At 41.2% G+C, this 69554-nt stretch overlaps 2 protein-coding genes across 3 annotated transcripts; both read left to right on the forward strand.

Moving 5' to 3' along the window:
* Window positions 1-5126: 5126 nt before the first annotated feature.
* PSMA1 (proteasome 20S subunit alpha 1) lies at window positions 5127-13615 on the forward strand. The gene is made up of 10 exons (XM_071427906.1): window positions 5127-5257; window positions 6228-6272; window positions 8443-8544; window positions 9040-9143; window positions 9914-10002; window positions 10218-10288; window positions 11153-11282; window positions 11898-11977; window positions 12676-12780; window positions 13266-13615. Exons 1-10 carry the CDS (start codon window positions 5255-5257, stop codon window positions 13320-13322), a joined length of 786 nt encoding a protein of 261 aa, XP_071284007.1. The 5' UTR covers window positions 5127-5254; the 3' UTR covers window positions 13323-13615.
* Window positions 13616-15286: 1671 nt separating this feature from the next.
* COPB1 (COPI coat complex subunit beta 1) lies at window positions 15287-33817 on the forward strand. 2 transcript variants are annotated; one of them, XM_071427907.1, is made up of 22 exons: window positions 15287-15441; window positions 17936-18087; window positions 18764-18993; window positions 19639-19808; window positions 19964-20078; window positions 20636-20728; window positions 21258-21395; window positions 22344-22463; window positions 22876-22983; window positions 23075-23221; window positions 23642-23787; window positions 24785-24881; window positions 25472-25632; window positions 26155-26275; window positions 26630-26857; window positions 27032-27211; window positions 28001-28145; window positions 29554-29673; window positions 29998-30143; window positions 31371-31460; window positions 32190-32345; window positions 33484-33817. In XM_071427907.1, the coding sequence occupies exons 2-22, from the start codon at window positions 17997-17999 to the stop codon at window positions 33541-33543; spliced, it is 2862 nt and encodes a 953-aa protein (XP_071284008.1). In that variant the 5' UTR covers window positions 15287-15441; window positions 17936-17996; the 3' UTR covers window positions 33544-33817. The 2 variants fall into 2 exon arrangements, with proteins under 2 accessions (XP_071284008.1, XP_071284009.1); XM_071427908.1 differs by lacking the exon at window positions 15287-15441 and adding an exon at window positions 15452-15575.
* The last annotated feature ends 35737 nt before the right edge of the window (window positions 33818-69554 follow it).

The following is a 69554-nucleotide window of genomic DNA, read 5'->3' on the forward strand; positions in this document are numbered from 1 at the left end:
TAAATGCATAAGTAAGAAGGTAATACTTTGTCTACTCATTAATTTAATATGACAACAATGTTGGTGGTAAGGAAATGGGATCCATTAGTGGTCTCATGGCTTCATTTCTGTGCCACGCTGTTATTTCCTATCTGTGATGATTCTTTCATAGGGAGAAATTTTGAACCTAACTGAGATAGTGTTTATTAGTGAATCTGTTCACCATTCTGTCTCAAAATGTTATATATCCACTGCTGAAGGTTTGATGACGCTTTGGTTTTGATTCAGGTATACTTAAAAATAGTTCCAACAATATGAATCAAGAGAGCAGTTAATATATTTGAAAGAGCTTATGCAGCTATATGCCCACTGAAATGGATCTTTTATCCACAGAAACTTGGTAACTCTCATTCTTTTTCATTGAAATGAGAAGCTTAGCAGACTTTTTGATAACTGCAACAATATCTTTCATAATGCTCCATAAATTATGATAATCATTCTTCAGTTGTATTTTGATGACTCAGGCAATTCTATGTACGCTGTTTAAATCATAACTTCTAGGCTAGCAAGCAATTTACAGCTCAAAATATATTTTTCTTGTAAAATAAAAGCATATTATACAGAAACTCTTCCTCACTCAGAGTGAAGAAATAAATTTCAGGTCCAAGAAATAACCAGCAATAATGCCCATCTAAATTCATTTCTAAATATATTGTTGGTCTCCATTCAAACAAGAACCTACAAATAAAAACTATTTCCATGACCAGGATATGCTACAACAGCTCTGCTGTGTTGAACCTTGTGCCCTGTTTGTTCCAGAACTGGATAGAAAGAGCCAGACTCTTTCCTGCAGCTCTCTTTCCACAGGGATTATTTAAGCCTGCTTTCAGCATTGCCTGGTCTTTCCTAGCCAGCTTTGATGATCAAGCAGGGTTAGTTGCCCTGTAGGCCTGTCCTGAAAAGGTCAACTGACGTCAGTCCACAAAAGCTAGGGATTAAAAAAAGTAAGGAGTGGACTTTGAAATGTGTGTAACACATTTTGTGACAAAATAACATCTTTTGTGACAAAGTATTCCAGTGATTTAAATTGGTCAGTACATTAAAAATGGCAAAAAAAGCCTTTGGCAACATGAAGGCAAGTTTGTCATAGAGACTGAAATGTCTGCATCTCTACTAATGTGCCAGCAAAAGAATAGGAAAGAAATCTAGTATAATTTATATAGAGAGGTTATTTTTTCCTATTAACAGTGTTAATACAAAATGATAGGTTTTTTTCTTTGTAAGGACTTCTAAGATTGTCTTTAAATTATTCTAAAGACAAGTATGTACATTTATAGGTGCTGTCAATTTTTTATTTTTAGCCTTAACCTACTTGATGAAAATGTTATCAAATACTACGTATGTCATACACTAAGGCTTCCAATTAATTAAGTAGTCTTGTTAACATATATCTGTTAATGAAGCAAATCTCTTACCTGTATTAAATCCAAATATGGACTGCTCACATTGTCAAGGCAGTAAGACAGTTCTCAAAATAACTTAGTCAAAATGCTCGGTCCTGAGCGCATTATGACAGCGCTGCTATTTGTGGGCAACCACTTGTCCATCTGACAGGAGTGGCTCTGGGATCTCTCTGGGATCTCTCCTTCCCCTTCTCCAAGGGGATGGAGGCACTGCCTTCATTCAGTTTGTCTCTTACTCTGGCACAGCAATTTTCTTCCTCCTCCTTTGGCAGTCTGCTGTGCCTAAGCAGCACAACGTGCAGCCCCTGGGAGTGCTCCCAGAATGTCACCACTGACCTCAGAGGAGCCAATCTTTTGCCAAAATACTCCATCTAACTAGAGGAACACAGCACACAGGGGTTAATGTGGGCTGCTGGTGAGTGGTATCCCAAAAAGGGACTTGCAGGAACGTTGTTTCCTCTCGTGAATCAGCAGAAGCGGAGGCATAATGGCCTTGCCTTTCAGTTGCTGTACATTAATCTCTGCAGAGCAATGCCTGTCATCGCTCAGATGTCAGATGCTGTTTATAACCCTGCTGGAAACACAGCATAGAATAAAACAGGCTCATTAGTTTCTCTTGAGACTGTATATGCATGGTTTAGGTTAGCTATGCTTTCACTGCTGCACTGAGCTCAAGCATTGCAGCAGCAGCGTTGGTAGCTCGGACAGTTGTTTAGTCTGTGAATCTGTCCAGTATCTCCAATGTCAATCTCTCAATGCATGACCAAAAGCCTGTGGTGTGTTCAGGTGCAGAGGTTTCCACAGCATGGGTATGACAAGACCCAGAAGTAATGGGGTCTGCTTTTAATGGCACCCTGTACCAGCCCTGCAGGACAGAGAGGCATTGAATCTATTCAGCATCTCTGTGCCAGCTGTGATTTGGCAAGTGCTCAAAGCCTTTCCTGCTATTTACACTGAGAATTTCTACTCCTTACTGTCATCCTTTACATGAAGCTATTCCATAATTTGAATCCTTCTTTCTACTTTTCCCAGTGCCACATCATTTCAAGGGGGGAAACGAGTCACGGCCAATGTTCAACGGTGTCAGATGCAGCATGGATTTATACAAGGGCACAGCAATGCTTTGTTTCTCTTTCCTAATCATTCCTTACGTTCAGTTTGGACACTACTGGGCACTGAACTTGTGTATTAATTGTTCCAAAGTCATCCTGGTTACCAGGTTGCCAACTGTGACATTTAAGGGGAAAAAAATATTATTTTCTGTGGAAACCCAGGCTACCAGGAATATTTCTCTGTCTGCTCTGGTGTGTCCTGACGCCCAGGGGAGCACTGACTTTGGCTCTCATTCATGGAGAAAGTTTCCTAGACTTCAAGATAGACTGGAATCCACAAATTGTGAAATAGATTATAGAGAGCAGTGTAGGTGTATCACTTTGTGAGGAATTTAGCTTGTGGGATTTTTAGTATGTTGTGGATGGAGGCAAGATGGAGGGCACAGGGTGTTGTCCTGGGTTTTTGCTTCATGCTTCTTCCTTCTTCATGGGTTTGGGTGGCATTTTGTAAGGGCAAAAAAGCCCCCATTGTGGGCTCTTTGGGATCAGTTATTGGGTTAAAAGGGAAAATAATCCAGGTGTCAGTTCTTAATTAAGTAGTTTAGTCTTAAAAGACCTTGTAACGAGATTGTTAGCCATTTTGTGCTGTGCTAATGAAAAGCTGCCCAACTCACAGTAGTGAGACTGTTTTACTGATAAGAAATAATCAACACCTGAATCTGAACATGAACTACTGTCTCAAGCACCTTCAATGCAGACCCAGAGAAACTGATAGTTTTCTCCTTAGATTTTTAATAAGTAGTTCATTTAAATGAGAGGATAATTTTAGCTTTACTTTTCAGTCCTGTACTCTTTTACATTGTGATGTCTTGATGTAATATATTGATTGCTGCTTGTCATTCACTTTTTCACTCTGCAATTAAATTTGTAATATATGCAAAATACTTCCCTTCTGGTGTGATGCCTTTGTTATCTGAAAAAGAGCTATTTGATTTTGCCTTGTTGATTTTGCCTTTCTCACCTTCTGAATCAACACCTACATGCTCAGTTCAAATACTTTGATGAGGAATAGGCTGGGTGCTCTTTAGCACCAGCATGTCAGGATCTCTAGCTGGTCAGAGTGACCCTGAGAAAAGTTAGAAAGTCTCTTTTCCCAGCCCAGCGCTTGAAGAAAGAGTCAGAGCTCTTAATTTCTCAGTCTCAAGGTTGTTTATTTATTTATAAATAGAATTCATAAAATCTTTTCTCCTGTCCTGCCGAGGTCTGCTCAGCACAGCAGTCAGAGGCATTCTGCCTGCCCCCGGGGCGGTGTTGTGTCTTTATACTAAAAGCTACGTATACAATGTTTACAATTACTTTCCAGTACTTATCACCTATGTTAGACAGTGAGTTTCTACTCTAAACCAATCTAAAAGTGCCAACATCACAGCAGAAGATGGAGGCCAAGAAGAAGGAGGACAAAGGCTGGATGTGCCCAGATCCCTCTATCTTGCCCCCCTAAATCCCTATTCTAAAAACCCTAAAATCTACTTTTTCACCTTGTGATAAATTCACTATCATTCTACTTTGTCATGGCTTGCCGATCTTCATCTAAGGTTGGTAACTTGCTCCATGGGTCATAATCAAAACCACACAGGCATTTTGGGCTCTGTGCCAGGGTCTCTTGAGCCCCCTGGCAGAGGTCTTGGCTGCCCAGGACAGCCAGAGGGATGTCCTGGGTCCTGACACCGGCACATGGAGGTGAAATCACAAATACACCTCCAACCTTTTGACTTTAGCCCTGCCTCTAGAGGTCTCCTAAAGGGCAAGAAGGAGCATCCAGAAGGAAGTGAATGACTTCCACGGTAAGCATTTCCCCGTTCTAGAGATTATTCCTGCCTCCGGCATCCTCTTGCGCTGCTGCCCTGGGAATACAGAGCGCTTGTGCGGTTTAGGAACTCCGGGCCCTCCCCCCTTCCTGCTGCCGCGGGACCCCAACCCTTCCCTCCGGAATAAATTTTTAATAGCTGGACATCTGCTGAGCTCGGGTTTGGCTGTATCTTGTTCTATCCATCTAATAAAGGGGAAAAGATTACTCGGGAACATACTTCAGTTGTTACTTAATAAACCTACAGCGGTTCATACGGCTTCCAAAAGTTCTTTATTTACGCAGCTCTTAGCAATATTCTTCACGAAGTTTTACAATCCTGCCTTTTTATCGCTAAAATCCCGGCCGCTGCCATTCCTCGCTGAACAAATACAGAACAATGGGGAGCCTTGGCGTGGTTTAGCCCTCTATAAAAATTAACGCGGTTTTGCCAAAATGAGAGGAAATGTCTGCGTGTGGTTCTGTTCCGCGGGGGGAGTGAAGGGAGCTGTGTGGGGAGTCCCCCATTGCCGTAGGAAGTTATTGGGGAGCGCCCCTCGAGCACAGGCTGCGGGAGTATTTACTGCGAGCTCCGGGACACCCGAAAGCTGCTCAGCTCGTCTAATAAAACGCTTATACATCCTGTTCCCACGCAAAAACGGTGAGGAGAGGAAGTCGTTTCCGAACCAAATAAACTTCTTTATTCATCAGAAAGCCTAAAAATAACAAAACAAATTAGGTAACTTAAATCGCCGTTCCAGGAGCCGCCTCGCCCTCAGAGGCAGCGCGCAGGCGCGGCCCATCGATGATTCGGGGCGCGACTGGCGCTGCCTGCCCGCTCCCATCCCGGAGCGCTCGCTGCCCGCGCTGCCCGGAGCCTCCCGGAGCCGCCGTCGCCGCCGGCAAGCAGGACCATGGTGAGGGGCGCCGGGGCGGGACGGGGCTCACGGCCCGGGACACGGCACCCCCGCCGCCTGCCCAGCCTGCCCAGCCGGCGCGGGGCAGCCGCGAGAGCGGGCGGCGGGGAGCGGGCCCGTGAGTAAGCAGTTCCCGGGCCACGCGGGGCCGCGGGCGGGACTGGGCCTCGCTGCCGGCGTGAAAACGAATGGGAGCGGGGAACGGGCCCTGCTTCGGGGCTGGGACAAGAGTTCCGAGGCCCTGTGAGGATCCACGTAGATATCTCTGCAGGGGTCTGGAGCATCTCTGCTGTGAGGAGACTGCGGGAGCTGGGCCTGTTCAGTCTGGGAGAGAAGGCTCAGAGGGGATTCATTAATCCGTACAAAGCTATCAAAGGGGGCTAGGAGCATGGTGCCAGACCCTTTACAGCGGTGCCCAGGCACAGGATGAGGAGCAATGGCTATAAACTAAAACAAAAGAAGTTCCACCTCAATAGAAGGAAAACCTTCTTTACCCTGAGGGTGGCAGAGCACAGGAAGGGCTGCCCAGGGAAGCCATGGAGTCTTCCTCTCTGGAGACATTCAATCCCACCTGAATGTGTTCCTGTGTCACTGCTCCTGTGACCCTGTCTTGGCAGGGGGGTTGGACTGGAAGATTTCTAGAGATCTCTCCCACCTCACAGTTTGACAGAAGGGATTTAACAAAGTAAGAACTTGGTCATAGAAAGGGTGGTCATTGGAATGGGCTGCCCAGGGAGGTGGTGGAGTCACCATCCCTGGAGGTGTTCAGGGAGGCTGGATGTGGCACTCAGTGCCATGGTCTAGTTAACAGGATGGTGTTCAGTCACAGATTGGACTTGATATATTAGAAATCTTTCCAACCTTATTGATTCTGTGGTACTGGGATTCTGTGGAAACAAGCAGGGTTTCCTCCAGGAGCACTCTGTTAGCTTATTAAGGATACTAATGGGTTTTATTTTGTTCATTCCAGTTTCGCAACCAGTATGACAATGATGTCACGGTTTGGAGCCCGCAGGTAAAACCTTTATACACTTGCTCACTGGGGTTTTAAGTTGCTTTTTGGGTTTTCTCCACCTCACAGCAGTGGTATTACAGTCACAAAGGTTGTGCTCAGGTGCCTGAAGCTTCCTGCAGGCTGCTCCCATCTCCCTTTGTAGGCTGTAGGTGTCCAGAAAGCCCTCACTCAGCACATCCCTGTCTGCTGGTAGATGAACCTGAGTGCTGCTTACCTGGGCCTTGTCCCCTCCAGTTGCTTAAGGCAGTTGCTTTCTAAATGTACCTGTGAGGTACAAAAGAGATGCTGTCATCTTTGGGTGGTTGGACAGGATGATCTTTTAAAGGTCCCTTCCAACCCAAACCACTCCATGACTCTATGATTCATTCACAGAGCTACAGTAAGTTGGTAAGTGAGGTGTACACAAAGCATGAAACAGTTGCAGTCTCCCCGAAGTTAGGCCATTGCTGGATCTTTGTCTCTTCTGTCCACTAGATAATATGGGAAAGGAACTATTTAGTTTATAATTGGGAGGTGCAAGTGAGATTTGCATTTGAATTTGAAATTTTACTACCTCTGAATCAGTTTCACACTCAGTATTGTTACTGAAAACACACAAACTGTGTGTTCTGAAACTTTCATAGCTTGTGTTGAAAGTAAATATTCTGGAATTTTAAAAGCCACTGTCAACTGAGGTACTTAATATTGCCTCTTTTCTCACTATGGGTATTTTAAGACAGGATACTTAGAGAAAACCAGAGCCTTGGAAGAAAACTCGTTTATATATTCAGCAAAACTAGAGATGTATTTAAAATGCAAGTAGCAAGTTGTATTAGTATAAAGCTAATGTATCATTAGTTTGTGGGTTTGTATTGCTACTGAAATTCTTCATCATGTACTACTATTGCATGTGAGATGCAGTGCAACAGAGAGTGTTCTATCCTTTCCATTCTCCGTGAAGACAACTTTGAATATTTCCTTTTTTTGCAGTCAATACCATGATACATGTAGGTGCCTTTGAGCTGTTTTAATCCTTCTTAATGATTGTGTTTCTCTGGCAGGTTCTGTATGATAAACTTTAATTTTTTTTTGTCTTATCTGTTACTTTAAAAGTTACTTTTAATACTGTAACATTCTCTTGAGACTTTTAGCAGATACTGCAGAATATCAACAGCACAAATTTCTATGTTTTTCTTAAATTGCCTTGGAAATATTAATAGTGTTGGGTTTTTTCTGAAAAAAATACATTTAAAATTGCTACTGTGCTGCAATTGCTGCTCCATCCATTCTTGCAGGTGAGGCAGTGATAAGATGCCATGCTATTTTTGGCACTGTTAATGCAGGAGCAAATCATGCTTTATTGGGAAGTATTTTCAAATATGTTAGATGTTTTCAAATAGTAAAGAAAAGGAAGTAGGTGATTTAAAAATTTGTGGTAGTTTCACATTTTTACAGTCTTGCATGTTGTTCCTGACAGCTGACAGATTCATGTTGGACAGGTTACTGCAATTCAGTGCTGCTCTTGGGCAGGAAATATCCTATGTTATTGAAATTCCAGTTACAGCAGGGGATGCAATTGGACATTAGGGTCTCTCTAGTAGACTTAAATAAAAACCTTATGCCAAAAATCCCCAACAACCTATGGAAAGGTGTTATCCTGTAGATGATCCCTTGCACATTCACCATAACAGCTACTGTGTTCCACTCTCTCCCAGCTGATGGGATGCAGCTCCATGGTGTCCATGCTCCCAGGATAGGAATGCCCATGTTGGCTGTCTGACATGGGCTGGAGTGCTGGAAATGGGAAAACCCTCAGTGCTTCTGTTACATGGACATTAAAGCTCCTGGCCACCTCTGCAGAGCTTGTAAGGACTTAATTTTCTTTGAGACCTCTACTCCTGTTTCAGTCTTGGCTGCAGATGGCCAATAACTTGTTCAGAAGTTACTGGGGAATGGCTGGTGAGACACAACAATTGTGTAAGACTCATTTCTGCAGCAAAGCCGATTAAAAGTTAAGTGTCCAACTTCAGCTGGAAGTTCTGTCTGTCTTTGAATCACGTGCTGATTTAACCTGTCATGCAGTGAGTGTCCCCATTGGGGTGGGGAATCAAAGGTCTGAGAATGCAAAATTGCAAACTGATTCAGAGGATTGATTAGAGAGTGATTGACAACCTTTGGCTTGGTTTTGCAGGGCCGAATTCATCAGATAGAATATGCCATGGAAGCGGTGAAACAAGGCTCAGCTACTGTGGGGCTGAAGTCAAAAACACACGCTGTCCTGGTGGCTCTCAAGGTAACCTCTGAACTCTGGTCTCAGTGGGGACAGTAATGTTCAATGGAAAACTTTTGGTTTGGCAAATTAGTTTTGTGCAGTCTGTACTTAGACATGAAATGTAAATGCAATTGCAGATTCCCTTTGCTTGAGGACTGAAATACTTCCAGTACCTATGCAAAGCAGATCTTCACAAAATGGTGAAGGAAATTAGCAGAAGATTGTTTTCCTTTAACAGATATGTTCCTCTTTTTTTTTTGTTTTCATTTGTTATTAAGCAGTAAATCTCTTCCTTTCTTTTCCCAAAACTTGGGTGAGTGTCTGTTCTTTCTTTTGTTCTGAGAGAACTGAAGTGGAATTAGGTTTTTCTTGTCTCCTGCTGCAAGTTTATAAATTTACTTTTTTTTTTATTGTTTCATGAACATATTCAGTTCTTGCTGTAAATGTTAGCAGATTTCTCCACAATGCTTGGCAGACTGTTCAGTTTGCTACATAGCTTTCTCCTTTTATGCATAGAGAGCACAGTCTGAGCTGGCAGCTCATCAGAAAAAAATCCTGTACGTTGACAACCATATTGGTATCTCCATTGCTGGACTCACTGCCGATGCAAGACTCTTGTGGTGAGTATCCTGCTTGTTGACATACACAATGCTGCAATAATGAGGGAAAGTTCATTCAGACTATTGCAAATGACATTTTCTGCTTTGCTAAGGATTAGTCTTGAGTTGCTGCTTAATGTTGTATTATGCCAAAGACCTCAGCATGAAATTCTGGCAAGTTTTTAACTAGTTGGCAGAAATCTCATTTGTTTGGCCTAAAATTTTGCTCTTTGGTTTTGTTACAAGTAAAACAGTCCTGTCTGGTTTCCTCAGCGTGATTGGGTTTCCAAACAGTCTGAGAAACTCCATCATTTCTTTTCCTCTGGCAGCTGCCTCTGTGTACACACATTTGAGAAAGTTATTAAACACATACAATGCTGTTTGTGTGGGCTTCAGGGGGGCTTGCTTTTAGCAACATTGATCAGAAGGGGTGGGAAGGATTTCTGAAATAAGTTTTAATTGCTGCAATGTCACAAAGCAATGTTACCATTTAACCTTGCCATTTCTCCAGAGGATCCATCTGTTGCCTGCGTGAACTTCTACTTTCTCTGCATTTGTATGGTTGAAATACCCAGTTTATGCTTTATCAAACCTGTGGTCAACTTTCTCAATAACAATGATAGGTCATGTAGAAATGAAATCATGGAAAGCCTCTGACCCTTTTTCTCAATGAGCAGAGCTGAAACAAAAATGCTTACCTTAACAAAGCCTTGAGAAAAAACCTCATTGTGTCTTTGATCTATGCACTGATTTGAATTCTTAATTTTTTTTTTTCTATTTTTGCTCCCTAGCAATTTCATGCGTCAAGAGTGTTTGGATTCTAGATTTGTGTTTGATAGACCTCTTCCAGTTTCTCGCCTAGTGTCACTAATTGGAAGCAGTATCCTTTTTTTATACACTTGATGAAATGATTTTCATCTATCACAGCTTAAAAGTTGAAAAAGTTTATTGGACAATTCTTCTTTGTTCACACTGCTTGCATATACTTTTGGAGAACATCCCATAAAGATGCATTTTGGTCCATCTCTGCTTGGTTTAGGAGAACTCTTGGATAATTATCATATAATTTGAGATTGTTTCCTTAGCTTTCTTAAGAAACCCAGATTCCAACCCAGCGCTACGGCAGGAGGCCCTATGGAGTGGGACTGCTTATCGCAGGCTATGATGTGAGTAAGCTGCTCTGGCTGCTACTGATCTGCAGGAAAATGTGCTCAGGAAAACTTTCTGCAACAAATAGATGTTGAGAGGGAAAGATGGAAGAGGCAGACTCGAAATTCTCTAAATAAGGAAATAATTTTCTGTATTGTACCCTAAAACATAACTCAGAAGTGTTAATTAATAGCTAATCCCACCTACACTTACTGAGTATTTTAAGGTGCAAAGATGATATTTGTTTATATAAATATTTTGCAATTGATTTTGGATGCTTACAAACTATTATTTTTTAAACTTTCAGTAAGAAAATGGATGTGGAAATCACCACTGGCCTCTCTCTCACTTGTTTAGCAACATTTTGCTTAATGCAGCACACAAAGAATCTCTGTCCTCAAGATTGTTGACGTGATGATGGTTGGAGGAAATTATGATATTGCCTGAAATTTTGGATAGTGTGGTCTAGTTACAGCAAGTTTTTACTTTTTTGTAGATAAGACAGAATGTGTGTAAAATACATGCTGCAAGCCATGAAGTAGGGAGCATACTTAAGCACAGTGCTATTTGTAAAACAGAGAAAAACACTTTTTTGTGCCAGCCATCGTGTCCATTTAGAAGCTGCAGATGAGCAAAGTGGGAAAAAAAGATGTTTTGGTTTTTTTTTTTTAATTGTTGTGGTTTTTTAAACAACAGTGTTGAAGGAATTGCATAAGAACAGTGATCTGATCAGCAATATAAAATATGTTTCTGTGTGCACATGTAGGTGTGATGTACCATGAAGCAAAACTCTTTAGAAAATTTCATGCTCCAGCAGCAGAGTTGGTGTGAATTTATGTATTTGTGTAACATTCTCTGGGGGTTTTCTTCTTTCTTTGTAGGATATGGGTCCTCACATCTTCCAGACTTGTCCCTCTGCAAACTATTTTGACTGCAAAGCAATGTCCATTGGTGCTCGTTCACAGTCAGCACGAACTTACTTGGAGAGGCACATGACTGAGTTCACTGACTGTGAGTAATGGAACTCTCTCTGCCCACTGGTGTTCATCAGTTCTGCAGTTTGTCTCCTGCTGCCTCTCCATCCTTTTGCATTGAGTGAGATGAAGATAAATTTTGTGAGCCAAGTTTGGCATAACTGTAAATCTGCACGAAGACAAAATTTCAGGGAATATGGTTGAGATTTTCGTGTGGATGTTTATTGCATCTAATGGAAAGAAAAGCTGTGAAAAACATGAAAAGCCTCTGCTCTTTTTAACCCAGGGAAAGTGTTTCCCTAGCAGAGCAGGGTTAGTATGTCAGGGCAAGTATTCAGGTGCTGCATTTAAAGTGGTGAATTTATTTTTGTATGGGATGATGATGAGGAACCACTGAATACCTGCTTGGGGGAAAAAAACTTGAATCAAGGCATGGGTCAAAAATGGGTGCACTTGACCTCAAATCTAGGGGAAGGCTGGTTTCTCAAGAAAAACTTTTATAACCAGCTCTGCTCACAAAGGAGAGGAAGTCTAGGAGTCAAGTTGACCTAAGCTGATTTTGGAGTTGTCAGCTAGGATTAGGAAGAAGGGGAATGAGTGTTTAGAGGTAATACCATATAGTTTGTGAATGTCTTTCTGACTCCATTTTAAGGTAATCTAAATGAGCTAGTTAAACACGGACTGCGAGCCCTGAGAGAGACTCTTCCTGCTGAACAGGATCTGACCACCAAGGTAAGGACCAGGTCTCCTTTGCCATTGTTACTTGGAAGTAACTGACAAAATTCTTGTGAAGTATGGCTGGCACTGAAACTTGGAAGCTGAATACTGGTAGATAATATCTTCATTTCATGTCACCAGTTTATCTACTGTTCTGTGTTCATCTCAGATTTAAGTTTCTTCACAAAAACAATGCTTTCACTAAATAAGGTGTTGTTTCCCTGGTGGCTTCACTCTTTCTTAAGCTTTGATCAGTGTTTAAGATGCATTACCTGCAGCTGTAGAATCCCAGCTTTGCATTGTAAGCACAGTCAGTAATTCACCTGGGCAGTGGGTGAAGGTAATGCACCAACAGTTTATAGAGCATCCAGCATCACAAAGCTGCACAAACTTTTGACAATTAATTGAGGACCTGTTGAAGAAGAAAATTCTAAGGATATCCAATTATCTACCATTTTCTATGTTTTTTTAGTCTTAGCTCACCATGTTTTTTAGAAGTCTTAAAATACTGAAAATCAAAATGAAATTAAAATAGGGAGTTTTAAGAAATTGTGTGTGTTGTTAGACAGGATTCAAAATGAAAGAAATTGAAACCCTTGAATGGCTTTACTTAGAAGATTTTTGAATCTGATAGCTTTTATAAGTGAAAGCTGTAAAGCCAAAGTTAATTGCAAGAGAATGCTTCTCACTGCTTCCAACTCTTTGCTTGACAGAATGTTTCAATTGGAATTGTGGGCAAAGACATGGAGTTTACCATCTATGATGATGATGATGTAGCACCATTCCTAGAAGGTCTTGAGGAGAGACCACAGAGAAAGGTGAGTGGTTCAGATATGAATAAATAGGCTTAGTTGAAAGACAATAATTAGATATGATTACTATGTTTAACATAAATTTAATAAATCTACTACTGTAGCAGAGTTTTAGGAAGGTGATTTTTAAAATATGTAGTTATTATATGAACACTCCATAATCTGAACTGGTAACTCAGCTGCTTATTAAATCAATTTATGCTGGATTTATGCCAGGCTATTCCAATATCATCTTCTTTCCTCATCTCTGATCAAGTATGAGTTTTCACTGTTTTGCAGCAGAAGTGGTTACATATGTTTCTCATGGCCTTAGCAAGACACCTCTGTAGTCTCCTAATTACCAACTGTGCTTAATTTGGATAACAGTAATTTGTGAGCTATTGCCTGACACAAGCTGCATTTACCACTCATGGTCCTCCAGTGGGGATAAAGCTGATTTGTCAAGTGGTGTCTTCTGCCTTCCTAAAATGTTTCTTTTCCCTCTCTCTAAGCCGGTTCCGCCTGTTGAAGAAGCCGTGGAGAAAGCAGAGGAGCCCATGGAGCACTAGTTGGTGGATGAGTTCCTCTGTTAATGTAAAATTATCCAGGAACATTTATCCATTTGCTGGTAACTTTATCCTCACCTATATATATGTTTTATGACGCTACATTCTGAGGATTGCTCGTAAGGAAAGGAACCAACCAACCCACCTACCCTTAAAAGATAGGGGGACATATCTGGGTGTAACTTGGACAAGAAGGGTATAATCATTTTCTAAATAGTACATGATACTGTTTTATAAAGAAAAGATACTGTTTTAACTCATAAGGACAAGTGGAAATAAATAACTTTCTTCTCGGAGTCTGCTGTGAGTTTGGTTCTTTTTCAGTCTGAAAAAAAGCTATTCACAAATAGCAGTGTCATATCAAGGTGCCATTCTGTGTCTGACCATTTGTTAGAGTGTTTGTTTACCATGTAGAACTGAGAGGATCTTAAAATGCCTATGAAACCAGAAAATAGTCATGGAGCATTTCCCTGTGTCAGTTTGTCCCAGCTGAAAAGGCATGCGTGGTTGTGAGGCTGAAGAAGCATGAAGCTGACAACCAATTGTGGTCAGGCTTTTTGGGGGGATTTACTCAACCCCAGCTCTTTTACAATGTCAGTGTTTCTTCAGAGCCATCAGCCAGCCTTGGGGCAGAAAAGAGCTTTTAGCTCACTGAGGGCTGAGTTGGAGTAACAAAAAACCACCACAAGTTCCCATTAGAGGTCTCCTGAGCTGAGCTATGGAATCTGCATTGCTGCTGAACCAACAGGTTCTGCAGGGCTTTGTCCCTTCAGCTTGGTCTGCACCTGGTGCTCTTTGGATTTAAGCTGAATGCCACCAAATCTGGGACTAATAGTGACTTCCTCAGGGTCATCTGCCAGGGAAGCCCAGGGAATTGGTGCTTCCTGGGTGGGATGCTGTACTTTAGGCAAGAATGAGTTCAGTCTTTTCTATGTTGGATCATTCTAATGTAATTATTCTCCCCAATGATTGCATTGAAAATTACAAGGAACAACCTTCTGGGGCAGGCCCACATAGGACCTGATAGCCTGCTCAGTGTACTTAAAAAAAAAAGGCCTGGAACGTGCAGATTAACTAATAAATAGTAATAAATTATTAAACAAAAAATAACAAATCACAGTGCTGTTTTGAACAGCCTTTAAATACTGACTTGAATCCATACCAATAGTTCAGTCTGAAAATAGCAAAGCAGCAGTGCCAGGGCTGTGTATTTGGTTTTTAAGCACTAGAAAAAGCTGCTTTTATTTTTCCTTTTATTTTTATGTTTATTTCCTCCCTTATTTATTTCCCCCTTTACTCATTTTTGCCCTTCTTACTCATTTTCATTTTCCCCTTAATTAATTTTTCACCATTATTTATGTTTTCCCCTTCATTTATTTTACCCGTTGTTTTTTTCCTTCCCCTTGCTTCCCCCTCCTTGTTTTTCCACCTCCCACTGTTTTTTTCTCTCCCTTTGTTTCTCCCCCCACGTTGTTTTTTCTCTCTCCCATTTTCCCTCCCTTTGCTTTTCCCTTATTTATTTATGCACCCTCTTCTTTATTCATTTCCCATAATCTGTTTTCCAGCTCCTTACTAATTTCCCCCAATTGCTTTTTTTTCCCCACACGTTGTTTTTTTCCCTTTACCATTTCCTAACCCCCTTTTATTGTCTTTTTTTGTTTTGTTGGTGTTGTTGTTGTTATTTATCTAATTGCTATCTATCTATATCTATCCATCTATCTATCCTCTATCTATATCTATCTATATGCCTATATCTATCTATATATTTATATCTATATATCTATCTATCTATAGCTATCTATCTATATCTGTATCTCTATCTATCTATGGGGGGGGAGGGGTTAATCTTAGTTTCGGCCGCTATTTTCCGCTGTTTTCTTGCATCCCGAGGGTCCCGAATCCGTCCGCGAGGGGCTGTGACGTCACAGGCGCCGCCCCTCCCGGCACCGCCCCTTTCTCGCGCGGCGGCACCGCCCCTTTCGCGCTGGCGGGAGGCGTGTCCCGCCGCGGCCGCCGTACGCGCGATGTGGCCGGGGCGGGCGCGGCTCCACGTCAGCCATCGCCGGAGCGGCAGCGCCGCGGGCTGAGCTCCGCACCGGGACCGGCCCGACCCCTCCGCCCGGTACGGAGTCGCACGGCCTGCCCTGGGAGCCGCGGCCTCGCGGGGCCGGGGGGAAGGGGCGGGCGCCGCTTCTCCGCTGGGCGCCGCAAGGCCCGAGGCCTCAGGGCCCCGCCGGCATGTTGCCGGTGGCCCCGGTAGGGCCCCGGGGCGCGGGCGGCTGTGGGAGGGTTTGTGGCGCCGAGAGGGCTGCGGGGCTCGGGGTTCGCTCAGGGGAATGGCAGGCGGACACGGGCACTGAGGGAAGTTTTGCCTCGTAGCTTAAAATGCCCGGGTTTGGAGTGGAAGTAGGAGCTGGGACATGAAGGGGGAAATAGCCCTCAGCCGCCTGGAAATTTGTGGGGATTTTTAGCAAACATTTGGAACACTCTGTGTTAAAGCTGTGCGACAGTAAAGCGGTGCATTCTCGAGGTTTTTGGTTCATTAGGTGCCCCCGTTGCTCGGGCTCCCCGGGGATGTAGGTGGCGAGCAGGCGTGGTTTTGTCTTCCTGGGCTCTGTAAACTCTGTAACTTTCGATTCCCGTGGGTGCCGAGGTGTGGTTGCGGGTGCTCCATCCCTGGACGTGTTCGGGGCAGGTTGGATGGGGCTCTGAGCAGCCTGGTTTGCTGACGGGCAGAGGCTTGGAATGAATTCATCTTTAAAGTCCCTTCTGACCCCAACCCTTCAGTGACTCACCACAGGGGACAGAGATGTTACTGCTGGAGAGTTAAAGCAGCACCCGTATCTGTGTCCGTGTGGGCTCTCAATGTCTCTGATTTCAAGTCTTTGTGCCTTGCAAGGAGGAAAACTTGGGTGGGGGGGTCTCCCTGCCAAATCTCCCAGCTATGTGTTTCAGGAGAGTTGTTTTTCATTGCTGCTTTTCAGAGCCCAAAGTGCACTCGTTTATAACACTTCAGAGATATGTTTGACCGTGATTTTGGAAATTTCTGCAGCTGAGGTCTCTGTATGAGTAAAGAAACCTGCCCTGCTTTCACAAGGATCTGCTTTATGGTCTGTGTGAGTTGTTCTTGCAGGTGAAGGTGCTGGCTGCAGGGCTTTGAGGCAGGAATTCTGGGTAACAGCATAGGGAATGTAAGCAAAAAAGGTGCTGCTGAGGCAAGAAAACAGTTGGGAAAGCCCTCTGAGATCATCAAATCCAACCTTTGACTGATCACCACCTTTGTCAACTGGAGCATGGCACTAAGTGCCATATCCAGTCATTCCCTGAATGAGTGGTTTATGGAGATATTTGTAAGCAACAGAGTTAAGGAATCTAGGCCTTAAAGTACAGAATTCATAATGGGAAGAGGAGATTTTCTTTAAAAATTGTGTTGCAATTATTTTTTGGGGTGATTGTTGTAGTGCTGATTGATGAGTTGTTTTCTTGTGTGGAAAAAGAGACAGCAGCCCAGCTCAGCACAACTTCCCTGCTCCCTGTTCAGGGTGAGGTTCTCTGGGTGCCCATTTGATGAGAAAAGGGAGTCTCAGACTTCCAGACAATTAATATCAATAAAAGCTGATTTATTTTTGACACAATTTCTGTAGAAAGTACAAAATTGCTCATGTAATAAACAGTAACAGTTTTCTTTGGTGTACTTGTCAGTGTGGTATCACAGCATTAGCCAAGCAAGCTCAGGCTTGAGCATTTTTCTTTACTTAAGAAATAGAATAAAAAGGTTGATTTGATCCTAGATGTCTATTATATAAAGAATAAACAAACATGACAATGGGGATTGATACAACAAAAGGGTTGATTTGATCCTAGATATCTATTACACAAGGAGAAAAACAAACATGAGAATGAGAATTGAGCTTAATAGCAAATTTCATTACCTGGACTGCCAGGCACAAAGCAGCTTTGATAGATCTGTAGCCTTCTTGTCCTTTTTCACCATAAAAATACTTGGTTTCCTCATTAGTGTCTAGTGGAAACAGTAGAGTTGAGCTGATCTGATGATCCCTGGCAGGTAAAATGCTTCTCTCTCCATCTTTGTCTTCTCTCCCATCCTTGGTTTCTGCTTTCTTGGATCTCATGCTCATCTTCAGAGCCTCCTGCGTAGACTGATTCAGCTTGTTAATTGAGTCCAGAACTTTATCTTTTCATTTTTTTCTTTCTTCTGTGAAGTTTTTCAGCTGATTTTGCAGCTTGGGTACTTCACTTGGAGGGGCACAGGAATGCAGGGAAGATAGTGGGGATATACACCTGGGATCAGGGAATGACTCCAGGAGGGAGAAGCTACTGCATCCATTTGGCTTCAGTCAGGTGCCCTGACTGTGCCCAAAATATTGGAAAGATTTTGGGTTTTTTTCTGTTGTCTCTGAAAAATGTCATGCTCTTTATCTTTGTGGTGCTCACAGGAATATTTTAGGGTAGCAGCAAAGCAAGAAAGCTTTTGCATGCAGCTTCTCAAGAAACCCAGCAATTCCTCCAAGGCATTAAGTCAGTTATAATAATGCTTTTGTGTTTGTTAATAAAGTCTTTTAACTTTGGGATGGTTTTGTTTGCTTGCTTTTTAGGTTGTCTGACATTTGTGTGAAAATAATTCTTCCCTTGAGAGAGCTGCTGTAACCAAGAGCCATGACTGCTGCAGAGAACGTGTGTTACACGTTGATCAACGTTCCCATGGATTCAGAGCCGCCTTCTGAAATCAGCTTAAAAAACGACCTAGGCAAGTATTGGCACTGACTGAAGGATACTCCATCTTACCTGAATTATTCTCTCATTGTGCCTTTCCTAGAGTACTGTTTACATTTTGTAAGCTAAAACAAGTCAGTTTCATGTTTATTTTCTGTTGAGTTCTGGAAGATGTCTGTTCTTCTGTTTGATGTGCTTTGACAAACTTCATGATATTATTTTATGTGCTTCAGTGTAGTCCACAGTCTGTGAAAATCGGAAATCTTTTTTTTTTGAGAGTTTTAATACCTGCTTGGGCTAAGGCAGATTTGAGCAGATTTTTTTTTGGAGTAAGCAACAAATTGTGTTGTCACTCATTCAATGCACTGTGGGGTGTGCTGGCCAAAGCAGCAGTGTTGGTATCTGATATATGTGTGACACCAGACCACATTGTAGTATCCTGGTACAAATTTAAGCATTACAACAGCCTTGGAATTTGAACTCTTTCAATTCCAATATATTGATCTTCTGTTTAGTCCATGAATTCCATGCTTATTTTTAAATATCTCTTGCTTCCTCTTTATCCTTTAATCGAAGTAAAGGCATGGATTTTATTGAAGTGCTGTATTTCACTCCCTCAGAGGAGTTTGTGTCTTCTGACACTGAAGATCGATACTCCTGTTAAAGCAGCAGTGACATGTCAGCCTTCCTCACTTCATTTCCTCCTCTAGAAAAAGGAGATGTCAAGTTGAAGACAGAGGCCTTGAAGAAGGTGATCATTATGATTCTGAATGGTGAGAAGCTGCCTGGGCTCCTGATGACCATCATACGTTTTGTGCTGCCTCTCCAAGACCATACCATCAAAAAGCTGCTGCTTGTCTTTTGGGAGATCGTGCCAAAGACCACTCCAGATGGCAGGCTCCTGCAGGAAATGATCCTCGTGTGTGATGCATACAGAAAGGTAGCCTCTTGGTTATTTCATTGCTTGTGTTCTTCTGCTGGATCTTTGTACAAGGGGTAGCATTTTGTGTTACTGAATAAATATAAATATTGTTTACACTCAGCATTTCCTTCCTATCAGCTGTCTCAGTGCTTCAGAGCTGGATATCTGCAGATAGACAGCAGACCTACTACCAAGGGGTTTTGTATTCTTTTACTGGTACAACTTAACAAAAATGTAGTACTCTGTTTCCTTGCCAGTGAACATTAAAGGTGAGGGGTAACATAGTTACCATCTTCCTGGCATCTTGGGACAAGCCATGGGTCATGAAAGTACAGTATTGTGGTATGTTTGGGAAACACCTTCATAAAGATATTAAGGAGCTTAAACTTTGGGAATGGGTTGGAAAAATATAATCCAGAAAAAATATCCTACAGGCTTTGTAAGTTTTATTGCACATAAATACATATTTTAAATATTAAAATTTTTAATATTTTAATTACTGTGGGGCAGCAGTGCTTTAGGAAAGCATTTCTTGAGAAAACAGTGAGGTGTCGTTGGGGATGTTGGGAACTTGTACCACGGGAGAGCTGAGTGTGGGAGAGGGTGGTAAGTGCATTCAGCTGGAGAGTCTGGCATTTCAGATATGTTTCCTGTTGCTTTTAGGATCTCCAGCACCCCAACGAGTTTATCCGAGGCTCCACCCTGCGCTTTCTGTGCAAGCTGAAGGAAGCTGAGCTGCTGGAGCCCTTGATGCCGGCCATCCGCGCGTGCCTGGAGCACCGGCACAGCTACGTGCGCCGCAACGCCGTGCTGGCCATCTACACCATCTACAGGTACCACACCCACCAGCCACAGTTTGGGAGAGCTCAAATATTTATCACTCCCTCGTGTGCTGTTAGAATTTTTATGTTTGTTTGCCTTTTCTCCTCTGTTTAATGGGCTTCCTTGGGTTTTACTCTGCGCTTAATTACGTTTTTTTCTTGTAAAGGAACTTTGAACATCTTATACCTGATGCTCCTGAACTGATTCATGATTTCTTGGTGAATGAGAAAGATGCAAGCTGCAAAAGAAATGCATTTATGATGCTAATTCATGCAGATCAGGTAAGGATACCTGGCCTCAAAGTCATTTGGTTTAATAATTGTAAATATGCTGGGTAACTAGCCAGTAGTTTATTGGTAGTATAAACTACTTGTATTCATAAAAAACACCATGTATGGTAGTGTTAATGCTTTTGTGGGATATTTGGTACTGATAATGTAGCTCTTTAGTGCTCTCTTTATTTTAAAGGAGAACTACTCTATTTGGTGAAGGTGCTGAAAAATGTGAGCATAACCACACTGAGAAGTACTCCATTATCTGCTGGTCTAAAGCTTTTGTAGTTGCATGAGAAAGAAATTGAAGTGTCTATTAAGTGTTTTGGATTACTTGTTCTACAGGCAATTGCCTTTTGTGCCTAATTACCATTAGTTTGTCTCTCTTTTTGCCCTCTATAGACAGGATGGATTATTTTGCACTTTAGGTCTACAGTATTTTCCTAAATTGTTGAAGCATTGCATAAAGGTTGTTTTGTATTTTGATTTTTAGCATGTGTTTTTATTTAAAATTCAACTGAGTGAGCAAACTCTGAATAACATAAAATAATTTATTCTCTCTGTAGGATCGAGCTTTGGATTATTTAAGTACCTGTATTGATCAAGTGCAGACCTTTGGTGACATACTGCAGTTGGTTATTGTTGAACTAATTTACAAGGTAAAAGGGAAATGTGGCACATTTGAAATAAATGCACATGTTGATTTACAGAATTATATTAGACTGTTCTTAAAAAGGGATAGAATGTTGCTGGAAAAGGAATTTAGCTGGCTTCTTGTCTATGTCAGGAATATGTCACTGCTTAATAGAGCTGAATAAAACTTGTCTCTTGAAATGATAAAGAGCTCAAGTGTGCACTGTACAGAGCAATAAGTCTCACCAGATTTGCTGTGATGGGGACAGTATTATCAGAGTGGTCTTTGTGAGCATGAGCAGGGTATCTCTTACAGAAGCTGTTAGAGGCTCTGCCCTTCCTTTTGATGGGAGATTTTAAGACTCTGTAAAATTACTCAGAGTTGTTGAGAACAGCTTTTGAAATTAGATTTTTACAGCTGTGAATGACACTTCCTGGCACCAGAAAAGGTTGTCACCTTTTGGTTCATTTTCTCCTCTGTAAGATAGTGGAGCAGGTGAGCTGTAGGATTGCTCTTTTCTTTGTGTGCCAACTGTGGATCATTCTTTTATCGAGGTCTGTCACGCGAATCCCTCGGAGAGAGCTCGGTTCATTCGCTGCATCTACAACCTGCTGCAGTCCTCCAGTCCTGCAGTGAAGTATGAGGCTGCAGGTACTCTGGTTACACTCTCCAGTGCACCCACAGCAATCAAGGTATGAAAGTCATGTTTTCAGCTCTTCAGTAGCTTCTAGTGCACTGAAGTGAACTGCTGCATGTTGATACTTGGGAGGGAAGGTTTTAGTAACATGGGCTGTGCAACACTTCTCATGTGAAACACTGTCTTCAAGTGTCTCTTAGAACTGGTCACAAAAAAAGACTGAGCAGACCTGGAGCTTGTGGATTTCATGTCACTTTGGTAGGGCACAAGCTTGAATACTGTGCAGACTGTTGGACCAACCTACAATCTACTTGGCCTAGTTAGCAAAGCAGACCACAGCTAAAGATTTCAGAGATTGGATGAAATTTTTTTTAGTCATGAATGTCACTCATTTCAGAGCAGGGTAGAAGCATAAAGCAGTGAAGATTCATGTTGATTACTGATTGGGGTTCTTAGTTTTGTATTTGTACAGCTGATTATTGAGGATCACTTTGAAATTTTGAATTTGTATGGAAGTTTAAAAGATAGGTCATGCATAGATTTAGAGCATTGTAAATAGTAGTTTCCAAAGGTCAGGGGAGAGTATGAATTCCAGCATTCTTGCTTTGGCATACTCATTTTTTTAAGTAGACACACTGTACATAGAAGCTGTCATTAAAACCTAATCTTGGTAGGCTAATACTGCCAACTCTTTTAAGTTGGTTTCTATGCCCTGTTGCATATTTCACAGCTGACCCAAAGCCTGTCAGATCACCTATCTTACATCTGTCTTTGAATTGAAGTCAAGTCTGTGCACTGTAAGCTGATGCCATTGTGAGCCTTCATGTGTGATTATTGTAACGTAGTGAACAAAAAATTTTAAAGTCTGTTTATCAGGTTAATTTCTGTGCCAGCTCTGAGTAGCTGCTTTAATAGTAAAATAGGAGTCTTTTCCTCAATTTCAAAATTTTCCAGTTTATCTTCTTCATGACTTAAAAAATGGTTTTGATCCTTTTAATTTTAGGCTGCTGCCCAATGCTACATAGATTTGATTATTAAAGAAAGTGATAATAATGTGAAACTGATTGTCTTGGATCGGTTGATTGAGTTGAAGGAGCATCCCTCCCACGAAAGAGTGTTGCAGGTATGTGGGCTGTTTCTTTTCCTGCAAGCCTTAGGAAAGAAAAGCCTTCAATAACAAACCTCCCAGGTTTTTGCAATGTATGGGGAGAAGAACTTCTGAAGTTTCAATTTCCTGCTGGTATGTGTTTGAACATATATTGGATGGACGTCTATGTTTATGACTTTGCTGCTTTTATTGTCTGCATAAGAATTAGCAATGACAAATGCTGTCCTGGTTGTAAGGTTTAATGGTGTAGCGGCGTAAGAGACTTCTGTGTAAATGTATTAAATGAACACTGAGAAGTTCTGCTGCTTGCTTGTCAGTACCTCATATATTATGTATTCAGAAAGGCTCATTGAGGACTGAAAATTAGAATTGTATGAAGAGGAAGCAATTTAAAATGGCAAAATACTTTACTTTGTTATTGTTTCAGGATCTAGTTATGGACATCCTCAGAGTGTTGAGCACCCCAGATCTAGAAGTGCGCAAAAAGACCCTTCAGCTGGCTCTCGATCTTGTGTCTTCAAGAAATGTGGAGGAGGTAAATTATATGTGCTTTTGATTCATTACACTATTTTCTTTCTTTTGAAAAATGTCACTTTTTAAAAAAATTGATTTGATGTTTTCTGCAGCTTGTGATTGTTCTGAAGAAGGAAGTGATTAAAACTAATAATGTGACAGAGCATGAAGATACAGACAAGTACAGACAGCTCCTGGTTCGGACACTGCATTCCTGTAGTGTTCGCTTCCCAGACATGGCTGCAAATGTTATTCCAGTGGTATGCAAATATTTAATTATATTTTCATTACATGTGTTACACCTATACCCAGCACCTGCAGAATTGCTGGAGCTGAGATGTTCCTAATAGCGGCCTCATAATGAACCCCTCAAGAACCAATGCTATTTTTAGTTCCTAAAGAAACATAGGACTTTTGATGCTGTAATTTTTTGTTTTTCTGAGACTGTTATTATATTTTTGAAGAACATGAGCTGAAGAGGACCTTTAAAAGTGCAATAATTTGTATCACTAGAAAAACAGTTTGGGAATGTGATAATTGGTACATGTTTGGAATGTACTTAAGGTTTGACTTCAGTTTTTTTTCACTGGAGATACATAAGGAGTTTTATTTTTCTGAACATAGAAGGGAAGTATTATTGTACAAACTTCTCTGTGCTGATGTTCAATCTTTTGTGGCAGCTGATGGAGTTCCTTAGTGACAACAACGAAGCGGCAGCTGCTGATGTCCTGGAGTTTGTGCGGGAAGCGATCCAGAGATTTGAAAACCTCAGACCTCTTATTGTTGAGAAGATGCTTGAAGTCTTTCATGCTATTAAATCTGTCAAGTGAGTCCAGAATATGATATCAAACAGACTTGGGAGCACCTGTGGCTCACTTGCATTGAATGTATATTGTCATTAAATATGTACCAAAATCCACATTACCCACACAGAATGACTCTGAGCCTATATATTTTGAGGTAGAGGATTTCTAGGTACAGCTTTCTTTTTGCCTATTTGTGCAAGAGGTAAATTGGGCATTTGTTGCATTGAATAAATGCAAAATGAAATAAATTCAATTTTCATTTCTATAATGCACTTGATAATTGTAATTTCCCTTGCTAGGAGGTAGTGTTGTTGATGAAGGCAAAGATAAAGTAATATATTTATTAAAACAGAATTCCTAAAAAATTTGCACTTGTAGGCAACTGGAAATACTGAACATTTATTAGAAAGCCTAATCTAACATAGACTGAGCTTTACAAAGTATAAGGGCTCTAAAAACTTTGCTTGGTGATGGATCTGTAAAGGTTAAGTCATATGAGAACTTCTCTGTGTCAGAAGAGCACTCTGTCATTCTCGTAATACACAGAAAACTCTGAATCCCATCTCAATTGTCATCTCATTAAGTGGGGGGAAGAAATCCTCTGAAGCTTTGCTATTCTTTTCCAAATCTTCATTCTTGTTCTGGTTTTTCATTTTCTTCTGTATAATGGAAAAATTAGTTTGTCTCAGTTAAATGGAAAATTTAGAGCTGACTTTATTCACATGCAGTGGAGTATTTCATTATGATCACAATGAAACTTAATTTTGTGTATTTCAGGTTTAACACAGATGGAAATAAATATGTAGCAGAGGATATATCTAATTTGATGTAGTTTTTCATGAGTTTACTGAGGCTTAAAAGATAATTGCTTTTGATTTAACTTGCTTTTGTAAGTTGTGTCCTTTTGAATTTGTCAAGACTGGCCTTTACAACCTGATAAATCCTTTAAATCACTTTTCTTGGTGCTAATTTGAGTATATCACAAAAGCATGATTTAAATTACTGTTCTTGTCTCAGGATTTATCGAGGAGCATTATGGATCCTTGGAGAATATTGCAGCACAAAGGAGGATATACAAAGTGTAATGACAGAGGTTCGCAGATCACTCGGAGAGGTGTGTATGTTTTGGGGTTTTTGTGTTTCCTGGCTCTTTGTGGTTTTTCCTGCCATTATGCAGTGGGTTTTCTAAGAAAAGGTATTTTAGAAAGATCAAGTAAGATGCAACAGCGTACTGGGGACTTGTGATGTGTAATGGAATTTGCACAGAAAATCTTAAGCAAAAAGCAGTCAGGGTTTTGAATTCATTACTCATTTTTTTCAAGTAGCATACTTGAGCTGAGAATAAATGATATCTGTTACAAGAAAAGGTGGGAAATTCCTTATTTCAGAAAATTATGGCAGCTTTAAGATATGATTTAATTATATCCAGTAGCAAAGAAGAAGTGCTTTAAGTCTGGCTTCTTCTGAGAGAAAGGTTTCTCTGCCAAAATCTAGTTCATCAATGAGAGCTTTATTGCATGTGTAGGAAGCTTCTGTGTGTATTTCAATATCTGCTTATTTCCTCAAATTCTTCCCAAACCTATGCGCTGTAGGTGACCTTTTGGTTATAAAAACCTCAGAAATGCAGATAATTTTATTATGACCTGCAGAACAAAAATGTATTTTTTATTTTAATTGTAACAGCTGCTTCCCGCTCATTTCTAGATCCCAATAGTAGAATCTGAAATCAAGAAAGAAGCTGGTGAGCTCAAACCTGAAGAAGAGGTGTCTGTGGGTCCAGCCCAAAAATTAGTGACAGAGATGGGCACTTATGCAACACAAAGTGCTCTTAGCAGTTCCCGACCTGCCAAAAAGGAAGAAGACAGGTATTTGTGATTTCATGCTTGGCCAGGAATGACTTGGTTAATTTTTATCTTCATTTATTTGAGTGGTGTTATCTGTCATACAGAGTCCTGTGGTTGAGGGAGTTTCCTGTTTTAATCCTAGCTAGATAGAATAGGAAGTTGCCTGATTGCTTAGGATTTGTAATCAAAGCTTACTGTATAAGTAAGTGCTTTATTAATTATGATGTCCTGAATTCTAGTTGATTTTTTTACATATAAAGTTCTCTCTGGATACAGAGATAGTGCCTTTATATTAAAATATTTTCTTCCCTTTATATCACCTTGCACTTCTACACCTCTGTCTCCCTAGTCCACATGGAAATGACTGTGGTGACTTGTGAAAATCTCTGTATCTAGAAGATTGCATTGAGAAGGAAAAAACACAACCTTGTGAGGTGTTTCAAACTTGTTTTGCTTGTACAGTATGAAAGTTAAGGTATCAAGAGAAGTAGGCTGAAGATTGTAATCCAAAAGTAGTTTTTTGAAGATTATTTGTCTTTGCAGACCTCCCTTACGAGGATTCTTGCTGGATGGAGATTTCTTTGTTGCAGCTTCCCTTGCTACAACTTTAACCAAGATTGCTTTGCGTTATGTGTCCCTAGTTCAGGAAAAGAAGAAACAGAATGTGAGTCATCTCTTGTGTTTTCACATTTAAGGAACAGCTGCTTTTTGCCTCTTTTCTTTTCAAAAGATGCAAAATGGGTTAAGTCCAAAGTGAAGTGCCAGTAATGTGATTGGATAATAATGATAGTTTGGATCACAAACAGGACCTGCTGCTTTCCAGCCATTCTATCTAGACAGTCTCTAAATCATTCTGCTTGGTTTCAGATAACAAGTACTAAAAAACTAAGTAATCTGTTCAGAGATGTTATGATTTGATTAATATGCACCTTTTCCTAAATAAGTCAGAAGTCAACATTTCTTAAAAGCTGTAGAAAATGCAATAACCTTTTTCTATTCTCTTTGTGCCCCTTCTCAGTCCTTTAATGCTGAAGCAATGCTGCTGATGGCCACTATTCTCCACTTGGGAAAGTCTTCACTTCCCAAGAAGCCAATTACAGATGATGATGTGGATCGTATCTCGTTGTGTCTGAAAGTGTTGTCAGAATGTTCTCCTCTCATGAATGACATTTTCAACAAAGAATGCAGGCAGTCCCTCTCTCACATGCTGTCAGCCAAGCTAGAAGAGGAGAAACTTTCCCAGAAGGTGAGCTGTTATCAGTGAGTAACCATGAACACCTGGAGTTTTTACAGGTGTTCACATCCAAGCTGGTCCCAGAAATGTCACCATTTGACTCTGTGTAGGTCAGCCATTATTTGACTGTTTTTCTGTGCTAAGGAATGGAATTCACTGAATTCTTGAATTACTCTCTTCCTGCAGAAAGAATCTGAGAAGAGGAATGTGACAATTCAGCCAGATGATCCCATTTCCTTCATGCAGCTTACTGCTAAAAATGAAATGAGCTCAAAAGAAGACCAGTTCCAGCTTAGCCTTCTTGCAGCAATGGGAAACACACAGAGGAAAGAGGCTGCTGATCCTCTTGCTTCCAAACTTAATAAGGTAGTGGGAAATCAGTGCTTTAATTGTATACATGGGAACACTTTGGGAATTGCAGACTTGAACTGATGAACCAGACTATGCTGCTTGATTGGGAAGACCCAGTTATATCCTGATCAGGAGAAACAGAAAAGGACTTGTGCTTTTAGTTGTTACCTACTCAAATGGGGAGAGGAAGAACAAAAAGGAGACTGGGAGAGTACTAAGCTGGTGGAATGTGGAGAAGAAATTAGGGTTTGCTGCTTTGAAACCCCAATAAAGTTCATGGGGAAGGGAGCAAGGTTGCCAGAAGTGATTAAGATCTCCTTTCTTTGACTGCTGTATCCTATTGCCAAGTGCAATGCATCCTTATTTCACTCTTTATGCCTTTTTTTTCTGTAGATTAGCAGAACCTGCTGAGGAAGTTTAAAGAGAAGAAATCACTTGAGTAATTCATTAGTTAAGAATTAAATTCCCAGACTTTGAAAGACTGGGTGAATTCTTTTTGATGTTTAAAATTACCTTTTCATATTAAGTCAGCATTTCTTTGTGCTGCTGATCATCTTAAGAATAAATGGCATTACAGTTCATATTTTGGGAACTTATTAGTTCAGAATGCATTTTGTCTGGAGAGGGTTTATAATTGTAGTGTGTATCCAAGGGGACATGTGAAGGAAGGCAACTTGTTTTGGAGGCTTATATTAAAGAATAATCAATTTAAGTGCACTTTATTCTCATTTTTTGTCATTGTTGGAATGATTCTGTGTTTTAAACTGCTTTCTGAGGAGGTGAATCCCTTGGCTTGTGTGACAGGTCACTCAGCTGACAGGTTTCTCAGACCCTGTGTATGCAGAAGCCTATGTCCACGTCAATCAGTACGACATCGTGCTGGATGTGCTCGTGGTCAACCAGACCAGTGACACCCTGCAGAACTGCACCCTGGAGCTGGCCACGCTGGGTAAGGAGGGCTGCATGCTGCAAACAAAGCAGCTCTGAGCTTCTGGGAACTGGGCATTACCCTGCTGTGAGGAATTCCTGAAACACTTCCAGGTGATGCCAGTTAGTCACATTTTGAATGCCTTTAAAAATATACTGGTTTAAATATTTGGTGGAAGTTTGCATGTGCTGACAATGCAATCTGATGATATAAACCATAGTCAGATTTTATCACTAAAAACATAGCATTCCATTTCCCCTTCTCCTTTTTTGCCTGAGATATAGACAGGTTTTTTGGTGTACTTATTTTTCATTGTGCTGCTACCATAGATGGGAAAATAAAAATAGGTCAAAATCCCAACTGGTATGGAGCAGAAAACCATCTGCCCTAGGTGGTTTTTGCACTCAGCCTGAAGTGCATAAATACTGCATTTCCTCAACTGAAACCATTCCCTGTACCAACAGCTGTACCAGAGTCTTGCTTGGACAATACTGAGGCTTCATTAACTTCTCTTAGAGGAGTCACTGGAGCAGATAATTCAAGAACAGTAACCAGTTTCTTATTAGCTGTCCTCTGCTTTGGCAGTCAGGAGCTGAAATACATTTGCAATATGCTAGGAGACTCACATTATGTACTTTTCACTATTGTAGACATGACTGGAGGGGCATAACCTTTCTTCTAAAATCTTGTAAATCATTTGATGAGACTAACAATGGAAATAAATCAAATGGATGCATTATTTAATAGGTTGTATTTTTTATTTGTCAGCTCAGTAAAGTGGAATTCTGTATTTCCCAGCTGATGTACTGCAAAAGCTGACTTGAGGCATCACTCCCATGTGTGGAGCTCATGCTGTTCATGCTGTGTTCTCAAGTTGCAGTTTAATAGAACTAAAGAGTCTTTCCAATTGCTTGCTGAAGGATTAGTAAAAATGCATCCCTTAGTGTTTCCTTGGAGCAATTATATTCAGAATCAAGGGAATATTTTGACCTTTTTGTAAATAGCTTGGTGCCTGTAGTGCTGGACATTGTACTTTGGATTTGAGGCACTTGACTATAGGGTTAGGCCTTATGATGATGCCAGTGATTAAAATACAAGGTAGAATTAACCATTTCCTTGTTAAAAATGAATACTAAACTCCATCCAAAGCCCATTTAATTCAGTATTTGCATTTGTTTTCAGTGGGGTTTGGGTGAACACAGCAATATTTTAACTGAAATTCGTATGTAATATAATTTCTCTTGCAATTAGGAAACTGTAAAAAAAATAACAACCAATTCCAAATCAATTAATATTTTTATGGTGGTGTTTAGTGCAGCTCTATAGATGCAAAAATTGAATGACAAGAAAATAAAGCTGTTGTTCAGAAGCTAAGCTCATTGTATACTGCTAGTGTTCCCTGATTTCATCTCCCAATTTCTTTACACAGGTGACTTGAAACTTGTGGAAAAACCATCTCCTCTGACACTTGCTCCACATGATTTTGCAAACATTAAAGCTAACGTTAAAGTCGCTTCAACAGAAAATGGAATCATTTTTGGTAATGTTGGTAAGTAAACAATTTCAGTGTGCAAAATTAACATGAATGTGTTTCATTTTTAACTGCTTAATGAGTTTAAAAAGAAGTAAAACCCTTCATACTGGGAGAAGAAATTAAATTACAATGTAAGAATATTTTGTGATGATTTAAAAAAAACCCTGTATCACTGCTACTTAAAAGCATTGTAGAATGTGCTACCTTTAGCATGATTGTCAGCATGAGATTGAGCAAGGGTTGACTGTTGTTAACTGGCAGATGGTAGCTCAGCACCCTTATTAAGTGCAAATTCACTTTTTGGACCATTCAGAAATGGTTTTGTGTGTTCTCTTGCAGTGTACGATGTCTCTGGAGCAGCCAGCGACAGAAACTGTGTGGTTCTCAGTGACATTCACATTGACATCATGGATTACATCCAGCCTGCTTCCTGTACAGATGCTGAGTTCAGACAGATGTGGGCAGAATTTGAGTGGGAAAACAAAGTTAGTTTTGGGGATTTTTTTGTCTGTTACTTTGTTGATGAGATACAATTCTGTCTCTTGTTCTACAGCAGCTCATTACAGCAGCATTATTTATTGCCACATAAACCTCATTCAACATCCTCATTGGATGTTTGCCTCAAGTAGCTTATTCTCTTACAGCTATCTTATCAGTTTCACAAGCCTAGCAATGCAATAAGTGGGGGTTTGGCTTGCAAAAGAGGTTGTGTGCATTGAGCTTTACCTCCTGTGTGGAAGCTGTCCAAGTTGACTGGTGATTGCTGTGTATTTTGGCTTAAAGGTGAGATGGCAACAAGTGTAAGTTTATGCTGAGGCTGCAGAATTACTGGTGCTGCTCAGCCTCTCCAGTTCTAATCACATTGTCTTGTGGGTTGCAGGGGACCTTCTAAAGGTTGTTTAGTCCAGCCCCCTGCCTGGAGGACAGGAACATCTTTCTTTCACCTTGCTACTTTGCAGTACAGCTGTAGCATAAAGTTCTGGCTGGTGTGTAAGACCAGCAAGACAGTGGTTACACTTCATGGTAACTAGGGTGCCCAAACCTAAAAAAAGGATTTAATGGAGATGATATCATATAAGAATGGAGTAGAAGCAGAATGGGAGATACTTTGCATGAACTGTAGCCTTGTGTGGTACATAGGTATGCTCACTTGGGACAAGATTTAAATATCTCAGGGGGAACTTGTGCACAGTATATTGTAATAGATGATATATGAGTAAGTAGTTTGTAACTCCTCCTAAGAGAGATGTTAAAAAACAATTTAAATAAGGAACATAATATGCAATATGATAAAGCCAAGGAAGCCCAGAGAGCTTTGTTGCTAGAAGGGGAAGATGAAAGGAATCTTTATCACTGGTTGAAAGCAAACTTTGGACTAGGTGTTGCTTTTTCATGTTCTGGCAATGTGTAAACTGTATTCACACAAGGAGTCCAGTGTTTGCTGTAGAGAATCTAGATGTTCAACAGAGTATCATATTCACCCAATAGATCTTAGAAACCATGGTAATAGCATGAAATTTTCCATCTTAACAAGTGGAGGGCAGGAAGGGAAGACTTCCTGTGATTCCACCACATAGTGGAAGTGCATGCAGATTACTGAGTGTGCTGTTCCTCAAGGAAGAATGTGGAAGTGATCTCCTTTATAGAGCCCTGAAGAAGAGATTTCAGAAATACCTGAGTAATTAAAGTAATTTTTTTTTTCCTTCTTGAAGGTAACAGTGAATACAAATATCATTGATTTAAATGAATACTTACAGCACATACTGAAGTCAACCAATATGAAATGCCTGACTCCAGAGAAGGTGAGTTATTTCTTGGAGAGTTTCAGATAACTTTTTTAGTTCCTGTGCTTTATTACTTAATTTGTTCAATATTTGTTGTTAATATTCTTAGAAATGCCTGCTTACAAAATGAAATAGTAGATATGCCTCAAAGCTTTTACTCTGAAATGAATAAAAACAGATAAATGTTACCAAAATTCTCTGTTGTCCCAAGGTGGAAAATCAGAATATCCATTTTGATTCATAGTACCTAAGCTGCAGCATAGACTTGATGGAACCATCTGTTGACATAAAGGGGGTTTTTAGTAGCTCCATATTTCTTCCTCTCTGACAAAATTTACCTTTCTTTTGCCAGTTTAGCCTTCTTGTTGTAAAGCAAGACAAATATATAGAATAGCTACTTGCTGTTAAAATACAGCATGTATGATAGCTATTAGCTATTACATGTATAGTAACCAAATTTAATATAGTAGCTATTTAGCTTCTTTGCCATCTTGCTGTTGGTTAAAACAAACCATAAAATGCCCTCCTGCCTTGTCTTGATGAATTCTATAGACTGCATAATTCCAAATATGAATTCTAGAAAAAGGCCACCACTGTTTCCCTGCATGATTCCCACATTACGAAACATTGCACATTAAGAAAGAAGTGTAAACATGACACATTGATAAGCGCCTAGAGAACTTAGGGTGAACTAAACTCTGTTCAGAGGATTTTGGTCTTTTAAGTGTTCCCATGTGCTTTCCCCAGGCCCTCTCAGGCTATTGTGGCTTCATGGCAGCCAATCTTTACGCCCGTTCCATCTTCGGGGAGGACGCCCTGGCCAACGTGAGCATTGAGAAGCCGATTCACCTGGGCCCAGAGGCGCCTGTCACGGGCCACATACGCATCCGGGCCAAGAGCCAGGTATGGGGCTTGCCATCCTCACCCCTTTAGGGCAATGTACCAAGCACTCCTAAACATCTACAGATTTTCTACAGTCCTTTCTCCTGGTGTGTTGCCATAAAATTGGCCTTTGCGCCAAGGTGTCCCAATTTTGTCCGTAGTGCTGCAGATAGGATGTTGTATTTTATGTGCTCTTAAATAAAGAGCAAATATGCCCCAGGGTGACATGATGTTTTTCCTACCAAATTGCACATTTCAGTGTCACACAACAAGGAAATTTTATGCATGTGATTGCTATTCACTGATTCTTTTTAAAAGCAACAAAAGAAAATCCCAGGGTTTTTAGTTAGGAGTATTTTCTGTAGATATATGTGTCTGCTTCCGATTTTAGAGTTTCTACCTCCCATCTAAAAAAAAGACTGGGATTTGGGATAAATAAAGCAAAACACCAGTGTAAAAGAATTATTTTAAACAGTGTTCAATAAAGGAGTACCTGAGAGTTTTCATATACAAGAAGACATTTTGTTTATGTGATGTCACTACAAAGGTTTTGGTCTGGTTTAAATTAAAGTTTCTGATAAGTTACAGTGCTATTTTTACGTAAGACTGCATTCAATTACATGTACCAGCATGGTTTCATCTTGAAATCATTGTGCTATTGAATATGTGGATTTATTCATGCAGTTTCTTTTGATGGTTCTTCAGTTTTTGTGCAATATTAATCTGGCTCTGTGATTAAATAATTTTCCATAGCTGTGGTGCACTGAGTGTACTGATATCAGCACTGGGACTTTCAACAGTTTAATTTCAGTAGCTGGACAGGCAGTTGTCATTTCTCCCTGGTAGTCCTCTTTCAATTGGTGGGAGGTCAAAAGCTTACAATATGTTTTAGTCTTTTGCTTTTCATATGGATAACACATGTAACAGTTGCCAGCTCAGTTAAGTTTCATTGTCTAAATAATATATGTAGACCTAACCTTTACCTAGTGATAAGGAAGTGAGCACTATGAAATGTACAAAGAAGTGAGCAGCTAGAAATTTCCATGCCATTGATTTAATAGATTTCTATATATGGAACTTCCATTTTAATATAGATGAGATAAAGTTCTTTTCAAGTGAAGTATTTGTGTCATGATTGTTGTTTTCCTTTTCCTTACAGGGAATGGCCCTGAGCCTTGGAGATAAGATCAATCTGTCTCAGAAGAAGACAAGTTTATAAATTTTACCTAATGTCTTTTCAAGTCTTTTACAGTTTAACCTTAGGTATGTGGCTTTTGGGATCCAGAACATCTTATATTCTTCAGTGTTCTGTAATTGTAGAAGCCAAGCTTTTGAGCTGAAAGCATTCCAGCAGATAATTTATAGGTTCTCCATGATTGATATTGGGCAAATTTTAAATCTCCAGGTTTTTTTTTCTTTGTCCTGGAAGTAATGTTTTCTTTGTCTCTAATATATACTGATGCTCACAGTACAATAAACAAGTTATACCAGTACTGTTTTGTCTGTAAATAATAATTTCTGTACTATCTGATCAGTGTTGTCCAGGGGTACTTGGATACTCTGAGAAAGTTGCAGTCTGTAATAGCTTCAGTGTTTGCAATAATGACTAGGCCTGAATATGTGAATGTGTGATTGTGATTCTTAAAATACTTTGGTAAACCTAGGAGAATATAAATTTGCCAACTAAATAAAAGGCTGTATATTCTAGATGGTAATGTAATAACTTGGCACAGACAAGCTTGTAGTATCAAAAAAGAGACTGGCAAAATTCAGCCCTTTCCAGCAAGTTGTAGAACCTTAAACTTTGTTTCTGAAGTGCTTTCCTAGCAGTGTTATCCTGAGTAACATAACATTGCTGGTGGTGTTCTTATTTTTCAGTTACTGTGGAAAAGACATCCAAGTGCAGCATTAAAGCTGTAGCAGCATAAGCAGTTTTTCAGTGAATGCAGCCATTGGCCATGTGTGTGAGCTCAGGAAGGAAAGATTCAGACTCATTGTGAGCTTGCAATGAATTGAACTATGTTGAAAAGGAAGAGTTGTGAGTGAAGGTCAGGTCAGGATGTTGAAGTGAGTTAACACCATTTGGCTACTAAATCTTATGCGAATTAGCAGTGGATTAAAACATATTACCATAGAGTGAAAATACTGTCAGCTGTATTCAGCATTAATTCTGAATTTATTAAATTGTTGCGAGCAATTGCTTCTACAGAAGAGTGTCCAGAGCCAGCAGTGCTCTTCCAGTTGGCTGAAAGTCCTGCTGTTGGATTTCCACAGCTGTGACCTGCTCCAGAAGGACAGAGAAAATATTCCATGTAGCTGATTCCCAAAACATTTCAGGCCTCAGTGATGAAAATACCTTTTTTTTCATTCTGAATAAGCACAAGGAGCACACATGTAAATTGTGAAATGAAATAGTTAGGGCTACAGTATTTTATCTGGCTAAAGGATGGCCCTAGAAGTGCAATGCAAAACCTGAACATGGTTTTGCTGAATTACCTATTTATTTTTCATGTTTTGAAATCCCTGTTTGGTTCTGCCATTGTTTTGTTTTTTAGTGAAAGCTCTAGCTCGTGAATAACATGATAGCAGCAAGAGCTGAAGCTCTTGAGTATGCAGGACTGCCTTGATAATGTCCTTATGTCTCTGCCCACAGCAGCTGTATTCCTTTCTGGGAAGTTACTCCAGATTCACAAGGATATAGTAGAGATAATCAAATTCTGATCTTAACTGTTCAATACTTTATAATTTGGGGGTGAGGGGTGCTGATGGGAGAAAACCATTAGGAGTATGTTGTATGGGATCTCCTGGGAAATTCCATGAATATCAGTGTGTTGCTCTGGAGTGAGTGTGGGGGATCTCTTTCTGCAGTCACTTAAAGCCAAACCAAGGTAAAAGAAAATCCTAGGAGTCCAATGGATGGTTTAATCTCTTCATGAAGACACTGTGAGTTGTAAGACACTAACAGAGACTGAATCACAGCTCTGTGGGCACTGACTGGTTTGGATGAGATGAATTTGTTGACCACAGCCAAGGAAAGGATGTTTTTTGAGAAGGAGAGTGACTTCCAGTGTGTGTTATCCAAGCCATGCTTCAGTCACAATCTGCTCTCCTCACCGGAGAATAGAAAAACATCCTGGCACATGCAGACATCCATATTTCAAGTGGCTCTTAGTCAGCTGGGAGGGGAACATAATTTTGTTTGGGATATTTTTTTGCTGTCAGGATTTTATGGAAGGACATGGAAACATCTGTGCAGCAGAAGCTGCCATGACTTTGGGATTCATTTTCCACCTGCCATGCTTTCCAGTAGCTCTTCTGCAGAATTGGTTTTGTACAGACATTTTCATTGGTGGCATGCATTTTTTTCAGTAGCCTGAAAACTAAAAATGGTAGATCTATGTTTCATGTCTATGCTTCAGAGATGAAATTCCCTTCTTTTATACATCCATCCTATTGTGTTCTGGCTAAGCTTTTGCTCAGCAGCTCAGATAACAATTGCTTCTGGTCTTGTGCATACAAAGGAATATCATGCACAGACCATCATTCTTCAGGAGCCACTTGCAGCTTTTTCACTGCAGTAAAAGCTGGTGTACAGCTGTGGCCCTGACTTGTTCCAAACTTGGTATCAGAAGTTGCTATACCCCATTTTCTGCACAGCAGTGTGTATTGCATACTCTGTGCTAGGGTTAAGGGAGTGTTATTCCACTGCTCTGATTTCAGAAACTTCTATAAGAACGGGAATAAATTACCAGGAGGAGTAAATGGAGCAAAAAAAGCTTGCTGCTTTTCCATTAAAAGTTTTAGAAAGTCATTGCAGGATGCAGTATTAGAATAGCAGGAAGCCACTTTGTACTATGCCCCTGCTCCTGGTGTCCCATCTGCCAGGAATCAGGGCCAGGTTTCTTTATTCAGGGCCTCATGAGGATTTGTATTTCTGTTTTATTTTATGTATTTATTATTTAGATGCGAACATGAGAAGCAGGAATGTTTACCTGAGGACAGGCAGATGTGGGCCTCTCTTATTTGGGAGTCAAATAAGACTTGGGGCTCATCCTAACAAAACACGAATAGAAAGACTGGATTTATAGGAACTTTATAGGTAATGTAAAAAAAGAAATTAAAAATCAGGTCACAGAGGAACTTGATTTGTGCACTGACCTTCAGAAAGGTTTGTAAGTGGTTCTGTAAAGGCAGCTTTATGCATCTCAGAAATGTGAAGACTTGTGTGAGGTCTCTGTTGTGTGCTTTTTGGCACAAAGCTGCAGCTGAAACACTCAGTCACTTAATCCTAATTGAGCAGCACCCAGCACCAATTTAAAGCATTTTATAAATTCTTCTACGTTTTCTTATGTTGTTACACCAGGGGGTGCTGTCTTGCAACTGATAAATTTTCGGAGGTTCTTTTTTTGTTGTCTTTTTTTTAAAGTGTTAATGAAGAAAGTAAAGGATCTGGTGCCAGGGTGTGCTGCAAGTTTTGTCATATAAGCAGTAGGGAGTAATTTTGGCCCACTCTTGGGGTCACTTTCCATTGGTTTTTGTATATTTTTAGGTTGCCTAGCTAAGTGTAAGCAGTGCACACCAATTCACAGCTCAGATTACTAATACAGTACATCTGTTCAAACACTGCCTTGTCTCTAGAGATTTTACTTTTCTAAAGCACAGTGAGATAGATTTGGCTGTGCACAGCTGGCCTGGGGAGGATCTCGCATTTGAGAGACATGAAAATGAATTCACTAAGAAAGGGATCTAGGTGTAATATAAGAAATTCTAGCTGTAACTTTGCCTGTACATTTGTAATACTAACCTAGGCCATTTTCTGTTTGAGCAAAGTCATAAAGTATCCACTGCATTTTACTAGATATTTCTTTGGATTTTTTTTGGTATATATTCTGTAACTTGTGATTTTTAACTTTTTCTAAATTCTTTGTATATATTTTTATTTCATCAGTGATCCACAATTGTTAAGAATAGAATGGAATTGCTACCAAAATGTGATTTCTTTTGTTTTGAAAGATGAGAGCGTAATTCTTCCAGCTATAGATTGTAGGTATTTTATAATTTGAGTATAAAGTACAAATATTTTATGTATATAAAAGGTAGCCATTTTATACTTGTCTAAACCAGTTTCTTTAGACAGGTACAAGATCTGCAGTTTCTGTGGCTTGTAAGTGCCTATTTTGCTCTTTCTTTTACTGAAATTTCATTTAGGAGAAGCAGAACATACTGAGCTTATTGTTACCCTGGCCCCAGCTCAGAAGCAGTGTTAGTGGGTCTCACTGTCCCTGCATCTTATTCACAGTGGTTTTCAGGTTTGGTGATGTTTCAGGTCTTTCCTGTAATAGCTGATCAAAATCTGCCACAGCAGATGGTCACACTACATCTTTTCACTAAAGATGTGGTCTCTCTCACAGGACTAGAAAGAGTTGTAAGAATTTTCCCATGCTTCTGATTTTAGTTATGTCCAAAGTGTGGAGATAAATTTCGAAATGCAGTAATGACTTCTTAATCTGATCTTTCTGAATAACTCCTATCACTAATATTTAGACACAAGAATAAACAATTATTTCTGCTGTGTTGTTCTTAAGCTATATGTAAATATTTTATTACTTCGTAGAAATTTCACTCAGATGGAATTCCCCATGTCCTTTTGTTTTTTCCTTCCTTGATTTTAAGTATTTTTCACTCACAATGATCTCTACATGATCTGTCCAAAACTACAATGATGTGTTGCATAGGCATCCCTACTTTTGTTTTTCAAATGAGATTCTGTCTTTTTTTTAATATCCATTGAATTCAGTGGTGCTGGTGGACCAGTTTCCTCTGAGCTATGGCTGAAAGAGATGAAAGGGTTGTTCATGTGCAGAAGCATGCACCATTTAGCAGGAGATTCTTTTTTGAGGCCAGGAATGGTGGGTGACAGGGCTATGTAAGCCCCTTCAAATTTGGGAGGGTAGAATGTTCACCTTAGAGGTGTCCTAACTTGTTGCAGAGCTCTGTGGGACCTGTGGGCACTGAAAACCCACTGGGTTCATCTCTTTTAATAATGCAGTGCATGTTTTTAGGTGTGATCTGCTTTGCACATTCAGTAGTCTTTGGGATGGACTCAAACTTGGTGCAGATTTCGTCCTGGTGGGACCTGAAGTTGTGACCCAGGCCACAAACCTGTGCCTCACTGGCACTGTGGCTGCCAGGACCTACACAGTTAGGTCTGCCTGTGGGATGTGGGACCAGGACCTGGCAGCAGCTTCATTCCTGGCCAAAACCAAGCCTAGACTTGCAGTACCAGAATGGCAACAGGTCAGAGCAGATCAAAGCTGATCTCCAGGTGAGTGTCTGAGCTTCAATTCAGCCATGAGCTAACCTCTGTCTTTCCTACCTCATGCAGAGAAGTAGCTCCCTGCTTGAGGCATTACCCCATGCTCTGAGACCTTCCAGGCTGTTCCTGTCAGTAGGAGGCTGTTCTACATCATCAGGCATCTTGTCAAGAGCCCAAATGCACAGTTCTCTGTACCAGATGGGATTATGCTCTGGGCTTCAGTCTGTTTGATCTTAAGCACCATCTCTGCTTGTTTACAGTACTCTAATATCTGAAAACTGCAACTTGAAATGGTCCTCTTAAGTTCTTGTGTGTGGTGCCCAGATTTGATACCAGCCTGGAAGGCAAGTGACCCAGTTTATTTGGTTTATGCAACTGATGTTGTCACCATTTAGAAAGTGAGAGTGTTCACTGTCTCCTTACAATTAGGTCCACATTGACATGAATTATTGTTCTGAGGAGAAGGAGTGGGGTTTTGAAGTCTTGTCATCTTCAAGGATTCTGTATCCCTTCATCCATGCTTGAGCTTGAGGGAGAAGAGAAGGCAGCTTGAATCTGTAACTGATAGCACATGCAGCAAAGCACATGTCAGTGCTGGCTTCAGGCTGGATGCAAGGTCCCACACCTGTGCCCAGGAAGAGTCTTGCTGACTGCACTCACTCCTAAAACCCCTATAAACTTTCCATAAATATGCCCCTATAAATAAACCTCTATAAAGTTTCTATAAGTCCAGTCTTCCCCAGTTTACCAGGCTGCATTTAGGCAGCTGTTTACCTGCTCAGATGGCACCTACCTGCCAGTAAAAACCCTGATGTTGGAGCATCCTTCTTTTCTGGTTCATCCAATTTTCTTTGTTATAGTTTACTTATATAAATATTTCCATCATGGAAAGCAGATTCACCTTTACTCAGATTATCAGGAATTGCCTTGGATTCTTAAATGGGATTTTTTTGAATGCCATATCAAACTTTCTCTTGACAGTGCAAGAAAAGAAGCTATTAAAACTTTAATGTGTTTGACCTGATAGTTTATTGCTTTTGTTTTCAAGCATGTAACACTATGTTAATGCATCTTTACTAAGAGATGCAATTATTGCAGGGTTTGGATGCCTGATCCATAAGTAAGAACAGGTTTTTTTCCTACGCCTGTTCTCACTTGCACTTTCAGATGTACAAGTTCAGCAGTGCTACTATATCTAGCCTTAATAAACAAGAATGTTACCTTAGAAACACCACAGAAACCTGCTCTTGTAGCAGGCAGGTGCTCAGAGCACATGAAGACATTTATCAGGTAATCAGTCAAATGTAATATTTATGGAAAATACAGATTGTGTGAGACTATGGGAATGCATTTCTTAATTAAGTGAAAAATCAGGAATTGTGTGTGTTCCAACCAATTCCTCATGTGTTGCTGTAAAGCATGAAGATACAAGCCCTAACAAATACAAACTTTTATTTCTGGAAGCATAGTCCCTAACTTCCCAAGTAAAGCATATAAATAACAGACCTGCATACCTTGTTTAACCTTTGCTCTTTTTTTTTAAACAATGTATTTTTTCATTGCTGTTTTTCTTGGAAATTATTGGAGTTTGTAACTGGGACAACCATGTTTTCAAAAGCTTGTAACTGGTTTTTGTAGCAGTATTTAATGCATCATACCTGAGAGCAGGTCAATTTTTCTCATATCTCCAGGAAATTGCCTTAGGACCTGAGTTTCATGGTTGTGGGTATAGGCTGCCGTCTTTGTGAAGTGTTCTGAGATCTGCTGGTGAAAACTTCTGTACTCAGAAGTTGTTGAAAGCTCAGTTGTTGAAAATGTAGTCAACAGTCCCCACTTTTCCTCATCACTAGATGGGCAGGTAGTTGAGCTTAGACAGATTTCAGAGAAAGCTCTGGCTGCATACAGTGAGACAGAACCGGGAGCTGGATGGCTGTGAGCACCTTGCTCTGATAAGCTACAGGCTGAAGAACAGAGGCTCTGCCAGCTCCATGATATAATTTACATTTTGCTGTATTTCATGTGAAGACAGTAAATTCTCTGTACAGTAAGACCAGTTTTTGACATGCACAAAAGCTAATAAACAGTCATGTAAGTGATATGTTAAGGGAATGAATCACATGGGACTCCATTTTCTTCGTGGTGGAAAAAGGCAATTCTTTATTCACAAAATTCCTTTTTATACAGTTTTACAGACATCGTGTGTGACTCCAATTGGTCAGTAGCAAATTTCTCTATTGGTTAGTAACAAGTTATTATCCTGTATTGATTGGTCACTCAGACCCCAGGGTGTATGTGCAGGAAAGGTTGTTTGTGAGAAATAGTTTTTCTCTTACTATCTAACAATGTAAAAACAGTTTATACAGGTGCTGGTTGTTTTTCACCCGGAGTAAATTGTTGTGCTAATGAGCTGCTCACACCAGGATTGCTTTCACGTGGGAACTTGCAAAGTGTTAGCTTGACTTAAAAGAAATGACAGGAACAGAGCAGGCCTGATTTTATAAGGCTTTTCTTTATAATTTTTCTATCTTACTGCAACTATGTGTTGTTTAGCAGTAACAGGACAAAGCTGCAGCAGAGACAGCCTGGTGTGTTTCACCTTTCCCGTGAGCCTGGGAAAGGAAATGGATAGATAATTGGAAACTGGGCTTCTCAGACCTGTCCTGCTGCTCCCATGCCACCAGGAGTGAAAAGACTTGTGCAACACCTTGTTTGTTACAGTGAAAGCATATTTTCTAGCTCTGTTTTGCAGTTTGTCTTTAACAGAGCCAGCCAGAGCATTTAGAGGCAAATGCAATCGTCCTGTTGACATTTGTAGGCAGTACTTTGGAAGCTCCTCTTCTTGCTAGACTGTTCCTTTTAAATCCATCCTGCTTCCAGGGATGTGCACATCCCTGGATACAGGGGGCCAAATCCACTTCTAGAGGGCTGCAACAAGTGTCTGTTTCAATGCCTTTGAGAGACCCCAATTGCAATTCCTGCAATGCCCGTGTTACCATCTTGTCCCAGGGAACCCAGGTGTACAAAGGGGCAGGAGGAGAGCAACCCTCAGGAAAGGCACCCTCAGCTTTCCCCCTTCTTGTAGGCCACAGGTCCCAAACAGCCATAGTTTGCCACATATATCCTATAACAGTGGTCTGATGTCACAAGCCATCTTGCTGCCACTTTTTGGAGCTCTAAAAGCACAGGAACCTTGGCAGTGAGCCCTCAGTTGGCTGAGTTAAAGCCCTCAGGTTCCAAGGGTGCCTGAAACCAAGAGGTCCAAAGCATGTGGCTGCCCTTCTTTGTGGGGAGGGACAGAAGACCCCTGGCTGCAGGAAGCACAGAGGAAGAAGAGGCCACTTTAGATGGGGATCCCACCAGCCCCATGGTCCATCTGGCTGATGGTGTGGAGCCCATGGAGGAAGGTGCACATCCAGCACAGTTTCTCTGGCACCAATACACCGTGCCAGGCCTCCCTTCTGTGCCACCTTGGCACTGGTGTCTCAGGGGCACCCATGCTAGCCCCTGCCCCTGGCCATCCTGCCAGCTCACCCAGCCCATCTCCCAGCAGCAGCAGCAATCCTTGTGCTCACTGCCAGGGTGGTGTGGGCTGTGCATTGCACTGGATGACTTTTAAAGGTCCTTTCCATCCCAAACCATTCCATGATTCAGTGCTTCAGTATATTCCACCAGTCTTCAGTTGCCTCAGGTTGCAAAGAAACCAAGCAGATCAAGGGAAACCTAGAGGCCCAGATCTTGCTGTTTTTAGGAGAATCTGCAAATTGACACATACTTCACCAAGGAAAGACAGAAGGGCTTTGTATTCATAGAAAAAGGGAGGAGTAGTGGAGTTAGATCTTCCTCCAAAGACCTCTTAAATGCCCATTGAAAGACTTAGCTGACCCTGCTTGATTAGATTATGATAAACTTTTAAAGGAATTAATTTCCTTAGCTTTCTCTGATACTATTCTATATCTACCTTTGTGAAAAAGGTTGTAACCCCAAGTTGTTCAGGAATCCTTTAGTGGCACTGTCCTCTGCCAGGAAGTGCCCCAATCTTACCAAAGCAAGGGAAGATGCACTTTGCTGGCCTACAATGTGTTATATGTGATCACTGTAGTTTTTGGAATTGTGGGCAGGGCTTTTTAACTTCATGTTTTGCAGTATATGATGTATTTCTAAAGTAACCTAAAAATGCTCTTAAATAATTAGAAGCTGGAAGTGCAATGACAACTGAAGAAATGTTGCTGTCCACTAAACTCCTGGCAGTGCTCATTCACAAATATTTCTGCCCTAAAACGCTGCTACTTGGAGGGTGTGAATGACAGCGGAGCAGAGGTATGTTGTGGTGTGGGTCTGTATCACATGGTCAGAGTTTTCCTGGGTGATGTAAGTGATGCTGGTATTACAACCACTTGTCTATTCATGTTTTCTGATGGCAGCCTTAAATGTGATAGAGCTCTAAAATGATAGATTATTACAGAAAGTTCAGTCATCTCAAAAGTATGTTGAATTGGTGCCATTCACATAGAGGAGTTCTATGGAATCATTTCAAAATCCTGCTGGATTTTGTAGATTGCCCTATAGAGGTTCAATGCAATTTCTTTGACTGCTTGTATCTATTTGATGTTCCTATGTCTGAAATTAATTCTGGTGCTTGTGACTGAGCAAAAGATACTTGTCTTTCTGAAGTTCCACTAAGCCTCAGCTTTCATAACTTAAGCAGCTACTTTGAGAAATGGGTCTTGTCTTAATTGTTTCCATGCAGAATTTGTGTGATGAAAACAGGATTTAAGCTTGGGAATAACTGATAATAATTAAGAATTTAAGCTTGGGAATAACTGATGACCATCTCTTCTCTGTTGGGATGGAAGCAAGTATCACCTCATGCACAGCCACACTGCAATGTCAGTACTGCAGTAACTGAGTGTGAATTCACGTTTTTTCAGTGCTAGCTTTGGAGCTAGTACATCAGATCATTGAGAAGGCAGACAAGGAAGGTTGTCATTCCCTAGAAGTTGGTCTGAAGTGAAGAAGAAGTTTGCTGGTGTCCCAGTCAGAGTCAGGTTAGAGCTTCTTGGAAACATGAGTAAGATGGAATCTTGAAAGCTGGAGCATGAGAGCCTTGGGGCTGGCTGAGGCTGGGCTGTTGCTCCCCACAGGGGAAGGACAAGGAGGACTGGACCTGAGGGCAATGGGATGTTTTTCCTCTAGTGCTTTCATTATAAAATCCACAGGCAGGTGCTAACCATGCTTGGAGCAGCAGGTATTCCTGTCTGTCTCGGGGTCAGGCCTCAGCTGATATCCTTAGAACAAACCTCTTGTACCTCTTGCAAATTTGCAGAAGCTTGTTTCTGAATAAAAGCTAAGCAGTCCTCCTCCAAGGCGGTTAGGGATCTCTGCCAAAGACTGTGTTGTATTTTGAAACCCAGGTACTGTGTGTTTCCTTCCACAAATATTCACAACTGTGCATAATGTAGCAATATGTAACTGAAACAAGGGTGCTGCTTGGTTCCCCTAAACCAAAACGCACAGGGGGAGCACTTCCCCATTCACACACAGCCCCACATACTCTCAGAGCATCTGAAGCTTCTTAAAAGGGTCTATTACTCTAAATTTCTTGAAAACTTCCTGAAAATTAAAAATCAATCAGCATTCTCAATCTCTGTCAAATTGTAATCTTAGGGAAGTACTTTTTGTGCCCAAAGAGAAGGAGTGTGACAGGAGACAAATGCAGTCATTTACCCTGGCAGACTCATTCTCTGCCTGACCTCACCCCAATGGTATTTTGAAAGTGTGGGCGCGTTATTTCGTTCAGGTGAATCACTCAAAATTACCGTTTGTCTGAAAGAGTTTATCAAAAACTAATGGGATTTTGCAGAATAAAGGGCTTCACAATTCTTCATCTAGCAGATTGCTGAGAGATGAAATGAGTCTCTGAGGTATTTATTAACTTCTGTGGGCAGCTCTGAATATAAGACAGGCAGAAACTTTTGTACAGGATGCCTTACACTCCTTGTTTATCAGTGAGAGTTTCTAATGCACAATCAAAATGCCAATCATCTATTTGTCTGCTGCCTATAACACTGTTTGTAACATAAGACTATTTAATAAAGAATTCAAATTTTTTAAGAGTAAATTTTTAAAAATTAGAATTTTTAGAAAATTCTTTGGAATCCTTTTTTCTGACCAGTTGGTCTTTTCTACCAGCTCAGAACACTGGTGGATGGATAGCTCCTGAGAGGTAGGAGAAGGGTTTCTCATGGACTTGCCATGATGCTCACCCTTCTCAGAAATCTTATAAAGCTATTAGAATAGAGTGTCAGGTTTTGATACCAGATGTAATTGTACTCTAGAGGCAAGTGTATATTTAATATATTTAATCCTGAAGGATAAGAATGTTAAGTAGGCAGGGTAGAGTTTGCCTGTGTGGACTACTGCATTCTATAAAGATGCTGGAGCAGGCTAAAGCTTATTCTCTGCTTTTGTTTCTACGTGCCACAGCATGAGCATGAATCAGAGTTGGTACAGTGCAAATGTGATGTGCAAAAGCAGTTTAATTCATGCAAACTATGTCAGTGAGAGGGAACTCACCTTTCCCAAAAGGGACTCCTCACACTGGGCTTTAGCCAGGGCACTGTGTTAACTATAAGCCAGCTGTAAAATTGTGATTTGAATCTTATGCAGATTGTCAGAGAGGTTTTATGGAGAAAGGGATGGTATGTTTGTAATATGTGCTAGACATGTATTGACCATGGTTTGCTGTGCCATCAGCTAACACCACATAAGCTGAGCCATACCATAAGGGCTTCAACTGATTTTTGCCTTCTCTTTACCTACTCTCATGGATATTCTCAAACTGCAAGAAGCAAAGGATTGTAAAAAGGAAACAGGCAGGTTGTGTGTAGGAAGGGAAACTTCTTCTAACATTCTGTTATTCTGTAATTTTCCATAATCACCTGTGTAAGTGGTTTGCTTTTAGTTTTGGGTTTTTTTCTAAGCACTTAACAAATAATAATAAAAGCTTAGACAAAAAAAAAAAAAAGGAAAGCACATTATCACTGTGAGATTGTTTTAATTTTGATGGTCAACAGAAAGACTGTTCAGCAGTGTAAGGGAAAAGCAAATGGAAGCAGCCACTCTAAAATCAGGTGATATTTTTACAGTAGTATTTATCAGAATGTTACATTTTTAATAGATATTAAGACCTCTTCACAGCATGTTGTAAAGGCAAAATACTTTTAAAGTAGCTTTTTGTTGAGCATTCTGCAAATGGAGAAAGTTGATTGTCACTAATGAAGTGTTTTATGGCTAAGACCATTGCTGGAATAAAACTATTGGCTACTTTTGCCTGCAGGTTCTACATCAAAATCTTATATACATTCATTAAGTTTAGTTTCCTCTTTTCTTACTGCTCTTATTCATTAGTGAATAATGTGGGTTCCTTTATTGCATCTTCTTCATCCTGGATCATTGTAGGGTCACTAAATGTAATTTTCCCTGTGGGTATATATTAGCTGTTCCTGCTCATTTCACAACATTGTAATTATGGAGAAACCAGAGGTTTCAAATTATGAAAACAATTTGGTTTAATTTAGATTCAGTGTCAGCCGTAGGGGAAAATCCTTTTATGCACCTACTTTGTCGGGTTTATTTTTTGCTTTGTTTTTAATGGAAAAGGACCTGGATTTACTGCTCCAGTGCCTTATAGAAGGTAGGAATCTTGTGGCAGTGTCCTTTTTTTCATAGCCAGTAGGTTTTGAGATATTACTGCATTTTGAATGAAATAATTCTTCTTTCACCAGGTAAATGCAGCTGGGGCCCTGAGCAGAGTGCAGTGAAGGCCATGGTCAGTTCCCTCAAGGGCTGTGCTGTGCACAGGGGCACTGCCTGTGCCATGAAGGAAAGGCAAGCACTGCTGCTCGAGGCCTCTTGCTCTGAGTTTCTCCTTTCCTCCTTTGAGGGGAGCCAGGTGCTGGCACAGGGATGGCTGCTGCCCAAAGGAATTGTGGTTATCTCTTGTTGGGAGAAACAGCAGCTTCAAAAAGATGGCAACTCACTCCTCTGATTTTTGGAATGACTACTTCTTTTCTGATCATGCTGGCATGGAACTGATTCCCCATCAAGGACAGCTAAGAGAGGACTGTCCATGTTTTCCCTCTCTAAGTTTTCAGGGTGAGGGGTAGCACACCTTGCTTTGCACACGCGCTCTCTGTTACAGCATGTCCTTGTGCTGCTTGTATTCCTCTGGATGTCCCAAGGAATGTACAGTTGTGCTCAGGAGGGAGGGTTGCCAGCAGATGCACACACTTTATCTGAGTCTGAGAGAGATAAGGAGAAGGGGAAATGCACATCTTTCACTGGTCAGTGGCAGAAATGGTCCCAGCCAGGTTTAGTATTACACTGCTCTCAGTCGTGTAGTTGGTGTTTAAACCCAAGGATGACAGGTACCCCGTGGTGCTTCTGACAGCAAACAAAGCAGGTACTGAGAGCAGATTTGCACACAGTGCTGCTGTTGAAGCTCAGTTGTTTCTGCCTACAGGACATCCATTATTCCAGTCCTTAGGCTCATCAGGAAAAAGCTACAGTGCAAGTGCTGCAGTTGGAACAAATCCCTGAAGTGTCTGAGGGCCAGAAGCCCATTTCACCTCTACCCATGCATCAAATATGAACTCATGTCTCCAGTGACTCAACTTTCTGCACCACCGGCCTCCAGCCCTCTCTGTAATGCTCTTATTTCTGGATGGGTCACAGGGGATCCTCTCAGGCTTTTAATCTGTAGCTTATTGTTTAAAGATTTATTTGTTTTGCAAGACTACCGCCAGTGCTGATCACAGGCCAGCAACCATGGAAGGGAGCTGGGCAATTGGAAGAGTTTCCACTCTTTCCCCAGTGCTTATCTGTGATGAGGCTGCTTTGAAGGATTCAAGTCATTTGCAAACATCATCTTAAAACTGCAGGTGCTTAATTGTTTGCAGGGGAAATGTGTGAGAGAAAATGACGTGTAACAGCAATCCCTTAATGGTACAGAATACCCTTTTTTTTCCTTTTTTTTTTCTTTTTTCTTTTTTTTTTTTTGTAGGAGTGCCTTGTTTCCATGGCTGCCCTTTGTTAAGATTCCTGCTGTTGGGATCATCTTTAATTCTGCAAGTACCAGAGGATGCCCAGCAGTGGGATGGTTTGGTCTCAGGAGGAGATGGGTGCAAGGTTTTCCCCTGCACATACAAGCAGCACCTCCTTTGCTGGGCTCTGCTAAACCTTTCTCCCTCACTTTAGAGAAGACAATCTCACATTTCTTTCTGTGCCTTCTTCTCCTTCCAGGAGATTGTCCCACTTCAGGGGCATACTGCCACAACAGGCAAATTAATTAAGCCAAGAAACCTTAAAGAAAGCACTGATCTTTTTCCCTGCTGCCAATTCAGAATAGTCGAGCCAAGGGAACACTGGAATTCTTGCTCTGATCCCTCTGCTCACCCAGTGTTGAGTCTGTATCCTGCTAAAAAACTCCAAACAAAGAGAACACCAAGCCCCAACCAAAACAAAACAACCCCTGTCTCTTGGAACTGCTCCTAATTGCAAATAGAGATATTAATGTTGATGTTTCTGTCTCATACTTTTCCCATGTTTTTTTTTTTTCCCTTTCTAGATTCTCCCTTCCCCGTGCAGGCAACAACACGTTGATGGGATGAAGTGTTAGATTTTGGTTGTTAATATAGCTGTATTCATATGCCACAGTCTCAGGAGTGTTGGGTTGGAGATGAAGAAGTAGTTTTCTACACATTCACATAAATAACTGTAATTATAGGAAAAAGCTTCAGGGTGCCTAATGGTGGTTTGATAACACTGGTAACTTCTAAAAGTTTGCTCGGATGTTTCTGTGAGTTTCTAAGTGTGTCACACATTGATCATTTGATTCTCTGTCTCTCTTCTGTGTTGAAGTTTCATGTTCTTGTCAATGATGTGTGTCCAGAAGCAGTAGACTTCAAACCTATTCATGGGTATTTCTAACTTCTTGTTATCTCTCTCCCTTTGGAACTGATTGAATATAGCTCAGGCTGAGGCTTTCTCTCTTGTCACAAAAAGGAGCAAAGCTGCTTGCAGCCTTTCCTCCTACTTATCTATTTCTGTAGCCATGAGGTACATGAGAAATCTCATCTTCTATTTTCTTCAATTTTCCGCTAAATTTCCTTTGAAGGTTATCTTCCCTGGAGGCTTCAACTGATCCATTTTCTTTTCATTTCCTTCCCTTCTCTTTTTTATTTTTTTTTTTGGCACTGTGTAATATGTTCATGTAAAGAAGAAAGGACCAGAGAAGAAAGTATACCTTTCTGCTGGCATAAATACTCTTCAGTTCTTACTCTGCTTCTGGGCTCTCTGCTTGGACATCCTAAACACAGCTATGCATCTCTTCTGTGCTCTAAAAGGGAATGCAGCTGTGAAGGATGCTATTTGAAGTCATTTTCCTTATGGACTTTGAATCAGACCCTTTTGTAGGAGATCTGTTATCCATATATATATTCATGTAGTCATAGCTCTTTGCTTTATTGATTTAAAGTCAGTTTTAATGATTCCTTACTTTTCTAATTCATCTGGAGCCAGTGCAGCTAAACCACATTTATCATATTTTGTGGAGGGTAGTTCCTCTCCTTTTGTAGAGGGTAGTTCCTGCTCCATCAAGCAGGCTGCTTTTGCTCTAGGGTGGGAAATCCCAACACTCCTGCTCGAGATCTGTGCCAGGACCAAGCAGTCAGGTGAGGAACAGAGCCATGCTGGTGGTGGGAGCTGAAATGGAGAGTGCCTGGGTGCTTGTGGTGTCCCAGACCCAAGGCACTGAAGATGGGTTGTGGTTGCACTGTTCTCTCTCCTGATGGAGCTCATCCTCATTTACAGAATTAATTGATGGCATCTCTTCCTGAGCACACTCTGCCTCAGCTTTTACTTTTGCCTTCAACACTTAATGTAAAATTTTCAAGCAAATTCATCTTTTGACAATTTGACTCCACTTTCTAAGCAGCTCTTCTGGACTTTTTACTATTTTCTGATTGTATCTGAGTGTGTCTGAGAGTTTGGTGAGTATTTAGAAAGCATTTATTTACACATTTCCCAGCATGTAAATAACCAAATGGATGGGTAATTCACAGTCTGTACCACAGCACTAATTTGGGGAGATTATTGCATCTCTCCAATTCAGAACCTCTCTTGTCCAAAAATCAACCTTAGACATACTGAGAGCTGTTTGTGTTACAGGAAGATGTGATGCAATGCATTTCAGATCAGCCCTGCTCCTGTCACAGGCTGTCTGAGGGGGCTGTAGGATGGCTGGCACCACAAAGTCTCCTCAGATTCTGGGCAATCTGTACTAGAACTTCTGTCTGATTTAAACCTGCACTTTGTGTTGACATCAAGTTTCCCTTGCAGGATGAAGGGTTTGGCCTGTGGATTTCTCAGTTGAAAAGCACAATCACAAAATTCCATGAGAAAAGCAAGTTTTTTGTTCACAGCACAGCTAATGTAGCTTTCCTATATATATTTGTGCCTTCCTCACATGCTCATATCCACACTGCTTTTCCTTCTGCTTTTATAAGACTTTCTAGTTCCCTTTCTGTATTTCTCTGGTCAAGCAGTAGCATTTTGGCTAATGTAGAGTATGGAGGGGTTGGCTGGTAGGTCAGTATTTATGTCCTTGTTGGTCTGCCTGTTCTTTCATAGTACCCATTTTTCCTCTCTATGTGACTATTTGCTCGGGTTTCTGTCTTCCAGCCAGCTGATTTGCATGAAGAAAAAAAAAAATCTCAAGTGGTATGTCAAATTTGGCTGAAATTGGTACTAACAGGAGTATCAGTTTGCTGCTTATGCTGAAAAACTTCAGTGTGCTCCTTTTTGGCCCCAAGTCATCTTATGTTTTATTGAAATTTTTGCCCATGAGCCTTAAAAGATACCGAAAATTGAGCTTTCATTGTAATTTTTTTTTCCTGTGGAATTTTATTTATTCATAGGGGAGCAATCTGATAGCCTGTATAGCATGTGGACCATTGGCTATATGATTTTAGTAGAAGGTCATTGTGCAGAAGATTAATAAAGGTATTTGACTGTGTTGCATTTCCTCTTTATTCATTGTGTGAGCAGCGTTGACGTGTGCAGTACACTGATACAGATTGTACTCTTTCATCCAACTACACACAGTCCTATTCTCCCTATGTTTTGCCTTTAAAGTGAACCACTTGTAGTGGTGAATGATGTGATTTATTTTATTAATGGTATCTTTGCTGCAGGCTGTAGCATTGAGTCTCTTTGTCCCCATGAAGTCTTTTTTATGACAATGAGAATATATGACTTGGTGTTTGTTTCAGTAACAAGGAGACAACTGTATTTTGCTTGTACTTATTTTTTCAGCCTCAAATTCTTTGTCCATTCCCAAAATAGACAAAATGGGCTGAAGCATATGCAAAGATCCTAATTTCAAACTTAGAATTATCTATTTGAATACTATTTTTAACATGAGAAAACAGCTCAAGAAAACCAATGTATTCCTTAAGCATATCCTTAGATGCTGAAATAAGTCTAAGATTTTGGGGCAAGTTCAGTAACCCCAGCCTGTTAAATTTCCAAAGTTAGCTAGAACTGCAGATCACTGTGTTTCTGCACATAAAGAGAGAGCCCAGGGCCCTGCAGGGGTTTTGCTGGGATGGCAAATCCTTGTTGTCTCCAGCTGCAGGAAGGAGTTAGGATGCAACTGTATAGGCTGGACATTGTCCAGAGTATCAGGAAACACTTTCCAAAAGAAAGTGCTTTTCTTGAGCCCCCATCACCAGGGCTGCCCTTTAGAGCCCTGTGTAAGAAGTGGCAACCCTGCCTGAGTAATTCCTTCCAAACCTCATCCTGCAGCTCTGCCTCAGTGCTGGGTCCAGCCCAGCTCTCATCAGCATCGTTTCCTGCCCTCGTTGGTGCCACTTGGAGACCTTCCACTGCAAATATTGATCCAGCTTACACTGCTTTGCTTGTGAGATCTGAGGAGATGACAGCATCTGGCCTTCTGGCTGCAGGCTATTACAAATGATTACAATGTGAATCAGATCCTCCACCTGCCTGAGAGGTACCACGTTTAGATTCTTTTCCACCCCCTGCCCACGCAGTTTTTAGCCCAAAGAATCCCCCTGGGATTGTGAAATGTGCTGCTGGAGGGATCAGGCTGGCAGACTGCCTTCTGGTTTGTGTTTCTGTCTCAAACACATCAACTTTTTCTGTTCATTATGTGCCTACAATAATGCCTTGGGTGAGTGGCAATGTTTGGAGGTCTTTTGGCTCCAGCTGTGTCACTGCCTGTTCAGCTCAGAGTCATGATTCACAGGTCTGCATTCTTTGCACTGAATCAGACATTAGAGATGCAAAAGGTCTGTTGGGTCATCTAGCATGCCCTTTGGTGACTCTGCCTTTCAGATGTAAGTGCAGTTTCTGTTCTGCTTAGGAGAAAAAAGGAAGCAGGATTACACAGTGTCTCTGCAGCTCTGGATTGCTGTGTGAACCCAGGTCTTTGGTCCTTTGTGCTTGTGGGGAGCTTTAGGTCCTTATGGTTTCAAAAAGTCAGTATTGTTTCTCTTTTTTTTTTTTGCCTGATCATACAGCAAAGGCAAAATAAAAGTGCATTGGGTAATCAAAGGGGAAAAACTTTCTAAATGGTAGGGTTTGGGGGTTTGTGCCACCTGTTCTTTTTCAGCACTCAGGGAAAATACTGCATATGTGTATCTTCCCTGGCTTATTTGTCTGACATTTCTTTTTTTCCTGCACTTAAAAGCTTTGTTAGAATTGATATTAGTCTGATGAGCCCATCCAGGGTCTTGTTGATTGTCTCACTGAAGAGAAACTGCTGAAAGAGGTACTGCTAGGAACAGATCTTGTTCATTGGAGAGGCCAGTAGTCCTCCTTCAGCACTAAAGCCAAGACTCACTCCATGCTCTTGCAGCTCTTACATTCTCCTTTGCTCACCAAGGTGTTTTTCATGATTACACTGCTGTGCTTGCCCAGGGTGAGCTCCCCTCTGTCCTTGCTCTGTGCCCCTCCTTGGCATTATGTGTGTGCCTGTGTCCAGGAACAAAGGCAGGACTCACAAAAACCTCCTGCCATGCTCAGGTTCCTAGCTAGGCTTGCATTTCTCCTTGACTTTGTGTGCTACATTTTGGAGATTATTTCAAATACCAGCTCTCAATAGGAGTTGATTTCCTAAAGCCATTAAAATAATAAGGTCAGTGTTTAAATCCCATTGATTTAGTGAGGTATATACATGCCCAGCAAGAATCAAACTAGATTATTACCTGTGTTTCAGCAAGACCTGGATGGATGTTTGTCTTACAGGGCTCCATAAATGCATGGTGGGAGACAACTTGTATGTGGAAGAATTCACTGGTTGAGGAGACACTGGAAAAAGGGCTAAACAAACTAAAAAGAGTAAAAAAAGTAGCAGATTCTAAGCAGCACACAAGTCAAGCTGGAAGTCTAACTTAGAAACCCATCTTTCCCAGGTGTGCCTAAGGCCCAAGAACTCCCCAGAACTTCCCAGGTACTCTGTTGCATAATTTTAAAAACATTGAAACAGTAGCAAAAAGCTGATGGCTTTAAGTCCATCACACAGGATTCCCATTTCAATTCATCCTGAGGAGACTTACTGGATGAAAGGTGAGGTTATCAAATCTAACACAGGAGCCTTTCTTCTCAGTGGAAAAGGGAGTTGCTGCCAGCTTGTTTGGATAACAGCAGCAAGCCAAGCCTGTGTCCTGGAGTGTGCTTTAACCCTCAGCAGTTCTGAATTCTCCAGCTGGATCACAGCAGGCATGGTGGGAGCACAGGTTTGCAAGAACTTCTCACCAGCCCTAGTGTGGTGGTGGCAGCCTGGACTTTCTCTTCCTCTGTGAGAAGCACACCAAAGAAACAGGTGCAAAATAATTGCAAGTTACAAGTTAGGATTAATTTGTGTTTCATTTGCTGGATAGCAGGACAAAAAGGATAACAGCGAAGACCCTTCCTCATTTTCCTAAACAGGTCTTATAAGTCCTTTGAAATTGGGCTACTTAGAGGGAAAAAATCTCCTCAGAATCTCACTGTTCAGGAGAGGCAACTGTGATTTCAAACTGTCTCTGTCCTCTCCCAAATTCCAAAACAATCTAATGATGCTCTCAGGCAGAGGAGTGCTTATACATCCTTCTGGCACAGGCTGCTCTGAGCTGGAGTTGCTCTCTGCAGTGTTCCAGTGGGATGTGGGGCTGCAGGCAGGACAGTGGGCAGTGGGGATGTGGCTGCCAGCACGGAGGATAACAAAATAGTGACTTTTGTTCTCTTTCTGTTGCAGCTCTGCATCCCCCTTCCCATACTGTGGGGACCCTTTAACCCCACCCTATTTCTGTTGAGTAAGTGATGTGTAAAAAATGAGGGAGGGGTTGGTTTTGGTTTTAGTCAGCAGCAGAGTTTTGTGTTTTATTTATGTTTGAGGGAGTAAAAAATTCATGTCCAATTGCTCAGGGTGGGAGATCTTGCCAATATTGTTCTGGTCATGCCTCAAGGCTATTTGGGAATTCAGTTAATGAAGTCCATGCTAACAGCTAAAGAGCCATACCTAAGAAATGCTTTTTAGGGTTTTTATAAATCTATGAATCTTTCTTAATGTTTTAGGTTTTGCTTTAATAAAATAAGTGATTTTTAACAGCGATCTTTCCCCTTGTGTTGGTGACCTGAGTTTGTAGTTTAGGGGCCCAACAGTGATTGGAGGATGAGACATTTCCCAGAGAGGTTAGTGCCCACATTTAGTGGTGGCTCTTCTAAAGGCTGTGCTTGCTCTGCTGTAGAACCCATTCAGATGAGAAATTATTAAGTTTCCCAGCTCAGATTTTTTTGTTTTGTTATGTTTTATTTGCATTTTCCTTACTTGTGCCCCTAAAGCCATCCTAGGGTGTTGTGAGGAGTCACAAAATGTTCCTTGTTCTCGGGATGAGCAGGTCCCTGAGCAGGTCCCATCCAGGAATACTTCCTGCCTGGCTTATTTCAGCTTACCTTTCACAGAAAATTCCGGGTTCTCAGCAGCTCAAACCCCCATGGTCTTAGTCCATCTGCTTGATTATATCTAAAAGAAGTAAAATAATAAGAACCTAAAAATAGATAAAATTATTTTTACTGGAAAGTATTTGCATTGGAGTTCTTAGTCTGTTCATTGATGTCTGTCTCTGAAAGGGCAGATGAATCTCACATTTCCAAGAAGACTATAAATACAGAGCAGTGCAGTCTCATTTACTAATATTATGAAGGTAATTTGGCTGTAAATTCAATCGTGCATCTATCTAAACCATCAAGTAAAAAGTCACCATGCTGGGAGACTGAGTTCCCAGCAAACATCTAAGCAGGAACACAAGTCTCTACTCTTCTCTTCCTGTAAATCACAAAAATTGTGTCCTCTTGAAGCTCTAATATTAGAAAAACTTTGTAGATTTCGTATCTAATGTTGTTTAAAAGCACCTTTATATATATCCTTTTAATTTCTCTCTGTTTTGTGATTTCTGTGTTTTTAAGGATTACAGAATTTTGCTGCAGGTAAAAGCAGGAAAGCGTCTCCTCCAGTATTAATTAAAAAAAAATAACGAGAGAGAGAGAACCATTTGATAGTCTGCCTGGTGCTTTTCCAATTATTGTGTGATAATATACTATTCTAGGTATCTTGAGCAACCCATCAAGCTTTTCAGCACTGAGCAGGCCACTAATGGATGCAGAATCAGTCCCCACTAAAACACAATTATCTTTACTGGAAATGGTGAGCCTGTGACAGTGTTCTCTAGTGTAGGGTGGCAGGGATCTACCTGAGGTGGAATTTGGTGAGACACACAATTTATTGTCACTGGCTTACAAGATGTTCCAGGAATTTCTTCTGATTCTCTGAACTTTCCCTCACGTCACCTGACTTTGACTCAGAGCCCAGACTGCAAAATGTAGTTTGGTTTATGAGATAAGGTTTTCAATTTCAGCTTTAACAGAATTAAGTATTGACTTGACATTTTTACAGATTCTGACTCGTGGGATGAGTTGACTGATTAAAATGAGGACAAGCCATCTACCAGAGTGTGAAAAACAATGATGAATAGTGAAGAAATAATGACTGATAGTAATTAGGGAAGATTATATCATGTCTGTAGCTCTGTAAGACCTCATACTGAATGATCTGCAAAAGTTAGAAGACCCTTCCATAAAAAAAGCAGAAAATTCCAGTGAACTTCTTAAATGTGGTTGACTTGAGAGTTTATTTAGTGCAGGTCTTATTATATCAAGTGAGTATTTAGCAGAGGTGTGCAATATTAGTTCCCACCTTTCTCCTCCAGTGAAAAGGCAAGGACAAGGCTCACTTGCATGTCTGTTCAAAATTTGAACTCTACTCTGCTTTTTTCATAACGTTTAATATTACTTTCCATTATCTAACTTTTGAGTGACTGCTGAATAGAACAAATAGAAATGATGAAAAGGTTGTATAACAAAATGTATTGGGGGGGAACCTTGTCACAACTTTTAGAAGATGAAGACTGAGCAAATTAGGAGCTACATCCTCAAAGTCCTGGCTTCCTGTTAGACTTTATTTGCTTTTTTGTTGCCCATTTTCTTGCCTGTCCCTGTCACTCTTTCCTCTTTAGTCTCTCCACTGTGTCAGAACCAGCTCCTAGACCGTGAGCTTCTGCACTGAAACTGTCACTGAGCACAGGATTTGTCTACATTTTTTAATTCATTAGAAGCAGTGTAATTTATTAGAAGTGGTGTAATTTATGGTAATTATCTCTCTGTTGCATTCAGAAATAGACTCTTAGTTTCTGTCTGATATTCCTAGGCAGTACCTGAACTCAAACAGTAATCTGGCAGTCATATGGAACCTGTCAGCAGATGACCTTGACAACTAACTTTTTAGAACCAGATTTATCATCCTTTGTTCCTCTCTATAAAATTTGTCATGATCTATCCATGTAGCCCCAGTCTACACAAGTTATACTCTGGAACCATTGGGAGGCAGCATGAGGAAATATTGTAAAATCTCTCCAATAACAGCAGATGGGGGGAAAAACCTGCTTTGGTCCCAAAGGCAAAATATCTGGGCACAGTGACAAGTATCATTTATAGCAAGAGCTGATAATATTTTAATTTTTTTATTAACTTGTTTCCCTCTGGAAAAAGCGGCTTGCTTGTAATGATCTATTTTAGTGAAACTGAGAAAACTGTGAAGTGGTTCAGTATTGAAATGGATACTTCTTCTAGACTTCCTTCTCTCCTTCATATTCTTCCATTTCCTTTGTTCCAGTCTGTTGGCTTTATTGCCAGTATGTACATGATAGGAATGATATTGTATATTGGAATGTTCTGATGTTCAGAGATTTTCAGCTCTGTTTTTATTCATGTTCACTAACTTCCCACTCTCTGTTTTTTGGGGTTTTTTAAACTTAAAATTAGTTTACCCTTTGATACTGTTTCTCAGCTTCCAATACCTTCCTCCATCGCTCATCTCCTTTAATTTGGCCCTTAACCATGCTTTTAATGATGTCCTGAGCTTTTAAATCTTGTAATTTCTTTTTCTGTTTGACAATGCCTAAGGAAAGGTTCTAAGGTAAGGATTAAGCCTCAGGCCACTCCCATGCTTTTCTGATGCACAATACCTTTTCCTTCTCTTTACTTAAGGGAAACAAGCTACTACAGTTGTTAGATGATGTTCCCAGCACACCTACTAGCTATTCACCTTAACCTGTGGGATAAATGGGTTTTCATTTTGACCTCTTAGAGGTAATGAGCATCAGGAGAACTCAGTGCAAAATCTTGGTATGAGGGGCAATGACAGAGGGGTCTAACCTTGTTTATTGTCATCTCCTTCTTTTATGCCTGGCATGTGCTACAGCTCTTGGAAATTCTCAGCAATTGCTCCTTTCCTTGCTGTTACTACTATTTCTGCTTTTACAAATGCATCAAATACAGCTTGAGGGCACATTTAATAGACACTGTATCAGCCTGATCCATAACCTCTGATTTCAGACATTTATGACCTCAAAAAGCCTTCCATGAACTGTAATTCTGTCTCCAATGTGCTTGAACAAAATCTTGGGTTTAGCACATTGCAGCTGAAGAAAGGAGATGATGGCAAAGACGCAGGGTTTGAGTTGGAAGAGTTGCTCAGGAAAGCTTTATGGAAAGAAAGAGGGAAATGGCAGCAATGATGGAAGTGAGATTGTGTCAATCACTGAGGCTGGGAAACATGAACACAAAGGAAAGAGGCCAGCAAAGGAATTCCTTGAAAGAGGGGACTCCAAGACAGTGTGAAGGGAAAGATGACTTACTGTTAGAGATCCACTCTGACCAGCCTAGGGCAAAGTAACAGATTGCTGTGAGCGGTTTGGGAGCCCATGGAAGGAGTTTAGAAATGATCCTATTGAGTGGGGATCAAGCTTTCCTACTGGGGGATGTCTCTGGTGAGGTTGAACTGAAGAAATGAATGCTGGTGAAACAACACTTCAGATGCTGTGACTGCTGAGAGAATAATGAGCGCTGAGGAAGACTGGAATAAGAAGTACGTGGAGAGATAAATAGATTCTATTTACTAGAGGTTTGTGATGGGGTGGACATGAGCTGCTTTTTATTGAATAAATCACTGCCACTGCAACTGCTCTGTAAGTGAATCTGCTGTTTATCCCTAATGTGTACATCAGTGAAGTCATGGCTGGCTGTTCCAAGGCTGGCTGCTCCAAGTGGAGGTGAAGGCTGTTACAAACCAGGCTGCAGCTCGGCTTTCACATTTGTTCAGCATCATCACACGTGTGGTGGGTTTATTTGCTTTTCTCATTCTACTAATTTCTGTTTCAGCTACTGAAGGGGATGAAGGGGAAAATATTATTTGGGTTGTTGCTGGTATTTTTTATATGTGTTATTTAAGGAAGGTTAAAGTTCACTAGTAACTAGTGCAAACTGCCTTCTGGGCAGGTGTTGTCTGGAGCTGAAAAATTCAGGAAGGTTTGCTCTGTAAGGATGTATGGATTGAATTGCAGCCCTTGTGCTTCATTTCTCCTAAGCTTGGCCTTTAAAAATAAAAAAAAAACCAACATAAATATTGGTTGCTGGATCACAGATTGCCTCCTGTCTTAAGTACCTATATTTATAAATATTGTTTTATTTGTAGTAGTGAATTAAATCCAAACATTCCATTGCAGCAGTGGAGTGTGAAGAAAGCTTCTGAAAGCTGAAACCTCTGTGGCAGTACCAAGGAAGGTCCTGGGGACTCTGTCCCAGTTCACGTGCCATTTCCATGACTAAGATAAGGACCCTGCTGCCTTGCAGAAATCTGCCTGTGACCTGTGACCTGTGGCTCTCCCTCCTGAAGAACAAGGCCATCTCCGTGTAAAGGTGAAATGGAATTGCCTCAGTTTATAAGTTATGAAGAACTAATGTGTTTGGTGTGCACTTAGAGATTGCTTGCAGATAAACACTAGGACACTTAAATAGCAGATCTATTTCCTGTTTGTTCATGTAGCCTCCAGAGTGGCTGCAGAGCCCTTTTTTTCTGTCATGTTTGATAGCTACAACTCTTATGAACTCTGCATAACTCTTAAAAACCTCACCAATTTCAGCTGTGTTGCATTAATCCCTTAAAAAGGGATAGATAAGATGGCACTCTTGGGGTGAATTGCTGAGTGCTTTGCTTACCTCACCATGGATACTTCAAGCTCAGGAACCCTGCAGTGAGATCAAATAAAATTCATCTTAATCTCAATCTAGTGGGTCAGGGAATTATACAAATACATCTTTATCATCCAGTGGGGAATAAACAGGGAAACTGTAGCCCCCTTACTCTGTTTGTTTCTACAACTGACTTCCTATATCTGTGTATTTTTCTCTCAATATGGTAGTTGCATGGTTAGAGAACCCAAGAGCTTTTTGATAGTCACACCTGTGCCCTCATATATTTCTCTGAAAAGCATTTCAGTATCCTGTGTTTTAATTGTCTAACTAGGCATTCAGTGCCTTAGTTTTTATTTCTGAGAAAGCCAGAGTGACATATAAAAGTACATGCTGAATACATCGAGATTTCACAAACGTTTTATGAACTTATTACAAACCTACTTTAAAATACTTACTAAGTCCCTAATATGTAAGTGCTGAACTAAAACTACTAAAGCAAGAAGCCACTTCTGACATTTCTAGGGAAAAAAAAAAAAAAAAAACATTAACTGAAGAAATTACTAAATTCACAGAATCACAGAATGGATCTGTGAATGGACCACAGGGGGATCATCTCATCCAACCTCTCTGCTCCAGCAGGGTCATGCCATGGCACAGGATTGTGTCCAGATGGTTCTGGTATATCTCCATTGAGGGATGCTCCCCACCCTCTCTGTGCAGCCTGGTAAGTGCTCGGTCACTGCTCAGTAAAGAGGTTCTCCCTCTGGGTCAGATGGAAGTTCCTGAGCATCAGTTTCTGCTCAGGAGTGTGCAGTCTGCTGTACTTCCCACAGGGGTCTTGTTAGTCACTCAGGAAGAGTAAACTGCATTTGATGAAGTTCACCCTGGTGTTCCAAGGATGAGAGCTCCAGTCAAGCTCACTCTTACAGAGAGAATAAATGATCCGTTGAAACAATTAAACTGCAAAATGCCACGCCGTGCTATTTTGGCAGTGATCTAAATCATGACACACCTTCTCCCATTTGCGTGGGAGAGATCTCAAGTGGAATGCAAGATTAATTATTGTGTGATGGCTGGGTTTTCTTCCACCAGAGATTACCTCTTTGCATAGCTATGAGCTGCTGGTGGCAGTTGCTGTCCTTGTCCCCAGCAAAAGCTTGTCCTTGTGTCACAGAATAGAGTCAGAGATCACTATACAGCTTCACCTGGGGAAGGAAACAGGGCTTGTTTCCATACATGCTGCACTTCTAAACTGTTCTTGTCTGACAGTCCCCATGTGACCTGCTGTGCTTGCACAGAGACCAATTTGATTTCAGAAAGGCTCTGTGCAGTCACTGCAGCCTGTCTTGATGTTATCAGCTGAGAGATGGGAGTCATAGATCTTAATTCTCACTGTTAAGGAGTGTCAAAAATACACAGCAGGAGCACTTATGTTATGTGTATATTACTTAGACCTGCCTGTTATCCCTAGGGCAGCTTTTTTATATATTGAGGCACAAAAATAATACAATCACGCTGCTTTGGCTGTAATGTCTATAACTGTGGGCAATCCATTCCCACATGGCCAGAAAAGGTGGTCCTTGCGCTATGCCTCTCATTATTAAATACAGACTGACATGAAAGCAGGAAGTGGTGAGGATGAATCCATGCTCAGGTATAATATCACAGTAAAAGGTCAAAACCAAAACTGAGGTTTTGTCAATATTAGACATTTTTTCTGGGGAAAAAAAAGGGCTATATTTTACTTCCTACACCAAAAAGCATTTACACTTCATTGCCTGATTATCTATGAAGATTCTCCAGTACTAAGGCAAGTGCCAAAAGAAGAATCAAAAAGCCCATAGGGCATGGATGAATGACAGGTTTGCTTTTGTGACTTCCTATAATGAAATGAGAAATTACTTTACTTTTCTGAGAGTGGGAATTGCAAAGAAATTTGGTCAAACATGTAGTGTGAAATCTTGCTTCCAACAAAGCAAGAAGCATTTTCAGCAAATTTGAAGGCATGGCTTAATGAAGTATTTGGAAGCCAAAGCCTTTTAATAATTTTGGCCCTAAGTGAAAAAAACTTAATGCCAGTACTAATATGAATGTCTATAATTTCACTGGTATCAGGTAAATCCAAACAAAATGAAAATCTGAACAATGAACAGACTGCATCATCAAGCAACTTCTGGTGATGGCATTCTTATAGCCCTGTTGAGGAGCAAGCTGGGTTTGCTTCCTCCTGCCTTGGGCCCTGTCCTGCCATGTAGGAGGCTCCTTGGCCACAGCCAGACAAGGATCCTCACTGCTGTGGGCTGTGGCTGAAGCCACACACTCATCTGCTCCCAGTGCCTGTGGGGACAGCTAACTTGGCAGTTCTTGGTTTGGCTGTGTTGTGATCTGGTGTGGTGCCAAGCTGTGATCAGGACTCTGCTGCTCTCTCTGATCCCAGGGCTGTACCACCTCCGTGTCCTTGGTCTGTAATTCCCTCACAGCAGCGCTGTGGAGCAATTGTCATGGGGTACAAATTGCATTTTCTTCCAGGATAGTTCCTTGCTCCACTGGTTGTCTTCCCAAGAAGTGCCAGGTGGGCCTGTTAAGGGAGCAAAAGGAAGGATGATGGATAATGTCTGTTGTGTTTTCCTCTCTTCAGAGTCCTCTTTAGGTGTGGGCTGAAGGGCACAAAATGGCAGCAGGCTCTGTACATGGTGACCTTTTGGGAGTCTCCTCTCCACACCATGGAGAGGCTTAAAACCATCTGGGCTGCAGGTGGCCCTTTCTGAGGTTCAGCAGGCACAGGCACTCCATGAATAGAGTGGTTGGCCAAAAGCCTTGGTAAAAGGGGAAATGGCCAGTTTCTCTAGAGACAAAAAAGATAGAAAATGGGACAGGATTGAAGGTCTTGTGTCACTGTGGACAGGAGGGAGGAAGGATTTCCTTGGTGATGGGTGCTTTTTTTGTCCTGCGTGATCCAACCAGCTGGTTCCTTTCTTTGCCCTTCTAGCCAGCTCTTCCTCCCCCATCCATACGAGCTGCTTGCACAGCCTTATTCCTTCTGCCACCCTCTCCACTGCCTCCCAGGAAGCAGACAGCAAGCAAATCTCTCCTCACCCTCCCCCCTTTCCTGAGCTGCATGGCACAGCCACTTGTCAGCCACGTTTTTCTCCAGAGAAACACGCAGCCCTCAGCCCGTGATGTTTCCTGAGGGTTGTGGAGGCAGCAGTCACAGCTGCATGCCAGAATGCTCAAAAGGTCAAAAAAGACACAGAGGGCCAAGACAGACACAGTCAGAGAAGCCATGCTTTCTCAGAAGCACAGATTGAGTTGGCCTGGGGAGGGAGGGTAAAGCAGGCACACCTAAACCTTTCCTCTGGAAAATGAATGGGATAGAAAAGTCATTGAACTCCACCCTACCCTGCTCAGCTGACCCTGCTAATGAAGGCATGGTCAGACACAGAGGGTCCTCTGGCTTCTCCACCTACCCACAGACTGCAGAGGATGAGCATAAAGCTGCTGAAGAAACAGTCCTTGCTCGGTCCAGATGGAAAGGCTCATCCAGTTCCTTGCAGAAGCTGTGTAGGACACAACAGCCATCAGGGCTGCACTGTTTGTGCAGCCTGTGCAGTTTGCACATTTGTGTCTGGTCTGTCAATCAGGACCTGCCATATTGTCGTCAACGAAAAAAGCACATTCCATTTATTCACAGTATTTCATAGCATGTGGCTAAACTAGCCCTGTTCCCTCTGTTGTGCCAGTATGGCTTCACCACCAACAGCACAGAGGGCTCTCAACCTCTTCCACTCCATGCTGTGAATCATCCTGCCTGGGAAGAAGGTTTGGACATCCCTTTTGAACCTGATGGTCGAGGAGAGGGAAACACAGATGTCACAAAGCCTCCTGGGGCAGCCTGCCAGGATATCTGCAAATGTGCCATCAGTAGGCTCACCACTGACTGGCAGTGCTCGAGGGTTACGTGGTTGGAGCTGCCCTGGAGTGGGGTCTGAATGGGAGAATGGCATTGTCATAAAGGGCAATCTGTGGAGAGAAGTGTCTTGGCTGCTTCATTGAGTCCTCTGACTCCTGTAGTCCAAACTGAGGTTGGGACAACAGCTGCAGGATTTAGAGGGTGACTGACAAGGGCCACAAAGAGCTTGAGAAACTCAATGCCTTTTTCTTCTTCCCCCAAGCAAAGGCTGTTGAGAAAGAGTCAGCTCACTCTGCCTTGGCCACCACATGAGCCTCTCATTCTGCCTCTGCCTGTGGCCCAGCTCAGCACTAGGAGTAGGCCTGGACAGCAGGCCCATGGGGTCACTAGAATAGGACAAGGAATGTTAACAGGAACATGGTCAGAAGAAAAAGGTGTGCAAAAATTCTTGTCTCCCAATCCACTCCTGTTTCACCACATTCCTCGCTAGCTGGCAGTGCTCAGGCAAGAACTTCAGTGTTTTAATTTGCCGGGAGCCAAGTAGGCAAATGTTTCCTTGCATCTTCTGAGCTATTCTGAAGTGCAAATCTAACACACTAGACTTGATGCCAGACCCAGGAAAACTGCAGGTCACTTTCTGCACTTCCCCACCCGGCTCCTGCCAATGTGATAATGTGAGAAAAAGTTGCTGGTTTCCCTGTAGCCAGGGAAGATGTGCTGACCTTGGGGTTGGATATCTTGCCAGCTCTCTTGTCACCACTGAACGTGTTATTTAACATTGTCTCTGCTGATTTTCATTTTCACCACTTTCCTTTTTGTCCTTTGTGCTTTTTGGGACGTCGCTCGTTAAAATCAGGCCACAGTCTTGACAATGATTTTGGAGAATGTCCATGTAAAAGTTCTGTCTGGGGAGCCAAGAAATGATTTAGTTGGGTAAGAGTTAACTGGAATATTTCTCATTAGCATTCATTTACTACAAAGTAGTAAAGGCAAGTGGTGTTTTGAGAACATGAGTGAGTTTGGTGAGTGGTGAATGCCCACACTTCAGTGAACTCACAAGTGTAAGCTCCTCAATGTGGCTGTTTATTATACGTAATAGAAAGATGTATTTATATTTAATGGCAAATTTTATTATTATTATAGTTTTTTCCATTATGATTTTGTGTCACTACTACTATTTTTAAATATCTTTTAAATATACTTTCCATTAGTAGGAGATTTGACAGTGAGCCAAAGCATCTTAAAGATTTTGCTTTATTGCATTAAGACTTTTAAAGATGGGAGTTGGAGTTGCTAGGAACAGAAAATCCTAGCGATGTGTTTGTTCAATTTTTCTGAAAGAAATTATTTGGCAAGTAGTACATTTGTCTTGCACGATGCTTATCAGAGAAGACAGAATTTAAAAAAATTGTACATTGAAAAAATAGCGTCTGATTACATACAACATGTTCTGCCAGATATTCTGAGACAGCACCAGAAGGCACCACATTTCAAGTGGCAACAACATGTCATGGAAATATCTGAAAAGTCTCCTTCTCAGTGAAATGTCTGTTTACCATGCACTTCTTATCAAGCTGGCTTGTTTACTTTTACCTGAATTTCCCCATTTTTCCATCGTTAGATATATTTTCTTTTTTTCAGATAGATTCTTATTTTCAGTGAATAGGAGTATAAGAAAGTAGAATATCTGTTTTAAAATATATATTTAAAGGTAATTCATTCCTACAGCAGATATGTTGATCTCATTGATTCTTATTGACTTCAGTCTCTTGTTCTCATGTGCATAAATAAAGACAACCAAAATAAAATAGATTTCAACAGCTTCTTCACCTGTGGTGTTCCTGGTGATTAATTAATAGGCTGATTTAGGAGAAGATACAGAGTGTCTGGAGCAACAAAAAGTAAAGGGCTTGTGTTGTTCATACCCCAATATGGCTCACTTGTCTGATGTAGTCTTTCTGGGTGTCCTCAGGCATATTCCCTGGCATGTTTGTGCTTGAATGCCCTGTCTGTGATGGGATAATAATGTTTCTTCTGTCTAGATGGTAATTTCCTTGTGACAGAAACTGGATCTTACAACATGTTGGTGCAGAATCCATTGGTGTGATCCACTAGTACTGCTTCTTTAAATGAATGGTAAGTAACAACTTGGACAAATATGAAAATTAAATGTTAATTCCTCAGCTGACATCTCAGTACAACCTAACTTCACATATTTGAACAAGTGCTTTTTACTGCTTGGCAACAGGCTCACAGGTCAAAATATGAGGGATTTGGCAAAATCTCCTAGTATCACCTTTGAACCAAAAGCTCAAGTGCCTCTGAAGCTGGACAGAAGATATTGTGAATGTAGGGTGTTTTGCTATGTGTGTAGGGTTTCCTTGAGGTAAGCAGATTGGGGCAGGAGGAAAAGGAGTGGAAGAGGAATTACTCCAACTCTGCAACAGGCTATTTCCTCTCCTCTAGCAATTATTCTTCCATTCCTGTGTCCCCATACCCAAACTGGGGCAAGCCAGAAGACAGCAATCTCACTTGTACAGTGTATGCCTGTTGAGTTTAGGAAAAAACACCCTTCCTGGTCCTTGAGCTGGCATTCAGCAGTGCCTCAAAATACCTTGTACCCTGAGAAAGGGCTCCCTGGCCTGTTGATGATATCAAGGACATGGAAAGGGTATTGACTTCATTGTTCATCATGTGTTGAGATGTGCAGGGGGTTTGATGAGCCCACTGCACTCAGTGGCAGGACTCAGTGACAGAATCTTAGAAAAAGACTGGCAGAGGAAATCAGTGAAGAGAGAGTGTGCCAACAAGGAATAGGAGGAAAATAGAGCAAGAATGGTAGACAGGAGAAAAAGATAGATTTTACTAGATTTTTACATCGCTATTTCAATTCTCATACCCAAATAAAATGAACTGCTGAACCTTTCCCTGTTCACCCACAGTAACCCTTACATGATGAAATGACAGTGCTGAGGGAAATTGTTGTAGGCTGAGAAAACAGTTTCCCTAAGCGATAGCTGTGATTTCAGCTAGCTGTGACATTTGAAAACACAGCCAGACTAACCTGTTCTTTATTCCCTAGCAGCAGAGATGCCCTGTTATGTTCCACAGGCTGCTATGATCACTAGCTCCCAAATAGTTGACCCAAATAATAAGGGCGGCCTCAACTGTTGGGGCATCTTGGAGGTACGAAGAAATGTGGCACTTTGGTGTTATGATGGATGAAAAAGGCAGTGGAGATGGGAAAAGTATTCCTTTTAAAGAAATTCATGTCCCCAAGCAGCTTTTAGTCCTAGAAAGAGTAATGCTTATGTATTTGTGAACCTCTCTCCAGACAGGACCTTGCTGTACAAACCCCTCTGCTAACAACAGCGCTGCTTCAAGACATCTCTGGGTGCAGAATCCTTCCTGCCTATTTTTAGCACTGGAAATTTAAAAGATGATGTAATTGTTTTGAAGAGCAGCTCTTCTTGTGGGGCCTAGATGGTGATACCACATTGCATGGATTTTTGGTAATTTCAGACACCACCAGGGAATCAGAACATGACAGCTTGAAGAGCCAAACATTGGACAACCAGCAGCAGAGGGGTTATCACCATTAGACCAGTGCTGATGGTTCAAGGAAGAGCCCACAGTTCATACCAATGAAGAGAGAGCCTTTCACTGAGCTCAGGATGTACATCCATTGCACAGGTAAGTGCACACTGGAGAGGCAGGGTTGGCAAACTGATCTGGGCACAAAGTCATGGATCCACACATTGATGTACTTGTTTAAATATACTTGCAGTAGCTCTATCCTATCCAGTAATCTCAGTTTTTTTAAACCACTCTGAAGTACTGACTCTTTTAAATCTCATCATTTCCTAGCCTCAGACATCTGGTAAACTCCATCTGTGCTGTGGAACCATGCTATTTCAAGGTCATGCATTTCAGTAAATGATTCCTAGTGCATTTTGCTCCTCTGTGGATTTAGAGTTCTCAGAACTAACCAGACAGATCTCTGCATCCAGCTGAGGTACAGAAATACAACAAATTCTAGTAAAAATTGGGACAACGAATTCTAGAAAAACTGCATCCCAGCATTAATCAGTGGGAATGGGTCATGAAGGGTGAGGGGAAATAGAACCAAGGCTGGAAGTGAGTGGCCTTACAAAAAATGGGTTTATAGGAAATAGCAGAGTAGGCAGTTTGCTAAATAAATGCCATGAAGCACAAGCACACATCACCTCAGTGCAAAAGGAGCATGGAAATTTCAGTCAGACCAGTGCCTCAATCATTAGCTCTCCTTTGATCTCAGCATAAGGAGGAAATATGCAGAAAATGAAATGTAGGTCATCATACTAAAGAGTTATACTAAAATGGTAAAATACAAGCCTTTATTGTGGAAATTCCTCTGTAAGATAGCCAGAGAAATAAAATACAGGGAAGGAAATTTCTGAAAGTATATATGTAAAAGGAGGGAGCTCAGGCTCAGGTGGTGTAAAATACCAAGAAGCAAGGGAAAGCACCAAGAAAAGGGAAAGTATTTTTTCCCATTTTTTTTTCCTAACACACTTAGCTGCAATCAAATAACAAATTCTTGTCTACAGGCAGAACAATATGTGCATTGTTTCTGAATTGCATTCTCTTTTTTTAGAACTTTTCTTTAATTTTTGTGGTTATTCACAAATCTTGTTTTCTTCCCTAGCATGCAGCTTCTGAAAATGTAGGACATGTGCTTTCTTGTTTCATAATCTAGGTTATTACTAAAATATTTAATAATACTAGATTGTGTGACATCTTCTGCATTGTTGTGTGCTGCTACCCTCAATTTTGTCAATGAACCACTGGAAATCACTGGGTCCAGCTATCCCACCTGTCCTGCTCCAGCTTTACTGCTGCCATCTAACATAACACAGGGGTTATGTAATAACCTAATTGTAAGCACAGAGAATCATAAAACCATAGAATAGCCTGGCTTGGAAGGAACCTTAAAGATCATCTTGTTCCAACCCCCTGCCATGGGCAGGGACAGCTTCTACTGGATCAGACTGCTCAGAGCCCCATCCAAACTGGCTTTGAACACTTCCAGGGATGGGACATCCACCACCTACCCTGGGCAACCTGTGCCAGGGCCCCACCACCCTCACAGTAAAAAATTTCTTCCAGATATGTAATCCAAACCTGCTCTCATTCAGTTTGAAGCCATTCCTGCTGTCTGTCACTACATGCTTGTGTAAAAAGTCCCTCTCCATCTTTCTTGTCAGCTCCCTTTAGATACTAGAAGGTACAATTAGGTCACCCTGGAGCCTTCTCTTCTCCAGCCTGAACAAAGTGAATCATTAAAGACAGAATCAAGGTATGGGATGCATACTGCTTCCTCCTACTCAAATGCCTGTTAATGGACCACAGGAGAACAATATTTTGATTTGACACCATTTGTTCCTGGAGAAGGACATATTTGTTGTCAGTTGCCTCCTTGTTTTCTTAGAGGTATTTACAAATAGTTTCATTATTTGTTTTAACACTTTTTCTTCCAGAAAATGAGATGAGAGCAGACAATTTTCTACTCTTCCTTTTCTACCTTTTTAACATTCTCCTCAACTTCTCACCCACTTTCTGTAAAGTTCTAAGGGTAACCACCAATGCCTGTGAGACTGCTAACCATGTACCTTAGAACAAATGTTGTCAGACTCAGATGATTTAGTCCAGCCTATCCAATTTCTCGTCCTTTCTTTCTCTAATCAATCTTACCTATCTCCTAAGTGGATCTAGAGCAGTACTGATGTGGGAGCTTTGGTGAGAAGTGGAAATGTGGCTTTCTTGGCTGCACTGTCTTGCCAACTCCAAAAAAGCAATAGAAGCCAACTAAGAGGTGCCCACAAACCTTCAGGTTTTTGCAAGGTGAGCAGCAGAGAAATCTTGGGACAGGTGATAACAGCTGCTTCTCTATTTTGGGGTAGCAGGATCATGAATGATGAGAAGGTCTATGAAAATCTGGCTGTTTCCAAGGTTGAGATTCAGAGGCAGGTTTGGATAGCTCTGTTTTTCCTACACAAGAACCATCTTTTTATTATGCTGCCTCTTGTAGCTCTGTGGAATCATCATAAGTGTAAGAAAGCAAACAGGCTCATGAGCATAAGGGGATGAGAAGGTATCCTGCACAAGGGGAACAGAAACCAGCAGTGTTTAGCAGTTTTGGTGGTGAAGGAAAAAGCCCAGTTTCTGAGTCTGGTGGGGGCAGAGGTGCTGATCATACTGTGGTGGGACATGGAGTGGCTGCATTAATTAAGGTTGCCATGACCACCTGTTTGTGGTGTAAGGGATTGAAGGCACCACCTCCATGGTGCAACATGGACATGGCCACTCTGCT

This window comes from Agelaius tricolor, unplaced genomic scaffold (genome assembly GCF_023055355.1).
Source record: "Agelaius tricolor isolate 1412-34295 unplaced genomic scaffold, bAgeTri1.0.p SCAF_5, whole genome shotgun sequence".
Lineage (NCBI taxonomy): Eukaryota > Metazoa > Chordata > Aves > Passeriformes > Icteridae > Agelaius > Agelaius tricolor.

Excerpts from the sequence above, each read along its gene's own strand:
- COPB1 (XM_071427907.1), top strand. The coding sequence starts at position 17,997 with ATGACTGCTGCAGAGAACGTGTGTTACACGTTGATCAACGTTCCCATG. Across the intron at positions 25,633-26,154 it reads GCCAAAAAGGAAGAAGACAG|ACCTCCCTTACGAGGATTCT; the intron begins GTATTTGTGATT and ends TTGTCTTTGCAG. Across the intron at positions 30,144-31,370 it reads AATTTGAGTGGGAAAACAAA|GTAACAGTGAATACAAATAT; the intron begins GTTAGTTTTGGG and ends TCCTTCTTGAAG.
- PSMA1 (XM_071427906.1), top strand. Across the intron at positions 10,289-11,152 it reads TGCTTATCGCAGGCTATGAT|GATATGGGTCCTCACATCTT; the intron begins GTGAGTAAGCTG and ends CTTTCTTTGTAG. Across the intron at positions 11,283-11,897 it reads CATGACTGAGTTCACTGACT|GTAATCTAAATGAGCTAGTT; the intron begins GTGAGTAATGGA and ends CTCCATTTTAAG.